General features: G+C 45.4%; 3 protein-coding genes across 6 annotated transcripts in view; all 3 read right to left on the bottom strand.

Annotated features, from left to right (window-relative positions):
* Positions 1–3,718, bottom strand: part of PLEKHF1 (pleckstrin homology and FYVE domain containing 1) — a 7,315-nt gene extending 3,597 nt beyond the window's left edge. The window contains exon 1 of one of the 3 annotated variants that reach the window (XM_069026636.1): positions 3,651–3,718. The gene's annotated coding sequence lies outside the window, so the exon portion shown is untranslated. Of the gene's footprint in view, positions 1–1,930; positions 2,998–3,228; positions 3,251–3,650 lie in introns of those variants that run through there. The other 2 variants (XM_069026638.1, XM_069026637.1) reach the window with 2 other exon arrangements.
* A 17,294-nt stretch (positions 3,719–21,012) lies between these two features.
* On the bottom strand, positions 21,013–24,307 carry POP4 (POP4 homolog, ribonuclease P/MRP subunit). The gene is made up of 7 exons (XM_069026634.1): positions 24,255–24,307; positions 23,884–23,936; positions 23,266–23,489; positions 22,560–22,637; positions 22,289–22,350; positions 21,856–21,957; positions 21,013–21,484 (listed from the first exon to the last, which is right to left on the bottom strand). The coding sequence occupies exons 1-7, from the start codon at positions 24,259–24,261 to the stop codon at positions 21,348–21,350; spliced, it is 663 nt and encodes a 220-aa protein (XP_068882735.1). The 5' UTR covers positions 24,262–24,307; the 3' UTR covers positions 21,013–21,347.
* An 18,362-nt stretch (positions 24,308–42,669) lies between these two features.
* On the bottom strand, positions 42,670–62,390 carry VSTM2B (V-set and transmembrane domain containing 2B). Of its 2 annotated transcripts, none has more exons than XM_069026718.1 (5): positions 62,305–62,390; positions 61,315–61,499; positions 59,714–59,743; positions 58,392–58,797; positions 42,670–43,330 (listed from the first exon to the last, which is right to left on the bottom strand). In XM_069026718.1, the coding sequence occupies exons 2-5, from the start codon at positions 61,441–61,443 to the stop codon at positions 43,242–43,244; spliced, it is 654 nt and encodes a 217-aa protein (XP_068882819.1). In that variant the 5' UTR covers positions 61,444–61,499; positions 62,305–62,390; the 3' UTR covers positions 42,670–43,241. The 2 variants fall into 2 exon arrangements, with proteins under 2 accessions (XP_068882819.1, XP_068882818.1); XM_069026717.1 differs by having other exon boundaries at positions 62,110–62,370.
* Between the last annotated feature and the right edge of the window lie 8,739 nt (positions 62,391–71,129).

Here is a 71,129-nt window from a genome sequence, read left to right as displayed (position 1 = left end):
GTGAAAAGGCACAAGGCCAAGGCACAGGTTTAGCCATGGGAGATCTAAATGAAGTGACCTACCCTGCAGAAATTGCTTTCACTGAGAGGCACTGAGCAGTCAGTGCTCCTGAAGAGCTGCCTTCCTCGGGGTCCCCCTCGAGCTGGAGGGAAGGATGTTTATCCTCAGGGCCTGAGAGCACTGCAAGGCACTGGATGGAGCTGGGCAGTGTTGGGCACATCCACTCGTGTGCCTGGGCAGTTTACATTTAACTGAGAGCTCTGGCCAGGCTGCAGCCAGAGGGGGAATCCAGGGGCTGACTCCAGCAGCAGCAGCTGAAATCACACCCCAGCCAACCTGCCATGGCACAGACATGCAGCAGCTGTGCAAAGGGTTTGTTACTTGTCATCAGAGAGGAGAGAGGCTCCATTCCCTTCACGGATCCATCAGCCCGAGCAGACCTGTGCACGGAGAGGAGATGCCCTGCTCCAATAAGCACCATGTGTTTTTACCCTCTCCCTCTTAAATACACAAATTAGGCTAGAGAACAAACAGGCAGGGGAAACCATTGTCCACAACTGCACACCAAACTCCCTGACTAGGGTTACTCGGACTCTCACCTATCCTGGGATGTGGTCTCTCCACAAATCCCTGGATGAGGAGTTTCTGTGTGAAAGAGCAAGATGAGCACACAAATAATAAAGGAAAAACTCAAATTACAGCTTGGGATCCTTGGTGTGCAAAGACTGTGAATGCAACAATATACTGTCAAGAACTTTTGGCACCAGCAACACCAAATGGAATAAACCAAAGCAGTTCCAGCAGTTTAATTTCCTCACGCTTCTGGGTTATGGAGCTCTTAGCCTACTTCTTTTACTTTTATTTTATGTAATTTAGAAGCATGGTCCAACCTCTCAAGAATGTATGGTACTTGACATGACTGTATTTCAAGGGATCTCTCCACACCAGATCCTAGTGGAAATGAAAATATTTTGTCAGATATAAAGACCGTGCCTGCACAGAGCCAGGAAACCCGAGCTCATTTTCAGAGGGGAGTGTAAGCTCTGCTGCTGTGAAAACTTTAGCTGTTGCATTGATCTGGTTCCCTGCACAGGCCAGAAAGCTCCAGGACTTACTGCATGGAGCAAAAGGAGAAAGGGCTGGATACAATTCTGCAGTGTGAAAGAAATGAAGGTGAGCTCTCATTACACATCACACTTCTACCTGCAGGTATGTCCTTACTCCTCTGGTTTGCTACCTAGTTAAAATGCCACCAGCTAACCAAAGAAAAGCCAACTCTGTCGCGGGAAAATCTCTGCTAAGAGTAAAATTGTTGGCTGCTCTAGCACAGGGTATTTCCTGAATGAGTTTTCCTGGGATGCAAAAGCACAGTGTTTTCCTTCCATCTCTCTCCCCTCAGGTGTGACTGGAGAACAGCACATTCACATAATAAAAAAGTAAAAAAAAAATAGTAGGAGTGGGACTTATAGTGCCTACCTTTAGTCTGGGACAACTCACTCTATCCCTTTATGTGCTCCCTGTTCAGGAAGGGGGGGAGAAGCAGCCATCTGAGGGCGTTACTCATCACATCCCACCACAAGCCAGACCCATCGTGCCCCGAGTTCCACACAGCGCTCGGCTTGACTGACCACATAAAACCCAATTTCATGTCAGTACTGTGACTCAGTGCAAATAATCCACAGTTTGGCTTTGGAATGCAAGCGCTTTGTGAATCTGGCAAATCAAGATAGCTGCTGAGTGTTACAATGGTCTCCTTTCCGGGGAGATGAGAGCCTCTCCCTTTGGAACAGATATGAAGTCTAATCTATTTTATTCATTTGGGTAAATACTTTTTTTCCTGTTTGCTCAAGTTTGCTGTGTCAGGTCAGCAGGGTCACAGTGCTTATTTCCAAGTACTACCTATGCCCATGTACCACATGCAGCAGCTTACCCAGCTAAAATGAGGGTGGCAAGAAGTGCTTTGCTGGCGTGCTGCTTTTCACAGGGGTTTTTGGCATGGCAAATTCTGGGGTTGTTTTCTTCATCAAGATCTGCTGGTCCTGCATGTGATCAAACACTATGCAGTGAATATGACTGATATTCAAAGGAAAAAAAAACACAGCTTGGCACTCCACTCCAGAACAAGCACGCCACAACACTTAACAATGAGTACTTGTTCACTTGTGATTATAAACAGCCATGTTGATGCCTGCCAGGCACAGCATTTCAACTTAAGCTCCCAGGTCAGCGAGTCTGGGGTATGTTTTTCAAGTCTGTATGTATCTAAGGCTTAGGTGTACCGATGTAGCGAGCTGTTCTACCTGATCCTTCTGATCCTGCCTTCAGGCAGAACTGACAGCTGTGGTATCCATTGCACACCTCGTGCACATACCACGCATGGGATGGTCCATGAGTGTCAGCACACCGAAATCTGACTGCTGAAGGCTGCCAGCAGAAAATGCCCCAAGCCTCATCTCTCTGCAGCTTTCCCTGACTCCGTCTTTCTGCTTTGCTCAGAGAAATCTCTCCTGGAGTTAGGGCTGGCATGAGCTATTGCTCACCAAGGACAGCAAGTAGGACGAAGGTGCCCAAGCAGGCATTTAAGCCAGAAAAACAAAGCTCCTCTCCTTTTACTGCCTGAGGGCATTTCAGCTTGCTTCTCCCTCTTTCCCGGCATGCTGTAATTGCTGGGGTAAGGGAGGCAGGTTCTGGCAACCCCCTTCCTGCCATGCTCATGAGGAACCCAATTCAGCACACGTACATTTTGGGGCTAGCTGTGACATTAGGCCTTTGAGAATGTCACCAGTCCCAGTGGGACAAGGACTGACTGAGCTACCGAGGTTCTCGCCACTGCTGCTCAGCGTAGGGCCAGAGCAAGGGGACGGCCGGGCAGTGGCTTTTGAGGAGCTCAGACTGATGCTAACAAACCCAGCTGTTGGCAGCCTGAGCTCAGCTGTGGCTCTTGCGAGTGCCAGCCAGGCTCAGAGGCGCCCAAGCAGCAGAGGAAGGGAGGGAAGGAAGGGAGGGAGGGAGGAGGAAGGGGGAAAAACCACGAAACTCAAAGCAGAGCCTCACCCCCTCCGTCCCCCCGCTCCCTGTCCCTGCACTCATCCCGGGCAGCGCACTCCGCCCGCAGCTCCCGCCCCGCTGCTCCCGGGCCCGCGGCCGACACGGGCTGGCTGGCGAGGGGGGAACCACCGAGGGAAGCGACAATTCCCCGTCCCTCCCAGTGCCCGAGAGCTCACGTACCCCTCTGGAAGGGGCGCACGGCCCAAGCAGGGCTCCGCTTACAGCTCTGCACGGGAGCAGGGTCCGGGGTTCTGGCACACGGGCAGAGTCGGTAACTTAAAGAGTCCCTCTAAAAACCCCAACACACCCGCCCCTCCGAGCGGCGCTCGGGCCGCGCACACACCGCGGGGCCGCAGGCTCCGCACACGCGGGACGGCACCGCGGGCGGGCCGGACACCCCGCGGGACGAACAGGACACCCCGCCGGACGAACAGGACACCCCGCGGACCCCCGGGCCGAGCCCCGGCGGCGCGCACGACCCGCCACCCCGCCGCTCTGTCCCCCAGCTCCTGTCCCCCCGCTCCGGCCCGGCGGCGGACCAACCCCGGCTCTGCCCTCCGCACACGGGCCCACCCTGCCCCGAACCCCCGCTCGCCCCGTACCTCCCGGCCGGCCCCGGCGAGCGCTCCCGCGGCCCGCGCCGCCCGGCTCCGCTCCGCTCCAGGGCCGGGCCCCGCCGCCGCTCCCCGCCCACCCCCACCGCCGGCCAATGGGCGCCCCGGGGCCCCGGCGCTGCCGGGCGGTGCTGGCGGGGGCTGCGTGTGAGCGGGGGCCGAGTGTGCCCGATGGGGCTGTGTGTGCCCAGGGCTGCGTGTGAGCGGGGGCCGAGTGTGCCCGATGGGGCTGTGTGTGCCCAGGGCTGCGTGTGAGCAGGGGCCGAGTGTGCCCGATGGGGCTGTGTGTGCCCGTGGCTGCGTGTGAGCGGGGCCGAGTGTGCCCGATGGGGCTGTGTGTGACCCAGGGCTGCGTGTGAGCAGGGGCCGAGTGTGCCCGATGGGGCTGTGTGTGACCCAGGGCTGCGTGTGAGCAGGGCCGAGTGTGCCCACGGGGGTGTGTGACCCAGGGCTGCGTGTGAGCGGGGGCCGAGTGTGCCCGATGGGGCTGTGTGTGCCCCATGGCTGCGTGTGAGCGGGGCCGAGTGTGCCCGATGGGGCTGTGTGCCCCATGGCTGCGTGTGAGCGGGGCCGAGTGTGCCCGATGGGGCTGTGTGTGCCCCATGGCTGCGTGTGAGCAGGGGCCGAGTGTGCCCGATGGGGCTGTGTGTGCCCCATGGCTGCGTGTGAGCGGGGCCGAGTGTGCCCGATGGGGGTGTGTGCCCCATGGCTGCGTGTGAGCGGGGCCGAGTGTGCCCGATGGGGCTGTGTGTGCCCAGGGCTGCGTGTGAGCAGGGGCCGAGTGTGCCCGATGGGGCTGTGTGTGCCCGTGGCTGCGTGTGAGCGGGGCCGAGTGTGCCCGATGGGGCTGTGTGCCCGTGGCTGCGTGTGAGCAGGGCCGAGTGTGCCCACGGGGGTGTGTGCCCCATGGCTGCGTGTGAGCGGGGGCTGAGTGTGCCCACGGGGGTGTGTGCCCCATGGCTGCGTGTGAGCGGGGCCGAGTGTGCCCACGGGGGTGTGTGCCCCATGGCTGCGTATGTCTGATGGGTATGTGTTGCCCAGGACTGCATGTATCCCATGACTGCGTGTGCCCATGACTGCGTGTGCCCCACACCTGTGTGTGTCCCCTGGCTACCTGTGTCCCATAGCTTCTTGTGTCCGATGGGTGCATGTGTCCCATGCCCGTGTGTGCCTGTGTCCCTTGGCTGCCTGTGTCCCATGGGTCCGTGTGCCCCATGGCTGCGTGTCCCCGGAGAGCCGTGTGTGTTCCTGGAGCTGTGTGTGCCCCATGCCTGTGTGTGTCCCATAGCTGCTTGTGCCCATGGCCGCGTGTGCCCTGCTGACATCCACCACCCTCTTGCACGCTCTCCACTTGCCCCCACGAGCATAACTCAGTGTATTTGGTTTGCTCACAGTTTCAAGTTTCATCATCCCCTGCTCACAGTATACTCTATCAAGCAGAATGGTACTCACGGATGACATGGTATAAAGATGGTTTCAGCGATAAAATGCCCCCAGTGTTTTACAGTTAAGAAGAGGGATATAAATAGAACTACGCATTACCCTGGTCCAACACAGAAACCAGACCTCTTCCCAAGCTTTGGATCAGGTCTTCTAACCACTTTTGTGATTACAGTTACAGACTTCTGAGAAAAGAGCAAGCTATTAACACCGAAATTGGTGTTGCAGGGAAATCCTTTGCATTCCTCTCTCCCACCCACTCATCCCTCCCATGTGTCACTGCCAGGAGGGCGGTGAGATGAGTGGGCAGAGGCTGTGAGTGTCCCTCAGCCCTGCTGAAGGTGCTGCAGGGGAGCTGAGCTCTGGCCCTTGCCAGGTGCAGTGACACTACCCCAGGCCCATGCTGATCTATAATTCAGGTGCTTGCTCACTTTCTGTAATAGCTTTTCTATTTTTAATGGAAACTGATGGACCTGTCAAGGTATTAGAAATATTTTTTTTCCAAGGTTTTCATTTTCTTTGGTAATAATAATGTGGGCTGGGAAGCTCATGGTGCACTTTAGAGCTAAAGTGCTCAGCAGTCATGGGAGTTTCCACAAGACTCTACTTCTTTACACTTTGTGTCAGATGAGCAGACACATGAGGACATGGACTAAGTTCTAGGCATGGCTGCCTAGCAGTGTATGAGGGTTACAGGGAGAGCCATCAGGTCATTGACAAACCCCTGAAAACCTGGGAAAATAGAGCTCAGCACAGAGGGGAGGCTGCTGGGCTGAACAGACTCAGGTTATCATTATCATTTAGTCTGGAGTCTATTCAGTCCTCCTACCTTTTCTGTGGGATAGCAGGACTCAGTGGTCTGTTGGTGGAAGGAGCATGGTCTGCCTTTGCAGACTGGTTCTCACAACTGGGAGCTGGTTTGTGTTGAGCCTGGACACCAGCTGTCTCTGTCCTGGCTGCCTTGGGAGCAGTCTGCTAACTCTGGGGAGATCTGCCCATCTTAGAAATTAATTCTCTACAGAATGCTGGGGTTTTTTTTAACATGATCTAACTGTAAATATTTGTAAACTATAAATAGATGAAGGACTGAACTAAATATGCCAGAGTTTGTCTTAGCTGTCAGAATAATTCACTGTGACTAACCAGTCACAGATTATTACTCTGAAACTGTTTTTTTTCCTCCTATGTGCTAAAATTATTCTGAATTCTCTCTCATGTTATCCTAATCACAGTCTTTATTACTAAGATATAATACTTCAGTTTATTTTTCTTGTTGTTTCTCAGTATGCTCACCTGGACAACACATCAGCCAAACACAGCACTGGGTTGGCCAAACCGCCTGGGATGTGAAGGTTTTTTTCTTTGTCCCTCTTCAGTCAGAAGTGGAGGTGTGTTCAGGCAACTGTTGAATAAGGCAAGGGAAGACCCAAGATACACTTTGGGCTTACAGTCAGTATTAAGCAGTTGCAATTGAGAGCTGACTTTCTCTTGGTATTTTGTTTGTTTGCTTTGGAAGCTCTTACACACTTGTTTGAATTCCTTACTGAGATGCAAACTCGGAGTTTCACCAGTAATCTTAAGAGCTATTTGATAGGCAGGCTCAGGAGCTCTGTTTTTCCTGGTTGTAGACACAAACATTTGTGGGACCACTTGAAAAAGCTGCAGCCTAAGTTACCACTTTTAGTGCAACTAGAGCAAGGTGAAGAGACTTTTTCAGATTGCCTCTGGCATTTTCTCCAAAGCCACTTTTTTCTCAGTAGCAGAAATATCTTGCCCAATTGGGATGCAATAATTTCAAAGCAAGTAAAGGAAACTGCAGCTGCTCAGCTGAGTCAGCCAAAGGTAAGCTCTGCAGGGGAGAAAATGTTTTTTTATTATCTTCTAGTGGCAAAGTTACTACAACAGCCTGCAGGAAAAGATTAGATTATAATAGTAGCAAAAACATCTGTTAAATTCTCAGCTCAGCCTATGTTTAGTGCATGTTTGAAAAGAAGAAAAAACAACCCAGGCATTTGATAAAATTCTTTTGAATAAAACTCAATATTTAGATTCAGTTTGGGATGTTAGGAACCCACTGTGATTATAGGATAGATGGTGGTTTTAACTAATTAACTACATGGGGCATTTCATCAGTGGACAAGACAGCTTTTAGCAATGGAGATTTTATTGAATTGAGCTTGGAATACTATGACTCAGTGAAGGAATAAGACAACTTGTGTTCATCATACAGGTTACTTGTAGGGATGAATGACCTCTGTCCTGAGTGAGAGTGTGGTGTGTGTGTGTGAATGTTTGTCTGATCTGGCTCCTCAGGAATTCAGCTAATCAGCCTCTTCTAGAAATGTGTGACTTGCCATGATTGAATTGTGTCTCTGAAGCCCTACCAGCTTCATTTGCCTGCTTTGGAAATTAGTTGTTCCCAGTCTGACAGTACAGAAATCAGATTCCTGCTCAGCTCTGTCAGTACAGACTGAAACTTCAGAGTGCCAGTTTCCAAATTCTCGCTAGGCCACACGCCTTGAGACTGCTGCCCAGCAAACCTGTTTTGGAGGTTGCTTGTGTCTTTGGGACATCTCTCAACCCTCGTGCAGGAAATTACTGGTGTCTTGAGTGGCTCTGGGAGCCTGGCTGCAAAATGACTGTCTGACTGATGAAAGTATTCCTTATTCCTGAAAGCAACCTTTGCTTTCTCCTCTGACTTTTGCCTTCTGCATAAATCAATACACAATGTGCTCTTGTTTTTTACAGAGGCACTGCCATGCTTTGCATGTGTGCAGCACTTTATTCTCAGGATCTTGAAGTGCAGCATAAATTCTAATAACTGTGTGAGGGTTTGTACCCTCCTCACAGGGAGTTCCATGCTTGAAGAGTTACATTTGGTCACATGGCTCTTGGTCACTGACATAGAACAGTGGGTTATTTGCTGTTGTCTTCAGTAGCAACAGGCTCTGGCTCCAAGTGAATCACTTGGGGGCTGAGGAACAACCCCCAGAGCTCCTGACTCACAGCCCCATGTGCCTCACCACAGGGCCATCCCCAGCTCACAAATCTCAGTGATCCTTACAAAAGCTGTTGAGTGCAAGGACCACAAAACCTCTCACATTTGCAGATTCTAAAGTTACAACTTTGTCTTGGTGTTTGCTGCACCCTTCCCTGCTCAGACCTCAGCCCTGCTCCTGGGTCACATGAGTACAGTGCAGTAGAGTCAGAACTTCATTCTTGAATAATCAATAATGATCAATAATTTCTGAGTGGATCGAGTGGGCTGGTCGTGATGAGTCTCCAGGCTGCACCCAAGAACTACCCAGTGCAGGGACTCACAGCAGGGGAAGCTCCTACGTTTGAGCTCTCCTGAGGAGCGGGATGGGTGAGCACACACTGACAAACAAGCAGGAGCTCTGACGTGCTGCCACACCACTGTTTCTGGGTAGTGTTCCCCAGGAGTAGGAACAGGCTCAAGTTGAAATACAAAAGGTGAAGGTGAGGAAAAGCTGAGGTAAGAGAATATAAAATGCCAGAACCGTGAGGAGGTGCAGGTGTTTGGTGCAGAGCAGGATGTAATATTAGAACAAAATGTGTGAAATTAATGTGGAAATAAAGAGGTGTGTGTGTAAGAACTGCTGACGGCATTTTGCAGCATGCTGTGAGCAAGTGCTGCACCTTCTGAGCTCCGCCTTCCTTCAGAATGCACCATTCTGTGCATGTTCTTCTGAACTCTTTTCCTACTGTTGCTATTCTGTCTGAACAGTGATCTCGTATTCAGTGTGCTTTTATTGCACAAGATAAATCATGGTGAACAAATAACTGGTGAACAAATGTTTCAAACACTAAACTGAGGTAGATTAGCCATTTCAAATATTGAAATAGGGAAAAAGCATGGGGAGCAAGAGTGTGATAATCACTGGTTAATGCAAAAAGATGTAAATGACTGATGGACTGATTAGTCAAAGACAAATAAAAGTTTCATTCCTTAACCCTGCTTTGCCTATGGATATAGCTTCTATTTGTGTGAAGAACATGCTTTGGTTTCTTTCCTTTGTAACTGCTACCCAGGCTGAATGTGCGTGTTGCTCAGAAGGGAAAAATCTGCTCTTTGTAAGGGACCTTGCCCCACATCAGTGCCTTTTGTGCAGGGAGGCATCTGCTGCCATTGCCTGGGGAAGTTTCATGCATTGAGTGCATGTGCAGAGAGCTCCATGAAAGGGGAACAAGAAAGGAAATCTTTGTTTCCTTTTGTCATCTTCAAATATAAGGGAAAACAGCCAGGTGGTCTGGTTTTTTCTGAGGTGTTCTGCTGACATCGTAGAAACCAAGAGAGCAAACCTCACCTTGGCTGAGATCCCCATCCATTGGCATGCTGGATCTTTACATGGAGAGGTGCTGATCTGAATGAGGAATTGGAGATTTCTTCTGAGGTAGAAGAGGTTTATTGGGTTTTAGAGATTGTGTTGCTGCCTGGGCTGTGCAGGATGTGTAAGATGTGACACAGAGGATGTGTGAAGGATCACACCTTAATTTGTGAGGGACAAAAATCATTGTCTGGTTGAGAAACCAGAGGGATGCTGTGTAACAGGAGGTTTGTGGTTGCTGTTGAGGGACATCTGAAGGAGGAGTTGAGGATCTGCTCTGTACTTCAGCTCAAGCTGTGCAGAAATTGTCCGTGTTGAGGTGGTACCATCCTGCCTTTTTGGGAGAGTTTTGCAAGAGTTAATGTTTTCCTGAGATTTCTCTCTTACTGGTGTACTGAAATGCAGGAAGCTTGAGATTTTTCTCTTTCACTTTTTCTTCTTTTTCTTTTTCTTTTCTTGTTTGTTTGTTTTGTTTTTGTTTTATCTGTTCTCAGAATGAAATGTTTAATCTCTAACCTCACCCCTGAAGAGCAGCTGGGGGGAGGCAGGAGAAGGCACTGCAGGTTGGCTCTGTACCATTTGGGTTATTTGATTTCATTAGCTTGGGAGCCCTCACAAATGCCTCAGGCCATGCACCTCCTCTTGGACCCAACTTGGGAGAATCTCTTGCCGATACCACATGCATTAGCCTTCATTAATACAATTAGCATAATAGTGATTAGGATTCATTATTCCCAACAAAAAGATAAAGCCTGTAATACATATCTCCGAATCAAATTCTCAGCTCCTTGTCTTGGGATTGCTTTATTTTGGAGTTGTTTGCTGTTTATATCCTTCCATCTTCTAGAAAAAAAAGAAAGCCACTTAATTGTAAAACTGTTTGGATCAAAGAAATGCCCTGAGATGATCTTTCACGCATGCTAAATAGGTGATCTATGAGACCCACACAGCTCACACAGCCACTCAACAGTCGAAACTGCAAACTTCATCTTCTTCAAGCACAAAAGCTACTTAGTTTCCCCATGTTGAAGACTTTTTATAATAGCAATAAGACAACTCTAGAGAGAGCCATCTAATATTAACTCCAGGGAGTAATCATCTAATCACAATCTGGGGGTGATTTGAAGCACTCATCTGGACCAAATGCCTCACAACACCCCAGGAGTGGTTTTATTGCATGATAGCAGTACCCCATTGAGCCTTATTGCTTAATTAAAAACAAATTCCCAAGTAATTTTTTTGCCTTTCCATAAAAACACAGTAGTACATAGCATGTATAAAACATCCATTAAATGATGGTAGATGCAAATTTACATTGTGAGATACAATCCGTTTCTTTACCACTTGGGGTTGAAGTTAAATGTAAAACCATTTCCTATAATCTGTGCACTGCTGTGTTTAGAGAGGAATAAATATGGGAAAGAGAGGTTCATTGTAGGATGCCTTGTTTTTATTAAGTGATATGTTTGGTCCCTTACAAAGGAATTCAAATTCTCATCCATCTTGCAGACACAGGAGTCAGTCACCAGCGTGGCCTTGTCTGCTTCCTCCTGGAGCTTTCCTCAGCTTGCACCATTTCAGGGCAGCACTTCACAGGAGTCCTGTCCTGTGTGGGGATCCGTGGCTCTCTGAGCAGCGAGAGCGCGGGCAGTGCTGTGCTGTGTTTGGGATCATGCAGCACACTGAACAGGTGGTGCCCACGTGTCCTTTGTGGCTGCTGCCCTGTCTAACAGGCATTGAGCCTGGTAGGTTCATCCACTCGGGGTGGTGTTGCCCACAGCTGACCTTGGCCTGCACTGGCTGTGGCTGAGCTGTCTCCAGGTCCTGCAGTTTCACTGGGAAAGCTGCTACAGCTGTGGCTGCTTTGCAAGGGACCCAGACTGCATGGGATGAGTGTGAAAGTCCTTTGAGTTTCTGTAGAGGAGTGCCTGGGCTCCCTTACACCTCTACAGAGTGCTTTCATAGCGCCAAGGACTCTGAGTGTTGTTTACATGTGAAAGGAATAGGATGAATGTGTCCTTACAAGCAGAGCATGAGAATCTGCTTGTAGATAGGGCCAGGAACTTACAGATAGGGGAGTGACAGAAGAAACCATCAGTTCTAGAACATGTTACTCTTGACACAGGCTGCTGCTCAGCCAAGGCTGTGTTAAATTCCTGAACGTACAGAAAAAGAACAAAGGCTTAATACAATTATGAATAGTGTTTTGTAAGGGGGTGCACATTAGAGGGGGGTGTGGAGTCGGCAATTCGGGGTCTGTACCTTCTGAGTACCTTGGCCAGTGGGGAAAGGAAGAGGGTGATGTGGCCAGGAACTTAGGATAAAAAGGGGGCTGTGCCCCCCAATAATTTGAGACCCCATGGGAAGTGCCCCATGGCCTCTCACTTTATTCAAATAAAGTTACAGGACTCCTCTGTCTCTTTTTTGGACACGAACCTCTCGCATTGTGAGTTTTTCCACACATGTTACAGGCAGAGGAAGCAAATCCAAGTTTTTAAATGTTCATCTGAACAGGGAGTGGTGGAGCCACTGCTCAGAAGTCCTGGCTGCCAAAGCTGTAATTGGGCTTTCGGCCACAGCACTGAAATAAATGGGGACAAAAAGGGTTGATATGACATTTTCTTCAGATTTGTTGCTCGGGTTGCCAGTAATTGATAGAGATAATCTTGTAAGTACAATTAAAAAAAAACCCCTGCGAATTAGTGGTAACTATTACTCTGGTTGTTCCAGATGCTGGAGCCTTCTCATGGTATCTACAAGCCTCAGGATAGAGGATGACACTTGTGTCGATCTCTCCTATTGTGGGCCCCACTCAGTGTTGTGCACTTCCTTCTGGTTTTCCCTATCAAATGGTGGTGCCCCAAGGAAGCCATGTCTGAATATCTACTGCTGATAGGTTGCAGCATTTGGGGTTGTAAAGGCAGCGTGCTTTATCCTGTACTTAGATTTTGTAAAAAATAATATTGACGGATCTTTTTTTGTGAACACTTTGATAGAATGCTTTGCTGACTTCATTTTTAATGTCCCATTAGAGAGATGTTAACTGTTGTGGTGGAGGATTTGTTATAAAGAGGTTATGAAATTGTGCTGAGAAAATGGGTGAGAATAAACTATTGCCTGCTTCTGCTGCCTGAGAACAGTCTGAAAGAGCAGCTAAAAGAATAATTAAACCTGCGTATTTAAAACAGTTCTATGCTAACCTGGGACATTGCCAGGTTTGGAAAGGACATGAAAGGATCTGACAGTGTTCTTGAACAATAAACATTTTTACCTGAAAGATCTCTGCTGGCATTATTAGGAGTGCCATTTTCTTGCTTTGATCTGACTCTCTAGGACTGGCTGCTCATCCAGCTGACACAGAGCAAGCAGCCAACAAAGGCAAGCCCTAATGGACTTTAATACCTTTAGTGAAGGGTTTCTCTTCCTCTCAAATGTGTGTCATTTTACAAAGGCCCCTTTCATCTTAACGTGGAGGTGGCTGGCAGCAGTGGGACCAGCACAGCCCTTGGCTAAGGGCAGGGTTTAGCAGAGTGGCCCTCACTTGTCCAGCCCTGTCCCCCCTGTCTGGCCCAGGGTGGAGTTTCTGGGGGTCAGCGGTGCTCCCTGGCTGCCCTGCCTGTGGAGCAGCTGCCACTGGCACTGCTACAGCCTGGATGCTGGGCAGGGGATGGTTCTGCTTCAGAACCTACTTGCAAAAAAACCCCAAACAGACAGTGGGAGATACCCTACCATGGCTGGTTTTTGGGTGGTTTTTGTTTTTGGTTTGGTTTTTTTTTGCAAGTAGGTTTTGAAGCAGAACCAGGGGTTTATTTGCCTGCTGGGGTGGGCAAAGGCACACATTGGTCACATCAAACACCTGCCTTACTCTGACTGCAGCAGAGCTGAAGGGTTGGCAGAGCACAGACCTAGCCTGTTCTGCCATCTAAGCACATGCTGTAGGACACAATAAAAATGATGTTATATCTGCCTTTATTTAAGATGGGGTGTTTGGAGTCTTATGTTCATGGTTCTGGGATATTTATGACTCCCTTGAAGAGTATATCCTTCCACTGAGGAAATGAAAAGTGTGATATTTTAGCCATTGGAAATGCCTGGCTTAGTTTGGTTCTGTTTCCCGATTTCATTTTGATGTGGTAGGCAATTCAGAAAATATATTTGCAGCAAGGAAAATGGAGTTGTTATGGAAACATCTGAGCGAGGCGGCTGACACGGGGTAAGGCAGGCACCAGATTCGCTGTACACACAGACACACTAAAACAGCAAGTTCATGTAAGGTAAGGGAGCAGTTTCTAGGCACTGTCTGCTTGCTTCATGGGTGGGTTTTCTGGCACAAGAGGAAAAAACCTACTTTAAAACTGTGAGCATGTGGCTCCATCTTCTGGTACCAAAGCAAAGCGCGTTGCTCTGGATACAGACCGAGGTGAGATTTCTGTATCATTTTTATGTTAGCTCCTACAAAAGCAACAACAAAACCAGCAGCAACAATAATAAGAATAAATTAAAATGTCTGTGCCCCAGAGCCAAGCTACGAGTTATTAGTGTAGTTTTCCTGAAGCTACAAACCATTCTGCTGCATGGGAAGAAAACTGCCTTTTGAAACATTCTCTTAGACGTTTAGCCCCAAAGTGGCTTGTCTTCTAAAGCACGACAGTGCTCTCCTATGTGCAAACAGTGTCTGCTCAGGGTGTGGACTCTCCCAGTGAAGCCTCGTGCCTGTGTAGGTGCTATTCCTGTCTCCTGCTCGTGGCTGTAGATGTATTTCTTTGTTTCCCTCCGCAACAACATCTTTGGCAAAGTTGCTAAAATCCATGATGCATCCTCATGGAAATGCTGCCTGGGTAGAGCAGGAATGAATGGCTCTTGGAGGTAGACTGCCAGAAGTCAAAAGAAAATAAAGCTGTTTTATTACTTCACCAAACACTGAATGTTGTTACAGTGCATATTGCGCATGCTTAATTGAGCTTGATTACTCAATCTGTTCACCTTAGTAACTCATTTTGGTTTAATCAGAAGTAAGTCATTGTTCAAAACCAGGAGGTGTTATCACTTGCTGGTTGAACCTTGGGTTTTCTAAATAATCCTAAAGAATTGCCCCGACTTTGTTGCTTTGGAACAACTCCCAGCACAACAAATCAGAACAAAAGGTAATTATCTTGATGTGGTGTTGTCCTAAAGCTGTTGTTTGCAAGTCATTGCAAATAGGAGGCACTGCTCTGTAAATGCAACATTAAAAATATGGACTGTGTGTTTTACTTGGTTTAATTCTGTGTACATATGTAAGTATTTTCTTTTTTTTCCCCTCTGGATAGTGAGCCTAGGATAAAAGGACCCCATATTCTTTGTACAAAGCACTAGTTTTCAGTCCAAAGTACTTCATGGCTGAACTGTGACAGTGAGGGTGAGGGAATACAAAATTTAATGGCCCCAGTGCTTCTGCCCATACTTGTGCCACTCTAAGATCACTAACACAAGTGATGAGTTATTTGCATGCAGCATTTATCCATGGGGAGGGTTGTGTGGAGACCTGCTTGGAGAGAGTGCATTCCTGTATGGCAGGGAATCATATCACAAAAATCATTCCTAAAGTAAGCACTAGCCAAGGCTTCCCATCACAGTCTCAGCAGCAAGGCTGTGGATCACAATGAAGTGGAACCAGCCTTTACTCTTCACTGTGGTGCTTTTAAGCCCCCACACAGATGGAAGCATCTTAAATGGCCACAGACTGTGCTGATAAAATACAATTGCAACCTCCATGCTAGCATTTAGTGTTTCTAACCTGTCCCTGAGGCTGGGGTACACTGGACTTCCTCTTGGCACTACCTGAGGTTTTCTCTTGAGGCTGCCTCCAGTTCCTACAATCTTTTTCCCCCTCTCCCTGTATTTAACCTTTAGCTTCATCCTGTTTAATTGGTGATTCCAAGGTCTAATTTCTAGGGTCTCTATCTCTCTCCATATCCTGTGGGTTATTCAAAATGGATCTACTCACCTTTCTGAAAGATGCCACAAGGGTAGCACCTTTCACTGACACTACCAGTAAATAAATACCACAGACCTCTTTTATTAGGGAGTACAAGCCCACAACAAATCCTGCCTGGAGTGTGTTTGATAAATCAGATCTTTTGCAGACATCTGGAGATTGCATTTGCAAATCCCCAGCCAGCTTGTTTTGTAGTCATTGTTACCATAATTCAGGTTAATGTTGTTGCCACTTTTTACTTGCTAAAACACATGTGGTGCTTTATTGCTTAAGAAAAAAAAAGTGGCTGCCTTGGAACAGAAGTTCTTTTAAAACCCTTCCTGAAAGTTTGCTGTTTGGAGAAACAAATGTCAAATCAATTGCCCTATCTTTGAATTGCCATTCTGAAAATGCAAGCTGTGAAAAGTGATTACTTGGGTTCTGCGATGGGGAGAGTGTAGGAATCTAGACTGAGAGTTATGTACCAACAGAGACCTAAAATAACAAGTGGAACAAGTAAACTTTCAGCTTTTCCTGTAAAGATTTGCTTAAAAAATATTAGATCCCAAGTGAGAATGCTCATGCCAAGTTTTAAATCTCATTTGAATTTTTATAGCTGTTATAATCTCTGATATATAACCTTGGAAATAGGGTCTCGTAACAGAAATGCCGAGTCCCTTGACTATTGCCTCACAAAAAAGAGTTGCTGTAATAGGCTGCAATTCTGAGACAAGTTTACAAGTCTGGCTTATGTCTGCATATCATCATTCAAATGGGTCTAAGCTGGGCTCTTCACGTTATTTGAGGTTATTTGTGTGTACGTGATCAGCCGCGTGCAGCTGTCCCAGTAATGTCAGCCTTCCGAGTGTAACAGGCAAATCCAGCACATCCTTAGCCACTGAAATGTTGCCACAGGGAGAGGCTTGGAGCTTGGACATGCTGGTAGCAAAAGTAAAGAACAGCTTATTTTCTGTTTTGCTGTCCTTATTCCTCTGTATTTCTGCACAGAAGAAATGGAAGTTCCCAAGGAGCCAAAAGGATTCCACATGCCAGTGATCTTTTCCCTCTCATTATCATACGCTTGCAATCAAACTCTAATTTTTGAAATAAAAACCTGCAGGATTCTTTATTGGGACTATTAAACCTTCAATCTTCATTATTTAGGACGGCTACTTACCTTTTACTCAATGAAGCCATAATGCAACTGCTCCTATAAAAACTATCGAAATGGCTACTGTGGCAGTGAGTAGATTTTCCTCCGTGTAAAATAATCTTCTGTGAGTAAGACATAACTATCATTCACATTAATTAGGCAGCCATATAATGGGGTGTTCAATAGCTATTACATCATTTAAATTCTTCAGTGAGCATCTCAGCCACCCAAGAACTATCCAGCTGAACATTTCTGAGTCCATAATTTTGAAATAATCCTGTAGAGGAAGAATATGCATGGCAGAGTGTTGCAGACAATTTCACCAAGAAAAAAAATTAATTTTATTCAGATTTATGGAATTATTTTAACATTTACAAGAAGTGCATAATCCTATTCTTCCCTCCCTCCCAGAATAATGGTGCTGTAAAGTGGAGTCTCTTTTGGGGCTGTACTGTGTGTACACCAGGGAATGTCCAAGGAGCTTGTAGTCAGAGGCCAGTGATGGTACCTGGACACACACACACACAACAAGCACATTTCCTGGCACATTCTGTTATAAACCTGGGGCCCTGGAGCCATGAGGCTCAGCTGAAAAGCCCTGACCCATGGAAAAGTAAGTTCAGTCATGCTTGAGGCTTTGGTTTTGAAGTCTTTTGCCCTTAACAATCATATAAGCCCTTAAGCATTTATATTCAATTTTGGTTATTGATTTAAAATTTTTGAGGTGAAGCTGAAGTTCTTTGATTTGAATATTATAATTAATGTTCTAACGATATTATTGTATATTTTTGTACCTTTTAAGATTAGTTCCTCAGTCAAGAGTATGTACATATGCCATGAGAGTAGGAGCTTATTGTGAGACTTGAAAGAAATAACTAATACAGCAGGAAGAGGTTTCTATTAACAGGCCTGGATGCAGATCCTTGACATGCTGTTTGGATGCCTGTAGAAGGGAATGGTTATAACAAGATTTGTCAGTGGCTGAAAGTATATGAAAATAACGTTTTAAATCAGTGTGGTTTGGCAATATGGGAGTAGTTCCTAGCAGAATGAAAAAAAGGAATAGCCTAAAACAGGCTGGGGAGCAGGGAGAGATAGACTGTAAAGTTTAGGCTGTGCCTTTTCCTATCAGTTATATTATTTTAGCTAATTGTGTACTCATTTTTTTCTCTTCTTCATGGTTATAAGGTACTGTGCCTTATCTGATTAATAGTAGAAAGCAGCTGAGAGCTCTCATAACAGGGAGAGCTCTTAATTCAGTATTAAGCATTGCTGGGTTCTCTGTAGTTTTCCATAATCCCTATCCAACAGGCAGAGCCTGCAGAGGTAGGTATCAAAACCCATCTGCAGGTAGAGTATCAGGTACTGCTTGTTCTGCAGCCTGGGAGGTTTGTGTTTGCCAGGTGTAACTGCTCCTCTCAGCAGCAGATCCTCTGTTTTATAGATCCTCTATTTTTCACATTTGCTTATTGATTTAATTAAACCAGTACACTGAGGGAAATTTCTGCCTTACCAAAATAATACATTTTCATCACACACTTTAGGGAGAGTGACTTAGAACTGGAGTCACCATAGGAATGACAGAATTAAGGACGGGGAGCAGGAGACAAAGGTAGGTCAAACCTGTGTGAAATTCCACGGAATCAGCTGTTGCTGTATAATTGAGCTTGGTATGTGGGACCATGGGCTGGTGAATGTGGCGTGACAGGCTTGATCAGGTTTTGGGTTGTATAACAGCAGGAATGGTGAGCATTTGTTATGGGGAATGGGCACATGGAGCTGTTCTAGTAAGGGGCTGAGGGATTGCCCTGTTCAGACAAAATCAGGACCACCCTAGTTTTGAGAAAATACTGCTGCTGTTTCCTGAAAGCATGGTCTGGATCAGAATTTTATGCTCTCTCTTACACTTCTCTAAAACACGGAATGAATTGAATATATAGAGTTAGCATCAGCTACATGCTGCTGTTATTTCAGTGATTTGAGTTTGTCAGCCACAGACAGTTTGTGAGGGTTTCTGCTATATTGCTGTCTTACCCATTTTTTAGAGGAAATCCCCCTCAAAGAGAATAGTCCATGTGTTTTCTTGGATGTGACTTGGCTTTAATTTCAAACATTTCCTACAGTGAATTATTCTGAGGTTTGAAAGAGAAATTATGGGATTTTTGTTTTTCTATTCTTGCTTAAGTGTTCAAAATTCAGTAAGCAAATTGCTTACAATTGTTTTAGTTCATATTAGTTATGAATATGCATACACAGTAATAGGAAAGCAGAAATGTGTGTAAGGTAGTGAGACATTGCTCACTGCTGTTCATTATTCCCTTGTTAGTGAGAGTTCAGGTGTAAAAATCATTACTGAAAACGTGTCTCTGCTGAGTGCAATCCAGAGTTGGAACATATGAAGGACAAAGCATATTAGAGACAGCTGTGATTAGTTCTCCAATTTTCCAATATTAAATCCATTAAGTATTTACTGTCTCAGCCAATGAAGAGACGGGGAATGGCCATGAATGGGCGGGGGAGGACAGGTGAGCTGTCATTTTCACGTTTCCCAGTTTCTAAGGCAGGTCCTTGACAAGGCCCTGGGGAATTTAATGTGTTCTAGGAAAAGTGACCAGAGAGCACTGCACAGAGCCCATCCCAGGTGGATGGGGGTTGCTTGATTTGCTGGGGGGTGGGCAGTGATCCCAGCTCTGCGGGGTGATTCAGCTGCAGTGAGTTATGGGGCTGTTTGGAACACCTGGAGGCATTGCAAAAAGGCCTCTCAGGTGATTTACCAGCTGCAGTAAAGGATACTGAATGCCTGGGCTGTTCAGCTCTTGTTACTGTTTATTTGTCACCTGTCTCTCTGTGCCACTAGCCTGGCATTACCTGGGGAGCCCTTTGATATCTCCTGGGCACTCTTCACTGTAAATAACGAAAGCATTGCTTTTACCAAGGCACTGCCAGGCAGCATTTGTTTTTGTGGTTGCTGTAATAGTTGAAAAAAATGGAAGCACCAGTAGCTATGGGAAGCTGTATCGTGCTCATCTATGTGTCCATATGGTAGAACATGTTATGTCCTTCACAGCACAAGGAGACATGATTGTGCCTAATTCCGATTTGTATGGCATCCCCATTAATGCCTCTTTAAGCCCTCCATTAAAGGCCCTTAATGTTAATTAACTGGACTATGCCAATAAAGTTCCATTAGCTTCCCCCTATTAATTTAATATTATAGGCATTTAACAGATGTCTTAATTAGATGTTACACTGAAGGCTATGAGCAAAATTAAAACTAGGTCATTGTCCTGAAAGTTTCTGCTATGATTTATGCTTTCTACAGCTTTGTTTGTTTTTCCTTCTGACCTCTTACAGGAAACCGAGAGATTTTAGAGAATGTTGAAAGGAGTAATGGGTACAAGGTAGAATAATAACTTATGTCTACAACTTTAACACATATTGTTCTTACTTCACAGATAAAAATTACCATTGGTGTGAAATTAATATTTCCTCATATAAAATAGCAAAAACACTGTTTTCCCCATCTCAAGGTTGTAATATAATTGCAACAAAGATTTTTATTTCTGCACCAAGTGGGAGCTTTGGAGGCCAGTTAAGTGTTTTTGTAGGACTGGGGGTGGAGGTGGTGATGAGCTCTGACTGCTCTCCCAACCCCAGTTACTCAGCTTTGGGGCGTGATTATGTGTTCTATTTAAAGAAATGACCCTGGTTGGCTACAAATGCTTGAAAGGTGACAGGGAAGAACTTTCCCCAGGTACAAGTCTTTCATGTGATATTGAAATTGATTAAAAGCTTCTGAAAATTACGTTTGTAACAAAACCACCAGAGAAGCACTTTTATAACAGAAAAATGTTAAGCAATCTAAATACAGGGGTCACTTCCACCTCCCAAACATGTCAAACCTGCCTAGTCAATGAGAGATTGTAATCTGGGCAATCAAAAATGAAGTGTACAGTAAAAAATGTAGAAGGGGCTGAGGATACCTGAAGCACAATACCTCTGTGGACAGAGGTTAAACATTCACAAGGCAATTCCATGGGTAACTGAAATACAAGACTGAACAGGGTCACTTACATCTGTGAATTTCTAGCTTCAAGTGCTTCCCTCTGATGGGTTCCCTGCACTCTGCCATGACAGTGTGTATTTACTGATACAGACATATCTCAGTTAACCTCAAAGCAGCAGGGTGTTGGTGAGCACTGGGGGGGCAGACAGCTTGCAGGGCTGTGTGGCACGTTTGGCATGGTTACATTGCACACACCTGGTATCTGTAAGAGCATCAACCCCAGGGAAGGAGACACTCAAGGTAAAACCTGTCAGCTGAAACAATTTACTTGCCTGTGCCTGCAGCAGGCAAAGATGCTGATGTTGGCCCAGGCACAATGATTATAAAAAGCAGCTGTCAGCACCTGCAGTCTCACTGCCAACAGATAACAGGCAGCTAAAGACCAATTTATACAACAGTAACATTTATTACAGAGTTACAAAATCTAATTTTCACTGTACAGATTTACAATTATACACTGAAACAGAAGTCAGGTAATTAATACTAATCATATAACTTTAATAAAAGCCAGAACATTATATACAAATAACAAAACACACAACCAATTTCAACAGTCTGAGACTGCTTAAAGACAGCAGATACTGCTCATTCTTCAATAAGAAGAAATGCTTTATAAATATTTCATCATGGCTGTTGCTTTTTCCATCTGCCAGAAAACCTGGTCTTTGAACTGCAGGAAAACAGCAGACATTTCTGTGAATGCTTCTGACTTTCCATGAAATTATAGGTCAATAGTTCCTTTCAACTTGAATTTTTTTGCAGATCGCTCACTTGCTCTGAGCAGGAACTTGCTTCCATAGATGTAGGAAATGAATCCATCAAGCTCCAAGCTAAATACGTTGTTAAGTTTGGGAACAACTGAAAATGCAAAAAGACACAAACTGACCAAAGTGGGCTAACATAAATCCCTGTTATGAAAATACACTGACATACCAGGGGATGTTATTCACCTGGAGATTTGAGCCTTGACACACTTCAGGGTTTTTATACTTTATCAAGAGAAGAAAAATAACCCAAGCCTCCAAAGGTAACTGGAATTACCGAAGTTAGTCCTCTTACAGGAGCATAGAGTTAAGTGCTGCACTTTTTCTAAATTGCTCATTTCTAATGAGATCTGTTTTTAGTAAGATATAAAGCAATGTACTCAAGAGGTGCAAAATGAAGAGTGTGTTCAAGGATTTTTTTATGATTCAAGTCGTGAAAAGAACTGAAAAAAAATTCTTATATACCTTTTAATTTGTCCTCTTTAGTGATAATTTTGAAGACGTGTTTAAATTCCTGTAGAATGATTCCTGTTATCCCAACATAAGAGGGGCACTTCGATTTTGTAACTGCAAGAACAGAAGTATGTATTAGAAAATTTCAGATGGAGTTTATTTGCCCTTCTGTTGCCTCATGATTTTAAAAATTAGTCTGCAGTATTCTGATTAAGTTACAGTAATCACTGGTAAAATGTGCAGTTAACCTTTGCAACCAACAATGTGATTTTCAAGAGTAGTTGTAAAACAATTAGCATTTTAAGGAGAGAAAGATGATCTCAACTATGTGATTCTAGAGTTAACAATACTGAAAGGAATTTAAAAATAAGCACCTGAACTACTTAAGTGAAGTTAAGCATTACTTAACTGCAGATGACATTCTACAAGCAAACAAACAGAATACCTGTAACAATGGCTCCATGGAGATCAGCTTTTAGCAGCTTGCCCTGAATCATATGGGGTTGCCTTGAAGAAGAAAATGGGATCAAAGAGGAGGGAAAAAAATCCTATGAACTGTCAGGTTTACAAAATATGACCATGATTATTGTAATCATGGTCAAAGCTTACAGAAATAGTACTTATCAATTAACTGTAGAGTTTCAAGCAGTAACTCAATAAAACTGGAAGCATCTACTGTATAAAACCCAGACTAAATTTAAAATATGTCAACATACGCATCGGGTTTGAGTCCATGGCACAGGTCTCTGATGTACTGTTTCCACAGCTCATGGAGTGGGAGGAAGATGGCATATCTGCAGTAAAAAGAGATCAAAAGTATCATTCAAAACTTAGTTATAAAACATCCATTGGTTGATTATTGAAGTAGTCTGTATTTCCACAGTTAAGACTGACATTTGTAAGTTACAGAACCTTAAGTTACCCTGCAAGGTGACCCAGTCCAAATAGCTGGTTTACTTTATAAAACAAGCACAAAGTATGCTCCTCTCTACCAACCCAAAACAGTCATGTGTTTTAGAGAATCAGGCTAAGACTGAAGAGATTTCTACTTTTTTTTCTACTCTTTTATCTCCCTGCTTACTTTGTTAGCAAAGCTGGGGCTTCATTCAGCATGATCAATTCAAGGGACCTTATGCAGAATTTTTACTCTCTGGTCACAGACAGTCCAACTTTGAAAACTGAAACCAGAGGGAATTGTGTTTGGTTTTGATTTGTTGTCATATTCAGGTACACAAAATGAAATGAACAGAAATGAATCTTGCACCTATACAGACAAGAGAACTCTTTTCCTCATGGTGAAATGCCACAAGTAGTGTGACTTTACATACTGAAGGATTCCTATCCACATGCATGTACTGCTGCTTTTATACACTTCTGATGTACTTCCACCTCACTGCACAAAGAAGACATTCAAGGTCTTACCTTTGCTGTTCAGGTTCAATTTCAAACAGACGCAGCTCTCTCCTCTGCTTGGCAGTAAAACCTTTTGTTTTCTTCCTCTTTTGCTTGGTCTTTTTTTTGGGATAATGCTCAAGAACTACAGCTTTCCGAGTTAACATATCCTGGATAGCTTCATCTTTCATTTTGGGCATACTACGCTTCAGGAAGTCATGTACAAATGTCTTGGCTTTTTCTGAGCCCTGGGGCTAAAGACATATGAAAGGACACTTTAAAATAGTACATTTTAATTAAATTAAAACTTGCTTCTGACTAGTGGTTTTATCAAGTCCACAAAATCTCCGTGGGAATGGGAGATCTTCCCGTCAGTGCCAGTGGAGGGAGGCCGAAGCCCCTGCGTGCAGTGCCGAGCGCGGGCACAGCCCGGCCCCGGCCCGGACTCGCATTTTGGAGGAAAAGCTCTTTTTTGCATTTCGTTTGAAACGGCGAGTTCCGAGCGGGATTTACAGGGGAAACCGGGGACTCAACCCACCCCCGGCGCTTCGGTGCCTAACGGGGTTTAAAGGACCGCGCAGGAGTGGGAATCGCCAGGGAACCCCCGGCGTGGAGCTGCGGGCCCTGCGGGCCGGGGCAGGTCGGTACCTGTAGGCGCAGCTCCGCGGTCTCCTCGGGCGGCAGCCGGCGGTACAGCTGCCCTGCAAGGCACGGCGGCGCAGGGTCAGCCGGGGCGGGCGCTCACCCCATCCCTCACCCTTCACCCTTCACCCTTCACCCTTCACCCTTCACCCCGCACTGCCCACCGGCGCCCGCCCCCATCCCTCACCTTCCACCGCCTACCCTGCATCCCTCACCCTTTATCCATCCCTCATCCACCAGCGCCCGCCCGCCCGGCCGCCCTCCCTCCATCCCTCAGCCTCCACCCGTTTCCCCTAATCCGTCACCCTCCCTGTCCCCCCGTCCCTCTTTCTGCCCTCTCCTCTCCCTGTCCCCCCCGTCCCTCTCTCTCCCCTCACCCTCCATGGCTCCGCGGCGCAGCTGGCGCGGAGCGATGACGTAAGAGCGATGATGCGCGGGCGATGACGTATGGGGCGATGACGCGCGGGCGCGCCTGCGCACAGGGGCGCTCCCCGTGCTGGCCACAAGGCGGCGCCGCCGCTCGCGGAACTCGGCGGGCTCCCGTGAGGGAAGCTGTTGTATTTGTCTGGCTGTTATTTACTGCTCTTGTACTAATAAATTCTCTAATTTGGGAGACACTGAACAGCAGATATTTCATTTACTATCATGGGGGAACTTCTTTTTAAAAATCCCTGTCAATCATACCTTCTGTAACACAGGCCATTTTCTGTAGTCATCCACCACTTGAGCACGGTCATGGACACACGGAGTACACGAGTCTGTTGTTGGAATATTGGCATGTTAGTGTCCTTCCCATAGTAACAGCGGAGTCCGGACACTCGTGATGGGCAGCCTGGCCGCGTCAATCCTCACTTCTCTCTTATCCTGCAGTCACTCCTACCACAGATGCTAGGACAGACATTTCCACGTTTCCATCCTGCGGTCTCCTCATCTCCCTCTTTTGTTGCCTCCTTTGTTCTGGAAATTCCTCCCAGGATTCACAAATGTGGTACTGGAGCCAGCAGCCGCCCAAGCTCTGGGGGCCACAGCAGGAGCAGGTCCTCTCTGCCCTTACCAAAGCTCCTGCTATCCCACTTCCCTTGGTAGGAGAGAAGTTTTTCCTGGTCCCATGCAGTCCTACAAGGCTTCTCCAGCCGTAGCCCTGGCTGCCGCTGCAGGCAGTGCCTGGCTCTGTTCTCAGCAGGTAACAGATCTGTTCCTGGAACTGCACACCCAGCAACATGAGATCTTTGGTTAAAATCAGCCCTCGTGTTTCTAGCAATCAAGGTCAAGACATAGGAAGATGCCAATCACTGCAAGCTTTACATGCTCTGACACATCAGGGCCTCTTTCCTCCCGGGATAGGACAGAGTCCAGCTCACTTAGAAGTATCTTGAAACCAGTGTCCAGTTCTTTTTGCTTGCCAGCCCAGTCCCAACTCCTGCAGCCTCTGCTCAGGCATGATTGTTCTCCAAATACAGAAGAGATTTATATTCTTGTCACATGTCAATATTGGCTTAGCAGATAATTAAGCACTGCTTGGAAAAGGATATTTGGGGAGGGAGTTACTGAGGCAGGGTATAGGAAACATGATGATTTTGTTGAGTGCTATTGTGGGGCACAAAGGTACTAAAGTGATCCCTAACAGGAAATGAAATAGTAGATCTCTCTGGACGTGTGTAAAGGAGAAAGGGCCAGTCTCTGCAGAGTACTAAGCATGAACAGCAGCTGGTTTGTATCACAGACCTCCTGGCAGTTAAGTACATTACCACAGCAAGTGGATCTCTTGGTTTTACAAAGCATGGACTCCTTGAGTTGTCATTGCTACTATGAGAAGATCAATTTTCATGAATGGAGTACCAGGATAAGAGCTATGGGTCTTTAGGGCCGTATGAGTGCTCCTTCACTGGATTTATGCTGCAATTCTTAGGGCTCTTCAGGGATTAATAGTCAAATCAGTGTTGGCGGTGCTGGTGTTGTAAATCCAATGATCCAGGCTAAACTGGTGCCTGGGGAAACCAGTCTCTTCCAACAGCTCTACATCTTCATTCCCCAATTTATCTTCAGATACAATGTCTGAGGGAGAGAGATCAGCGTGTTAGTGTGTGTCCCAGCAAGAAGGCTCTGTGTCACATCAAATAAACATGAAAAAGAATAGGTGAAGAAACTGAGAAACCACAGAATAGGCAAAGGCAGTTTGTAGATAAGAAAAAGAAGGCTCAGAGAAACGAGGAAAGATGGATAAGATGTGAATATAAAGTGATGTGGAAATATGCTAAAAAAATAACTGTAATGCATGCTTCGGGATGTGCAGCACCCTGTCTTAGTGTCTTAGAGTTTTGAGCTTTTTACTTCAAGTAAATCCCCTTGGAATAGGTTTGTAGGGATAAAATTCCCTGACATAGACTATTAATTAATACCATGTTATAGATGCCATCATTGGCATTTCTTATCCAATGAAATCTATGTGGCTTTATTTATTGCTCTCCAAAAATACTAACACCTCCCCCCCCCCCCACACACCCATGCAAACTTCTTCCATGGACACAATCTACCTGTGTAGGGTAGGGGAGGATATTGCTGTACCTGTTGGGGCTGCTGAGCTGCAGAGATGGGCAAGAACCTGAGTACAGGCCAGGCTGGGGGACAGCAGTGTCTTGGGAGAGCTGGGTGGCTGTGGAGCAATTACAGAATGAGCTTCATAGTGACAGTCACAGAAAGCTAAAACTTGAGATGTGAAGTGACCAAAGACAATATAATTAAAGATATTTGTGTGACACAAGAATAGCAGATCAGTGATTTTTATAAAAAAGAGTAATTATGAACTGAAGAAAGAGATGAATGGAAGTTAACTGGTGTGTGCAAAAAGTCACTGGGCTGTAATCACTGTTATACTTTTGCTGACTGTCAGTGATGCAGGAAATAAATACTGTAATTCTCTAGAAGGACTGTCTCAGCAAGCATTTGAGCTCTCAAGATCAATATAGTTTATTCCTCTTGGCCAAATTGTATTAGCAGCTGAAGTTGGTCCTTAGGGACATCTGTACTGGTGAAAATAATTTCCATTTAAAGCCCTCTGATCTGATTTCCTCTATCCAGATAATACAATTCCCACCCCCTTCCCATGGCTGTGCTGAAGCAGCATCCATTCAGTCTGTGTCAGCCCTGCCATCATCCCACCAGCTGCTGCTTGCACCTGGCTGTGGCATCCTGCTCCTGACATCTCCTTTGGGCCTGGAGGGAGCTCCATGCCAGCAGTTTTAGAGCCCCTTGGCTGACCAGACCCAACACACCTGCTCCCTCCCAGGACTGGCTGTGCAGCCAGGACCTTTCCAGGGAGTCAGTAGTCAGGGTTCCCTGGAAAAACCCAGCCTGGAACAGGTCATGTCTGGGGGGTGGTGGTGGGTGGGCAGAGTTAAATCTGCTGTCCAGCCCAGTGGGTACATGGAGTGATTGACATGAATAGCCTGAATTTTCATCTCATGTCAGTGTAGGTTTGCCAAAGGAAGCTTTGCAATATTTGTGTGTGCAAGCCCAAACTCTTGCATTGGGGACTTGGTTGACTGATTCTAGATTGCTGTGGCTGACTGATGAGCAGCATCTTTTGAAGTACTCTATATCCCTCAAATGTTTTCTTTCCATATATTTTTCCACTAATTTTTCTGCTTTATCAGCTTGCCCTTAACTCATGGCTTGTCATCGTGTTCTGCCCCTCCCCAAGCTGATAAACTGTCCTTCCCAGCTGAAAGTTCATTATTTCCTTGCAGTCCTGGCTCCTTCTCATCTCGAATTGCAGCTGCCACTGCAGGGCACAGACAAAAGACTGGCTTGTCTGTGCCTGACAGAAACAAGAAAGCGCTCGGAAGCATGGTCCAAATCTCAGTGGCACAGAAATCAGAAGCAAATAATAATATAAAAATATTGTCAGAAAATCCCAATGATTTAATAGCTGGGTTATAAAAAAACTGAAACATGGCAGGTTTTTGGCAGGCTGTGCCCTGTCCCCACAGCTGCTCACACTAGAGGGCAGCCCGAGACTGTCTGTACAGGGATGTTGGACTCCAGCTCACTGTTTCAGGGTTAAAGATAAATTTTAAAAAGTTTACAAATTGTGTCCTCTTTTGGAAGAAATGGGCCTGTTTGCAGCTTGGTTTAGCATACAGGACTCCAGTTCCCCAATACACCAACCTCTTCTGCATCACAGTATCAGGGAAAAGAGGCTTTTGAAGGAATTCAATTTCACCACAAGCTAAGGAGGCCACTTTTTAAACACCAATATATTCTTATGTCAAAATAAGAAGCTATATCAGTTTTAAAATATTTAAAATATGGGCAACCCTACAATACCTGGAGATAACTAATAAAACTACAACTACCCAGCCTTACCACACAGAGCACCCCTAAAATAGCAACACTTGCTCCCCAAAACATTAATGAGCAGTCAGAAAAGCTGAGGCTTTGGCAGCTGACATTTGGTTTCCCTGCATGCTGGATCACGTATGATCCAAACACACATCACCATGACAGGCAAGACTTCTGCTCCTGAACAGCTTGTATTTACTAATTAATACCACCATTCAGCATTCATGTATTATTCCATGACAGTCTGTCTCACAGTCATTACTTTTGTTATGCTTTGAGTCTCATTTAGATCTTGTTGAATATTCTATTTTAAAACTTAATTAACATTGGCTCATGTGTTATAGGGATGTATGATGCAAAAACGAGGATCAAGAATAATAAATTAGAAAGTAATAATAGTCATTGGAGTTATAGCAGACTGACTAGTTTAATTTATTTCATTTGGTTTTGGTTAAACTACATAAAATTAACATAACTCATTAAATTTTGAATATAATACAGATGTATTGAAAATAAAAGGTGTATGTTAAAATAATTTGTGTTTCACTGAAGCATCTTTTGCTGTGTTTCCCAGCAGGTGCTCGGGTCAGAGGCAGGGGAGGGTACCCTGCAGCTCATGGGGACTCTGGCTGGAACCATGGGCACTGCCTCTGACAGCCCGACCCATTTGGGAGCAGGAGGCTGCAGCCACACTGGTCAGTGCCTGCAGCACAGCCACGTCCTGCACAGCTCCCAGCCAGCAGGTGCTTCCTGCCAAACAGCCACCGTGCCTGGAGTTACAACTGCTGTGAAATCCCAGGAAAGTGAGAAGGTTCATTAACTGAACAGATAAGAATTTCTCATTTTTCCTCTGTAATGAGGCATCCTTCTCAAAAGCATCACTCTCAGCAAAGCCCTGTTCCTGCCAGACTCTTTGAAAGCAGCGTGCTGGGGCTGTCAGGAGTGAGCCATTCCTTTCAACAAAGCAAATCTGCTCGTGCACCTCCAAAGGATGCAGTTGCTGAGTACACACGGGAAGGGCTCCTCTGCACCACACAGCTTCAGGTCCCAGACACTGGTTTGAATGTCTGTCACAACACGCCAGCTCACGAGAGTCCTGCCCAGGGGACCTGTGTGTCTCAGGTAGTGTGACCCAGAGAAAAACAACTGGGAACTATTTGTCTGTTGTAACTGGGCTGAGTGAGCCCTGTTACCACAGTCAGCACCTGAACCAGCAGGATCCTGAGCTGCTGCCTGAGGCAATCTGAAAGGAGAGCTGCGATTCCCAGCTGTTATGGAGTGGTGCATACTCACACAGGGTACTGATAACCCATAATGCTGCCTGGGACCATGCTGGTAATGCATGGAGGCAGCATTACTTTTATAATGTTCCTTGTATCTACATTGGTGTTTTATCAACCAATTATAGAGACATCCGTGACTGTATAAAGTGTGACCCAAACCATCAAGAGCAATTCAGCTAAATCCCCCTCACTGGACTGCAGTGGAGGGCACTGAGCTGTGCTCAGGACTCTCTCAGCTTTTCCACTTCAAGTTTTCATCCAGGGGAGTGTGAAAAGCAGTCACAGCATCTGAGGGCTTGGACTCCCACTGCAGGCAGGGTCCTTATGAGCAGTGGTCAGCTGCTTGCACAGAGCTGGTGATGAGGCTTTCAGCTCCCTGTCTGTAATCCCATTTCTTCAGAGCTGCCGGAGTGTGGTGGGCCAGTGAGAGGGTTAACGCTGCAGCAGTCCTTTGATAATTGAAAAAGAAAAAAGCCCATCCAAAGCTAACCAAAACAACCCCCTGTGTGAGGTCAGGGCTCTAGTAAGTGCCTTTTAAAGAAACAATAACCTGGTGCAATAGAAAATATTCTGTCCTTCTCTTCAGTAGAAATCTGATAAACCACGGAGGCAGGTGTCCAAGGAGATAAAAGTAATAAATGTGGCTGCAGTTCGGGAGTGAGTTAGGCTGTCAGGCTGGTAATTAAATGAAAGCTCTCTCAGGAAATGCTGGAAGCTAATAGATATACATGGAGATGCCAATTCATTTGCCTCAGCAATATATGTTAATTTTAGCATGGGATTAATTTATACATTTTGCAGTGGGATTAAATGGCAAGGGTGGGAGGGGGAGACCTTTCATCCTGCCTGTGATTATTTCAGGTGGTAGAGATTATTAAGCACCTTATACTTGTTAAAAAAAGAACAGTGTGTGAAAATGGGAGAGAGAAAATGTTTAATTTAAGTACATTCTCTAAACAGAATTAACCAATCACAGGCTTATACCTGACCCAAAGCACACTTGCAGACAGCTGCCGGGGGCTCCTTGGCTTTGCCACAGCTCAGTAAGTACAGAGCCCTAGTTAGCAGGTAGCTCAAGTCACTCTGTTGCTGTGGTTTAAAGGATTTCTGAGAGTTACATGAGTGTGAAATGAGGAGTGCTGCAGGGGTGGATCCTGCTACAGGAAGAACACTGGTTATTTGGGACTACAGCAAGCTCAAGGATGGATGCTTTGGCAGGTGTACAGAGGAGCTGCAGGAAAGGACAGACTTGTATTTAAAAGCACACAGATGATCACTGAGAGAGCTGGCAGTCACCAAGAGCGGGTAATCAGCAGAGCTGGTAGTCACCAACAGAGCTGTGCATGCCATGCAGGCTCGGGGCAGCGAGCAAGTCACTGCTCAGGACCCTGTCAGCTTTAGCCATGTGGCACACACTGGCCCCAGGGCTGCCCAGCCCCTTCTGGTTTGTGGTCATCCTATTCCGGAAGAAAACTAATCTGAGGCCAGGCAGATACTGAAGTGGGGGAGATGTTCTCCTGGGGCAGAAGGCAGTGACCCAGCTGTGCACTCAGGACGTGGGTGTTTGCATGTTACTGTCCCTCTCTGAGGTCATTTTTGAACCTCCCATCACTTCAGTGCTATTTGTCACAGGCACTGAGCTCTCATGTAACATCCCTACAGCTCTCAGGTGCACAGCTGGGGACAGACACGCTGCTCCCAGTGCACACTGGCCCGTGGTGAGTCCGGAGCTGCCTGTGCTTGTGGTGGTGTCTGCCAGGGCCCTGCACTGCTGGCAACACCAGGTGCTGCTGGGGACATGAAACAAGGCCCTGATTTACATGTCCAAGTGTGGCTTTAAGGGCTTGACTACAGGTATTTCAACACTGAAACACACACTGCAGCACAGCAGGCTTCTTTCTAAAAAAAGCCCTCTGATCTGTAATATTATCAGCATTGAGGCAGCAGAAGCAAAGCAGATTTCCCTTTATTTTCTTCTGCCTTAGAGGAGGAATATTCACTTGCCCTTCGGTATGATTACAGCCCATTTACCAACACTTCCATTTTTTTTACATTTCAGGCCTACATTTTGGAACAGTCACAAGGTAGAAGTGTTTCTTTTCAGAGCCTGGAGCAGTCAGCACAAGGGTAAAGTTTATTTAACAAAAAAAAATATTTCCAGCTGAATACATATTGTGAAATTACAGGTCCATTTAAAGCAAAATAGAATTGGTTGTGGGTCAGAGTCAGGGAAGGAAGATAAGAACATCTGCTGCAAAGTGCATCCAGCAACTGTCTTCAAATTTAAAAGTTTTTTTTATAGGATGTTTTTTCTTTTTCTTTTTGTAATTATGCAAAATAATAGAACAAAAAAAATGTTCTAGATGCTGAAAGCAAGGTCGAGGCTTGCTCAGGGATTGCAAGTAGATACATTATAAGTGGTGTCTCAAAGCTGACTGATTTCAGAGTTACGGGCTCTGTCTTTCCAGGATGGAGGTCTGTGTCCTTCCTGTCCACACACGTGTAAGGGATGTTCTCCCAGCATGGCTGGCCAGGGCAGGACACTGAGGGACCCCAGGAGGGCTGACCCTGGCTGCACACTCCTTGCTTTACAGCCATTGCCCTGATCCCCAGAAGTCACCTCGATCCTTTTTGTTCCAGACTGAAGCTGTCAAAATCCACACTCTTCATGAGAAAGAGAGTTGTTACCCACTTTTGATAATGGTACTTTTAGTTGGCTCTTGCCACTCTTGCTACACAGCCTGGCTGCTGTGTCTCCTCCCAGGCTCTGCTGTAATGTCCTTCTGCCCCTGCTCCAAGGGCTCTCGGTCTTTCCTTAACACTGGGAGGTGAGCTGGGAACAAACACAGGAATATGCTGGTGGTCCTACCAGCGTCAGCCCTGTGTGTTTGCCTGTGTGAACTGTGGGAGACATGGAGGCATCAGGAGAGCTCATATCATTACAGGAGGGGCTCCTGTGCCAAGGAGATCATCTTAATGAAACTCTCCCTATCACCTGAGGAGTGACTTCTAGGGATTTTAAGGGACTGGGGAATGCCTAAGTGTGTCTTTGTCTTGACACTACTGAATCATACCGAGCCATAAGCCTGGCATTTAAACACAGATGTGCGTTGTGTGCTGTCCTCTTCTTATGAATTAAAACAAACAAACAAAAAAAGAAGGTAGGAATAATAATTTCCCTCATTGTGTTGCATGTAAAAATATCAAACTCCACAGCTGAGACATTTTTGGTGCCCACACAGATATACAGAGTCAGTTCTGGGGGTAGAAAACGGGGATGATCCACTTGCCAGTGTAGATACATTCCCTGCAGCTCAGATTCTGATCTCTCTGGGTGGCACCAAGAAACTCCCCATCTTTGGCCAGGGGTGATGACTGAGCAAAGCAGCTGGAGCCCTTGTTCTCCCTGAGTGCCGGAGGAGGCGTTTCCGGAGCCCGGCACATCTCCAGGTGCGGCACAGCTCCCCTCTCTCAGGTCCTGCTCCTGCCACGAGCTGTGCTTTAAAACCAGCTGAGCCTCCCACATGGCAGCGTGATTTACTAAACCACTAAGATATTGGGTCAGCCTTGTAAATCATTTTAATTATTTCACTAAACAGGTTGTGGAAATAGATCAATAGAAAATATGGCATTTAGGCTTACAGTGCTGTGCATTCATTATGGGAAAGGAATTATATTAACTGATTTAGGAGCTAATAATAACTGAAAATAACAATTTAATGGAAGCCTTCCAATCCTGCACTTTCAAAGGAGGATACAGCTATACGCAGTCTACTCATTTTAATCTCAGTCAAGTACACAGAGCAATCTTTTGACTCTCAGAGAAATGTCAGTCAAGTACAAGTACTTGCAGACTTTCAGCATCCCATAAATTACATTGTAATAAAACCAAAACAAAGAAACTGTCAACAACCATTTTTACATACTGGCAGGGTCACACGAACCAGGCACATGAAAAATAAGAAAATATATTGCAATCTAACAAAGTGAAAGGGTTGCACAGTAGGGGCTATTTTTCTCTTGCAGTTTGTATTTCTGTGAGACCATAGTTTGTGCTGCTGAGCTTGAAGGACACTTCTCTCTCTAAAATATTGGGGTTTTATCTCAAACATCTGAATAGTAAATATATGCTATATTTATGTGAATATATACTATATACGTGTGGTTTATATATGCAAGGAAACAGGAAGGAAAACAAACCAGAAAAACCTAATCTCACCTGTGCAGCAAAAGCCAGGTCTCACTGGTCCATAGTTGGGGGTCAGCATTGCTCTGTTACAATTATTTTACCGTAGCTGAACTTAATTTGGTATGCTGTGTCCTGGTTTTCTTAATGCATGCATGACAGACACCTGGTCTGTTAAAATATTTCCTCCTGAAATAAGCTGTACATTGTGACTCTTTAATGCCTTATTGGCCATCGAGTAACTGCTGAACCCAGCAGCAGGACTGTGGGCAGAATTCGAGCTGCAATCAGATAGTGCCCCTGTGTCAGGCTGGTTTGAAAGCCTGCATCCTCCTGATAGGCAGTTGTCACACCAGCTATCGCCACTCTGCTTTGCAGGCAGAGTTAAGCTTTCCTTTAAGCCCTCAGGCTAGATAGCTTTGGAATTATGCACTTCATCACGCCCCAATTAGCTAGGGATGCATGACAAAGCCCGTTATCAGTTCATTTAGTTGCGAAAACACCTTATTTTGCTTCTTGGTTCAGCACGTGAAGAAAAAACACTCACCCTTTTTCTGCACCAAGAAAAGCTTGTTTTAGAGCAGAGTGAAACTTTGAGCTGTGTCAAATCATGCTGCTTCTGCTTATTTACCTGTGTCCTTGAGCTCCATCCGGCTGTTTTGCGAATGCTAAGTGTTGCTAAAATAAAAATAAATGACTTCAGCGTGACCGCAGAACTTGCCTGAGCACATTCCCCGTGCCGGCCGTGCAGCACGTGTGTCTCCTGGTCCTGAGCCCCCGAGCAGGTGAGATTGTTTCCCCGGGTAAATGGTCCCAGGGCTCCCCACACCTCCTCCCCCCCCCCCCCCCACCATTTTGCAGTTGTACTCCCGGCTGTAAACAACAAACTGGACGGATGTTTTTCCCAAGTCCTGTAAATGCCAGCAGCAATAGATGAGCACTGAATGAAGGGAAACGTGCTGGGTGAACACATGGCATTTTCATGGCCCTGAACGTGAGCAGGGCTTTCTCCGGTGCTTCTCTGCTCCAAAAATCCTGCTGTGGCAAGGTTTGAATTACCCGGGGTAATGAGCTTAAACTGGGTTGACTTTTCCGTGCACATTTACAAGCAGGTTGACAAACACTTTCTGAACCCAGCAAAGCTCCCTCCTTTTCAGATGGTTTTCTTTAGTGAAATGCTTTAGTCTAGCAGAAGTAGTGTAAGACCTCTCTGGTCATAAAATAATTAACTCAGGTTCATAAAGGGAGTTTATGTTCTTAAAAAATTATTACAAAAAGTTCAACTACTCGCATTTGACACTGTGGCAAACTGGATTTAGTTCCTTTTATTCAGTCTTGTTATTAAGTCATGGTACAGCTCCCATTCTGACAGGAGCCTGGTGTGGTTGCTGATGCTCTTTGCTGGGGCTGGAGCCCCTGGCCCTGAGGGCAAAGCCCACCTTCTGTCTCTCCCTAGTGCTGGGGAACTGCAAGCTGGCCACACCAACAGATCCCCCCAGGATCAAAGCACTGGTAGATATTCAGTTTTGGTCTTCCTGTCTTGTCAAACCCTGCTTGCTTCTCTAGAGACTGAAATGCCAGGGTTATTAATTATTAAAAGATGTCATAAGGAGTCTGGCTGTGTGGTTCTTGGCTAGCTTGGGTGCAAAGTCATTATCAGTGACTTAACTATAAATGGAGGTTCATTCTAACCAGGACTGCAATTAGCACTGAAGTAAAGAAATTCAGCCAAATTAAATTTAATAAAGAAATAGATTTTATTCCGCGGCCGAAAGATCGGTCACACAGAAAGCCACGATCGAGAAAAGCAGCACCGAGCCCGGGGTTGGAGCTGGGTGAACACGCACAGATCTGACCTCTATCGCACCAGACCTCCCAAGTTCACGACTGCTGCTTCGGCTGGTCCCTTCTTATACAGTTCTTGGGCAGAGTCCGAATTAATTCTATTCTTCTCGCAGTTTAGCACATCCATGATGTTTTCTTGTCCTGAAGTTGGACTGCACAAAGCCTTTCCTGGGTGTGATGAATTGTCCATCTTGGATGATGAATGGTCCATCTCTGGTTCCTGGAACAGTTATTCTTAGTTCCGGGGAATGTCCAATTCCTTACCGGCTGAGATGTAGATATCAGAAGATAGCAATCAAGCCATCATAGTGTTAATGTCCCGGTGATAAGATCCAACCCCACCTGGCGTGGAATCCTCACCTGTTGATTATATCTGTGCTGAGAGAACTTCCTTTTCAACTGCTCTAGTGTTGTGAAATTTTCCTCTCAGCCAGGCTGGTTGGGGGGTTTGAAACTCTGGCTCTGTATAGTTTTATTACAGTTCATTTTTATACATAACAGCACGAATTACAGACTTCATTTATAACAGCACCTTGCTGTGCATTTAACTAACTTAAGACTTTCATACCACTATACTATAAAAGTTGAAATTATATCCAGGCACTCTGTAAATGGATTACACTATTATCATTATTTGTAGCACTGAATGATTGTACTTTTACTATCTTGCACTGGATTAGCATAAATGAATAATAAACATGAGTGTATTTGGTAAAGACCATAAAGTAACTGATGTTTCCTTAATCAAACAAAATTTTCATTGTCTCATTTGATTTTGTTGCCTTCTCTTGTGCACTTTGTCAAGTGCTGCAATTCCCCTCAGGGTAACAGGTATCGCTGACAGACATGGTTCAGGCTAGATCATCACTCAGTACAGTTATTCCTTGGCCTGACTTGGATTTAGATGTGCACACTGTGTCTTTGTCCGAAGGTTTATCAATGTTCCTAAGCAAGCACGGCTCCGGAGCTCACGCACTGCTTGGCTCCATCAGAGTGAGGTACACTGGGTAGGCACTGCTGGCTTCCCAGGGCACTGTAATTCAGTAGAGCACTGGAGGGTGTTTCAGCAGCATCCTAATTCCAGCCACAGACACAGGATGACTTTATCTAGGGAAAACAGGCTTTTAAATCTTGAGGCACTTGGGGGTCCCTTCAGGAAGCGATGGGTGGCTTTTCCTTGTGCTCCCACTGTCCCTGCCTGCTCAGAGCAGCAATGGCTGTCCTGCCAGACCAGAGAGTGTTAGGCTAAGCTGTGCCCTGGGACACTGGGCAGGAGCTTTCCTGAGCTGCACTGGCCATGGCTCTGGAGGCCTGGCAGTACAGCCCCTGCCATCCTGCTTTCAGTGCTTTGGAGTTGTCCAGAAAACAAAGACAAGAGTCCTCCTCACCATGCTGGTGATACTCCATAGGCTCCAGAGAACTGATTCTCTGATTCTCAGAGCACAGACTAACCCCCAGCCCAGGGCTGCCTGATGCCAGGAGAGGACACATTAATTCCCAAGGGGGGCTTTAGTTCTCGGATCCTTAGCTAAGATCTGGCCAAGCTGCTCATCTCCGTGTCACAGCCACCACCACATTGCTCTTGTGAGGAAAGGATGAGGCAAAGCCAAAGGGTGTCGAGTCCTGGCACCGATCTTCCTCACACCCGGCCTAAGAGCACAGACACTCTCCTTGTGGGGCTGGTGACACATTTGTAAAACTGCAAAGACACTTGGTTAGTGACATACTGACAGGTATCCATCACTTGGATCAACTCTGACAACTCTGGAAGCACTGAAATGCAACTGTCCAGAACAGTAAGTAAATAAATTACAGCATAGACATTAAAAAGAGGCTCTGCCATGGGAATTTAGAGCTATATCTCATGCTTAATGTAGACTGTTAATACAGATGGACTCTGTCAAAAAAAAAAAAAAAAAAAAAAAAAGAAATTAAGAGCTATTATAAAAACACAACACTTGGAAATCAGAAATATGCTACTAATTTTTGCCAAACAGTTGACTTTAACTATCAGCCTAAATATCAACACCTGCCTAGGTACTCTGTTGAACACCCTAAAACCCAAAATGGGTCATGATACTCACTGGATTGTCAGAGCAACTTAAAAGCCTGAAAAATATTTAGTAATGAAGAATTCCTATTTTAGTTTATTAAAAGAAATCACCTACTTCAGATTTCCAAGCAAAATTACAAGAAAATCAAAAAATAAGAGCCCATTTAATGTGGTCATCTGTTTCTTCATCCTATGTAATACTCCCAAAGACTTAACCTGTTGCTTCCTATTTCAAGGATAATACTAACACAGAGACAAATGAAAGTTTTTGACAGATCTAGTCATGTAATAGAAAAAAAGTAACACCCCCTTTCCCATGTTCCCCAGAGTAAATCCCAGAAATTTCCTATTAGAAAAAGTATAATCTTCAATTGAACTGTAAATATTTTTGAATTATTTATGAAGATCTTGGTAATTTAGTTTGTATTACACTACAGATGATTTTCCATATGAGATTTAAGAAACAGTTCAATAATAACTGGAAAGGAAATCTATATGCAACAAATAGGGAAATCCATTAACTAACTCTACATCACAGTGCTCTTCGATTCAACTCTTAATGTAACTGTGTTTTACTTGGAATGTCCATAATTGCTATAATTAGAAGGTGGGCAGTCACCAGAGGAGAAATAGGAGATCTCAATCCACTCATTGGCATTAGCGCAGATCCTTAAAAAAAGCCACCTTGTTCAGTGCTAAATTTTGGACTGTCGTTGTTGCAAATCTGAAACATGTATTTTCCCTGACTGGCTTCATTTGTAATATTATCCATCTTTAGTCGGCAGAGGTTGCTGGGTTTTATAAGCATGGTCTAAACTCAGCAACAAACCCCCACCCTGCCCTCCCTTCCTCCTCCCCATCCCTGCCACACACGGCTGCTGCTGCTCTGGGGCAGGACAGGCTGACGAAGGGGTTCCTCATGGCCTGCCTTGATGGAATTCTTCAAGCCTTCACCTTGTTCACATTGTTTTAAGACCTGTTCATTTTCCTGTGGAATAATTGTAGCTGCTCCTGCATGAACAAAACCTGGTCCCCCCTTGCCCACAGCTAAGCCCCCGGCTGCCTGGGAGCCCCCATTGAAGCACAGGATCTGCAGCGCTGCACAGAAATGCCACAAAAGCCCAGAAACAGCAGAAAAGAAAGAACCCCCCCATCTTTACTCTGCTGTAGGTGGATGTTTTACCATTTAAACGCTCTCTTTTATCCATCAGCAGCAGTAATTCGCACATGTTGGTATTTTAGTGCTCTCCCATGGCTTGCAGCACTGGTTTCCCTGACCTGGAGGTACAGAGCCCCAGGGTGATGCAGGTGGTGTCCCACAGGCCCAGAGCTCACCGGGCTGCAGGGGCAGAGCCCCCTGGCAGGGCTGGCAGAGCCCTCCCCCTGCCCAGTGACACCAGCCAGAAATGTGCTTGCTGCACATTAATATTCTCACAGCAACCCCCCTCCAATCAGTCTTTGCTAAAAGCATTAATTAAGACTTTAACATTTCTGATCCCATCAATTTTCTGTTCTCTTCTTATTAAATAGATGTACTAGGGGAGCTTGAATAATAACTGCCCAAAGTTTGGGGATAATGAATAAATGAACTTTGCCAGCCTCTGGCTAAGCATGAAATTTGCTGTGGAGTAACAAATGCAACAGAGGCAGCTCATATATTAACCAACCTAGTTTTGACACACAAGTTTGGGAGCACATTATTTACTTACTTACTATTTCTAAGTGAGACTAGGCTCCAAAATGTTTTATGCAGGAAATGACAAATGACATGTTCAGACAGTCTTTTGCACTCTCCATCACAGCGTGAAGCTGCTCACTCACCCATCTTCCCTTCAGTGGGTCTGGCCCTCTTGCCACGCACAGCGAGGCTTTCAGCACTGCAGGCTCCATTTTCCTCGGGAACTTTGCCAGAAAAGGAGCACACCACAAACTAGGTAATTTTGTTTTTTACTCACTAGGTCTTGGCACTTTGAAGGTCACCTGTGTGCTATCAAACTACTTTTGTTCCATGTATTTTTACATGTGCACGGCTCTAGCACCAGCTCTGTTACACTGCTGTAAATCCATTCGTTTTTGTGGAAATCCATTAACTCGCAGTGAATTTATGGCAGTATAACTGTGAGCGAGCTGCAGCTGATGGCACAGACTGGAAATATTACAAGGAAAAGTGCAAAGTTCTATTGATTTTCTCTCAGGAAAAATGGGTGTTTCCTTATGATTATATTACAGATGACTCAGCTCTGGCCCCCAACAGCCATCCCTCATGTTTCCCTGCTTGCTGGCTGTGCCAGGAGCCTGTGCTGTCCCCAGAGCAGGGACCCAGGGCTGCCTCCCTGGGCACCACCCGCCCCACCCGCGGTGCTGGGGGACTCTGTGCCCAGCTCTGTGGGGCACTGCAAGAGCCACACCACCCTCCCACGGCTCTGCAGCACAGGCACTTACTCCTAATCGATTCTGACAGCAGACACCACAAGGAATGCTGAGATTTATGAAAGAGCAAGATTTGCCACTAGCCTCTGTCCATTAAGGGTACGGCAAAACCTCGCTTTGCCCTTTGTAAATACAATCAGCAGAAGTGAGGCAGTTGCCCTTTTCAGAAGAAAGAGCACTCTCAAAGGACAGATGTTTTAGCAAAAGTTCTCAACACACTCACAAGCAATAAGGCTCCACATTCTTTACAATTTTTCTTCAAAACGTTTCTCATTCCTTTAAGTGTTTTTTAAAGACAAAATACTGTACTGAAAGCTGCAGTCTCCTCTTTAGCCAGTTATTTTCCCTGCACTATAGGAAGATGGAGACAATTATAGGATGTGCATTTTGCCAAAAAGAGCTGGCCTGAATGTGGAAACCATGGCCCTGAAACCTGAAGGACTCATTTTGCACATTTTTAAAGGCAGAAATATAGTGAAGGTAAAGGTAAAGCCAGCTTATCTTGGCAATCTACTCACCTGTTGAATTTACCCTGTGTGCTGGGAACAAGTTCTCTTTGCCTGTGTACAGGTCTTCATTGGAAAGAAAAGATGCCTGTTGCTCTTGCTAGAAGAGATTTATCATCAAATCCTCAGGTTATTGTTTAGTTATTTCTGAGGTTTTATGGTGAATTGGAATCTAAGAATAGTTATTCCTACTGTGGCACACTTAATTCTGATCTCAGAAAGGATAAAAAAGTTATTTTTAGTTGTAGATTTAATATTTTTTCACCGTTAATGTAATTAAAGTCTAAAAGACCTTGGTAATTCTGCTCCTGTCATTGCACCCAAAACTTGCTGCCACATGCCATTGCAGGTAACAGGCTACAAAAGGAAGGACAAACTCAAGATGATCGATATATTTCCTCCAAAGCACAGAGTCTGTAATTCAAGATACAATGTGCTCGCTAAGTGATGAAACAAAGTATCAGAGCAAAGCAGATACCTGTTTACTTGAAGACCACCTAGGGTAGGGCTGAAGTTGAAATAGAAGCATAACTACTCCTGGACAGACATGCTTCACTGCTTCAAGCCTCAGCTATTTATTTAGATCAATTTAGACACATTTTCTTCACCTTCTTCTGGAAAAATTTTAGTTCTCTCCCTCAGAAGGAACTTGAGGCTCTGAGAAATATTCCCTGCCCTTGAGAAAACAGCAGCAGCAATGAAGAGCTGGCCAGAGGACCCCCAGTCCAAACACAGGCAGGTTTCACTTGCATGACCAGCCCTTGGTTGAAGGGTTAGAGCTCTCGTCACACTGCAGACTCCCCACACACCTCTGCTGGAGTAAGTGTCCTTGAGCAAATTCCCAGATGGGAATGCTGGTATTAGTTTAGACATGGTCCAACATGCAAATCTTTTTCCCACCTATCTGTCCCTTCCAGGTTTAGAAGTCCTCCTGTGTGCACATGGAAGCCAAGGACTGTGTTCTTCAGTGTCTCATGCTCTGATGCACTTCCAGGCTCAAAACAACGACCCTGCTCCGAGTTCTTCCAAAGAGCAGTTCAGCTTTTTGTGGGAGGATTATGGATTGTTCCCAAATCCACGGGATCCTACAGCTGGCAGTAATGGAATGAACATTACTGCAAAGATTTTACCACCTTTGGATTCCCATGGTGAGTTTGCCCCAGTACAAGAGGCTTTTACTACCAGTGTAGAACATATCAAACACAGATTTGCTTGGTCTCAAACCCAGTGAGTGCAAGTGGCACAAATCCCTGGCTGTTATTGGCAGCCCTAGAAAAAGGAAATCTTGACCATCTGAGAAAATTACAATCCCTTCCTGCCCTCCTTCTAGAAAAGGACGTGGGTATGAGGTGAGGCAGTGGCATGTCCTGTGTTTGCTCTGCAGCTGCTGCAGGCAGAGTCCTGCTGCCACTGGAGCTGCCACTCCACCTTTCCCACAAGGAAGCTCCTCTCTAAAATGCCACACAAATGACAGGGTAAGAGTCATAGTCAGACATAGGAAATTTCAAGGTACTTCACTAAATTCAGCTAACGAAGGTCATGTTTCTTTACCCAGTAAAGTCATCCTATTGGCTCACTTGAGAAAAGCATTTTGGAGCAGAAAAATTTGCTCTATTTACTGTAAAAAAGCTTCTTTAGAGAAAGCTCACCTGGATAAGAAAAGTGACACAATTATGCATTTAAAAAAAACAGAATAAATGTTAAACAAATCTTGGAACTACGGAATACAACATTCCAGGATGATTTATTTCTCTTTTCCACTGCTTGATTCACCTTTTTTTCAGAGAAGCCTGGGGCAAACCAAAGCAATTTACATTGAGCGCCACACAGTGTCCCCCTGTCCATCTACCAGATCTTGCCCTGGCTACCCAGAGATAACTGGTGTCACCAAGGAAAAGGCAGCTGCAGCCTAAGACTGGCTGCCTGCACTTTTTGCTGTGGGCTTTGGCACTATGCGAGGGTGTCTGAAAAAGAACTGATTTCAATTTTATTTTGTGCTGTGTCTTTCCTCAACTCTCTGTGCTGTAACAAGGTAGGGAACTCACACAGCCATCAAGCCTTCTCAGGGACATTCAGGACACAGGGAAAGGCATACACATCTGTAAAAACTTTATTTCAAAATCTTTTTATTCAACTGTTATTCAGCAATATACAATACAGTTTATAAACAAATGTCTTACCTTGTTTCCAATCTTCATTTAAAAATAAATATTATTGACAGTGAATATTAATTATGGTAAGATGTACCTTTTTAATGTCTCCAAAAGAAATAATTTAATTAAAAAAGAAAAAGGAAATCCAAAAAAAACCCTAAACACAATAATCTACTAAAAATATTTCCTTTCTTAGGAAGGGTTTGACCCAACATCTTTACATATTGTCATAAAGATAACTGCTCAACAGTTCGTGCAAAATGAAGAGTCAGAGGAAAGGTTTAGAAAAGAAAAAATATTACATTAAAATAGAGAAATCATAAGTGCCATGCACAGAGCAGGGCTTTACACCATAGAGTCTGGAAACTAGATGCATTATTCTATGTGGTTTACTTTTCTGTGGCATCCCCAAAAATATGTTTTTCCCCCCATGTAGAATTTATCATGCTTCTTTCAGTCTCTTTCTGTCCATCTTTAAAACTGTAGGGATTTCTTTGTCAGGGGTTTTGTTTGTTATTAAATAGGTTCCTTTCTGTTTGGCTGAGGAAGAGTGGAGGGAGCAGTCCGTCAGTGGTTTACTAATAAATGTACAAGCTTATGCAGTATTAACAGGGACATGTATAGGAGTGGGTCTGTAGCATAAATAGGTCCTGTACCTAGAAAAGAAAGAGACAAAGGAGAGAAGGAGGTTTGATTTTTTATCTTTTCCAATATAGAAGATTAAATGCAGAAGAGAAATATAGGAAGATTCATTTTTATCACTTCAGTGCCAGGGGTCAGAAGCTTAATTTTAATAGTAAAACAGCATCCTCAAGCTATCCAACTCAAATAGCTTTTTCCTCCCCCTCCCAAATCTAACTTCACTTAGGTCATTTCATTATGTGTTACTAATGGTATGCCTAAACTTGGCTTCAGCCAAGTTACCAGCAATTGAGATTTCTATAAATACACCATAATCTGGTATATAGTTTCTTGAGAAATGACAGGTATCAACCACCCATTACTTTAAAGGGAAATGACAAATGCTGCGGCTGTACTTCTTGATTAACAGGACATGAACCCATTTCATTTGGAATGGGAACAGCAAGACCTTGACATCTTCTTTACCTTTTATAGGAAAGAGCAGAATTTTAAATTAAAAATGTGCTCAGGAGCTATAGAAAAACAGAGGTCAGGTGTGGAACACATCTGTTACCGTCATTCTGTCCCAAGGAGAGCAAGCTGCGGTGAGGTAACTCACGGGGCAGGACACGGCTCTCCCTGGGCAGGACACACACTGAGGCATTTGCTCACAGCAACAAGTGGCAGCCACGGCCATGCTGCAGTTACCCTGCCTCACATCCATTTACACCAAGATGCTTGCCCAGTTTCTTTATTTTCTAGCGATGTGTGCTGAAAAGACACAGAAAGGTATTTGCTGTGCGCGCTGTGGTGTGGCCCCTCTCCCTGGCACGGGAGGGCTGAGCCGTGGGGCTGAGGGCTCTTGGCCAAGAGAGCAGGACGGACACACAGGCACGGCATGAGGCTCTGGCTGTGCCACCTCTGAAATGGGTCACAGCTGTGCTGCCAGCACAGGCAAAAGGGCCCTGTTCCCTGGAGCAGCCCTGGTGCCCCAGTGCAGCCCACGCCGCTGCTGCAGGGCAGGACATCGGTGCCTGGCACTCCCCGAGCCTGGCTCAGCCCATGCAGATAAGGCCAGGCTGGGCCACAGCGGCTGCCTGGGCCCAAATGCCCACAGGGGACACCTTCCTGAGCCATGAGTGGACCAGCATGTGCAGTTGTCACCAGCACAGAAATGGATATGACAGATGTGGGACGTTTCCATGCAAAAGCAGGAGTCCAGCAGGAATTTGCCCTGCACCTGAAGTGCAGAGGGGCACCTGGGGAAAGGCCTGCTGAACACCCGACCTACAGGAGTAATCAATGCCCAAAGCAGACTGCCACCCAGACTGTCAGAGATGCTTTGCAAAGCATGAAAACTTATTTTTTAAGTTTTCTGTGTTCAGTGTCCCTGGAAAAGTAATCAGGGCACTTCTATTTAGGAAACTCACTTCAGGTACCATAATGTGAATACTTTAGTCTTGGTCTCTAGGACATGTGAGTGGCATGATCAAAGGAAATGCCTCAAACGGTGCCTGAGCAAAGCACTGCTCTTGGGCTCGCTGCTCCAGCTGCCTCGTAATCTACATACACCTCACCAGCAGTGCTGGAGCATGATTACCCAGTATCAAAAATAGTACATAGCAATGTGGTGTGCAATTGAGGAACTCAAGAAATGTCCCCACAGTGCTATCTCACAGACGTCCAGACTGCGTGGTGATTATTTAGTTATTAAGGTTTTAATTAAATCCCTGCATGCACAAACATGTGCTAAGGACTGCCTACATAGCAACAGCAAGGTTTTAAGATGAGTACAGGATTTTTGTTTTGAATGCTGAAAAATCATTAACAAACACAATTAACTCCAGCAACTAAAGGAGTTAGTTGCAACCCATTGCAAAAAGACACTGAAAGTGTGTGCAGGGAAGTGCACAACAGCTGCCAAAGCCCAGGTTCCCAGCCAGCACAGGGACAGTCACCAACCCCAAACACAGCAAATCTACACAAATCTACCTACCCCAGTGAGAGAAAAGAGCTGACTGGGAAGGCTGGAGGGGAGCTCTGCTGTCTGTCTGTCTCTGAGCCTGACGTGTGTGTGGTAGCTGGAGACAGATCTTACCCACAAACTGCACTCACAGGCCCAATGGACCCACACTTCCATCAGCACGTCCCCATTCCCAAGCTGTCAGATGGCTGTCAACTCCCTTCTGGGACATGGCACAGCTGCAAGAAGGCCAGGACAGTCCCCACGTGCTGTCACTGTCCCCCGTGCCTGGGGATGGCAGGGGCAGCCCAGCAGCAGCCCACACTCCTGGCAGCTACACACAGCTCAGTGGTCCCAAATTTGTGCAATTCCCCACCTGCCCAGCACTACAGGGAAGAGCTGGCCTTGGATATTTATTATGATCAAACCTGAGGGTGATGAGAACCCCTCTGCTAGGGCTGAACTTGTTCTTTCAATGAACAGGACTCAAGTCTGAGATGCTGCCAGTTACTCAGACAGCAAGATGTCTTTTGTGAGGGGGAATTCCCCTGGAAACACAGAAACTCAACCTGAAGAAATGGGCTCTTGAAGCTCAAGTGCTCTTGCAACCATGATACTGAAGGGCTGCCAGAACACCAGGTTAGGATTATTTCTGCTTTGAAGGGAGAGCAATATTAGTCACAACTCCTTGCAGCACCTGTGTGCCTGCTCACCAAAATAATTCCTATGTTGGTTACCTTTATGTACTAGTTTCAGTTTAAATTTCAATGCAGAACTGTGAAATCAACAGTCCAAATTTTGTCTTTTCCTTCTGTAGAAATTGCTGTTGTTTTTAACCTGTATTCTCCATTTTCTTTGATAGCAGAATGTGAGTTTAGAGTCTGTTAACAGAATCTCAGCAGTTAAACATATTTTTAAAACATAACTTGAAAGCAATTATTCTTACTGAATACCACATACAAGCTTATTTTTTCATACTGATTCAGTGTTGTTCTGCTCTAAGACTTCAGGCAGTATTGGACACACAGAACTTCAGAATTCTCCCTCTGAATATAAGCAGACCAGAGAAATAACTTCAGTATGTCCTCTCTGGTTAGTTAACCTGAGCCATTGATTATAAACAAACTGAACTTAGTGTCCTCAATTCTGCTGTTACTGCAGTAGTGGTAATCTTGACTTTTTAGTTAATAAATTGCTACATCTGTAGATGTAAACAAACAAAATGTGGGCTTGAGCATGAGGATCTGGACGCACGATTGACCCAGGTGTGAGAACAGAGAGTTTTTACCCAGACACTCTAAATCAGGAGTACACAGTTACTTGGAAACTACAGACACTTGCAAGAAAACATTTCACTGGTACTTTGAATATTCATTTGATGTTCTTTTATTGCAAGCTTATTTATCACTATACAGACTTATAACTTTGCTTTTAAAATATTTATATCATCATGGCCAAAAGGGAAAGTCTACCACCATGCAGAACAAGAACAAATTGTTCTCTTTGTGTACGGTGAATTGCTCTCTGGCATCATTCATCCTTCTTTTCGATTTATGACATAATATTGTTTTACTGCAATTTTCTATTTAATATTTTTTTTATGCCAGAATTAATTACAGTTTGACTTAAAACAGTTCAGTTGGAAACAAACATTAATTAACCAAGTGAATTGTGACACACAGAAAAAAATGGGGTGATTCTTTTACAAGCTATATTTAACCAATGGTCAAAACCCACGGTTTCCACCAGTCACCTATTTTTCTTACTAGAAAGAATCTGAAAAGTCCTTTGATGTCTCTTTCTGAGATGGTGGTAAAATGCAGTGGCCCGTATAATAAAAAGCTGAAAGACATCAGTAGCCTATTTTCCTTGAAAGATGAGATAACACCTCAAATCTGACTGCCTACTGATGATGGAGCTGGGGCCCTGGTTGGCAGTGTCACGAGACACTCCTCTGTACTGCCTTTTATGCAGTGACCTGTTAGCCTTGGCCTATTTCCTTACAGAACAATGCCCAATTAAAGCCCTCAAACCTGGCATTTCATTAAGAGGTGAGGGATCAAACTGACCATATCGACTGATCTATCCTCTCAGTCCAGAAACTTTAGACTGTGCTTGACACATGTTCTTGTTCTGGTATCTATGGAAAAAATGGAATTCTACATGGGTTGTTGGTCAAGGATCATTGCAAGCAATAACCTCCTAGACAAAACAAATTGTCACTCAGTGACATATATTTGGAGCACTTACACTGAATTGAAGGGAATTTACACAACTTCAGACTTAAGAGCTTCTTAGAAGTGTTTAACTGAAATTACTAAAGTCACAATACACTTACTCAACCAAGGAGATAATAAGGTACACCCCATTAGAACTATTCCACAGCTGAGAAAAGATCTTATAAGCTGTCTACACCGTTCCACTCTTAAGTACTACCAACACAATCCACACACTGCATTTTTGCTATTTTTTAAAATAATGTTTTTGTACCCAGTGCCTTAAACTTCCCACTCCTCCCCAAGAGCTAATTCTCCAGGATGCTGTGCAGAAGTGCATGCAGAGCCTGTGCTGACTTTAGCAGACTCTCCTAGCTCAACCCCAGAGAACTGCATGGAACAGGAGGTGTTTTTGTTCAAAGAAGTGTCTGTACAACAGAAAAAAAATACTGAACTGTGGTGTCCCCATTGCTCCTGGCTTTCATCTGGCTGTGGATCATCCTGCCCAGGCACAACCAGAAACAGCTCCTCAGCTGCCTTTTGGTGTAGCTAATTTCTGCAGTGGTGACTTCCCACATATTTATGAGCAACTGCATGGGATCTGCTCGCCACTGAACCTGCCTAGAAGGCATAATGACAAAATTAGTTTTCTATCCACTACACATCTTTATTTATGATTCACTGAGTTTTGGAACAGCTTTCCATAACTCATCTCAAAAAAATGCCTCACAGAAGTCAGTATATGTTTTTATTTCTACACAACATGCAGGTAGAAGCTTGTGATTTCTGCTTTGTTCCTTCATCCACGGTATCAAGGTTTTTAAGGTCAAGAATAAATCTTCTCACAGAGACAGGTAAAACTATCAACATTATCCTCCACACCCTTCATAAAAATGCCCACAATTTCACTTTCTTTATCCACACCATAGCCTCAAACTCCCCAGGAAGCTGAAAGAAATTTTACTGGCCAGAAGACACTGACCAGAGTTTTGTACAACTGTGTCAGCATTTTAGGTCTTCTCAAATACACCTGAGTTTCACTGTTTTTCTACCTTCTCTCTCAAGATATCCACTGCAGTATTCAGGCCTATATTTAGAGGTGAACTGCCAAAACACCATGTTACAAGAGTAACAAGAAGCCTCTCCTGTTCTAATTTTGGAAATTCAACAGGCTTTAGTATTTCAAATAAGATTTTGCATTTGGAGTATTTGGCACACCTGAAATGAGCATGTTTTACTTGCCCACACCTGTATCTATTTACGTGCCGGGCTAAACTCACCTGAAAACAATGAGCTGAGGCAGAATTTAAGGCTTGATTACTCTGCAGAAGCTGCATACAGGGCAGCACAGTGCAAACTTCCAGAATAGGTAGAAAAATAAATATGTGTATTTGAAGAAAGGCCAATTCCTTGTAGCAGCCTGGTCCTTAATTTTGACAATTCTTGATGTGATAACTCAAAAAGCCCACCTAGGACAGAAGACTGGTGTTTTAGTGGTTTGGTGTTTTAGACTTTGGTGTTTTAGCACGGTAGCAGAGAGGCTACAGATTAGAAAACAAATAAATTGGATGGTAATGAGAAGGGGTGTAGTCATGCCAAGGAAATGATGCAGAAATAAAAGTTTGGTTCTGATAAGAAGCTAAGAAAATAAAAATATTCCTTCTGCAGTATTGATTTTCAGAAGCACTGCAGTGCTTTGCTGGAAGTCAATGTGTGAGTGCCTTTGGGACAGAACAGAGACAGAACAGACACAGGCATTGGTAGAGGAGCTGGGGATGTGTTTCTTAAGGCACCTGCAACTATTGAGGCAGATTTTGATATCAATAGAGCTCATTTTAACTGAGACTCATTAAAGCCACATTGCTGTTAAAATATTAGTGCTGACAATCCCTTCCAAACATGCTCATGGTACACGGACCAGCCAAGTGCTCCATTATCCTCTACAGAGGCTCTTCCCCTCTCCTGGATTTAAGGACATCATTAGACATAAGGTACAGGATTAAATGGACAATTGATCTGACCCATTCCACAGCTGCTGCAGGTCTGCAAGGCACAACAATTTCATATTAAACACAGATATCACAAACAGAGGGGCTGTTGAACTAGTGGATTTGATGGATACAGGGAAATGCATATCTGCTACGAAGCAAGAAATACTTCTACCTTTTATACAGAAATATTTCTGGTTTTTAGGTTCCCAGAGAAATACGCAGTTTCATTTCCAACAGGCTGGTAAAAAATCATCTCCCACTAAAGTCACAAGAAATAGGGCTGCACAATATGGGAAACATTTTCCCTCAATATCCCCACTTCCCTTCTGTGGCAGCCAAAAGTGCACAGAACAATCAGCACTCTTACCAAAACCTCCCTCTGCTTCTCCAAACGCTACATCTGCCTGTGAACACCTCTGTGCTGAGGGCGGGCAGTGCCCACAGACAGCCCAGCAGAGCAGCAGCTGAGCTGAGGGAGCCAGGCCCTTGAGGGGCTGCTCTTGGGATGCCTTCTACACTGGAGACAAACAAACCACTCAACCACTCCAAATATCCACTCGTGGAGAAATTAAAGAATAACATCAAGACAACACCAGGAGTAATTTATAACAAGCTCCAAAAGGAAATGCTGCTGTAGACGGTGTCAATGGATAACAGAAATGCATCCTGAATGCTTAAAAGGAGCAATTAATTCTATATAGATTATACAGTTTAAATATTTTCTATTGGTTTGCATTTAAATAAGCCAGTAACTTTCCTCTTTTGAGACCTGCAGCTGGTTTCTACTTTGTATTACCCTCACATAAACAGATTTCTGCTTTGGTATCAGTGAGATGATCTCTCCTCACTAAACATCTTATTAAGACACTCAAACCATGCAACTATGAATTTGTTTTAATTTCCAGAATTTTCTGCAGTTCCATGATCTAAAATTAACTTAACAAAACCAAGAACCCTTAATTCACTCCTTGAAAGTTGAATAGTAAGAGATACAAAATTCTTTGTAATGAGGTTTGGTAGAAAATGAATTTTAAACAAAAACATATAGAAAAATAACTAACTGCATTAGTGGTAGTTCAGGTGGTAAATGGGTAGCCAGTGCTACACTTCTTCTGTACTAGTACGTGAGAAACTCCAGAGCATATCTGTAGACACAAGTAGCAAAAGCACAACTCAAACTGCCCAGATCCTGAGACAATGAAGAATAATGGGAGCTGGTTTCAGCTACTGAACTTTGAAGCAAGTCTGGGCCATATGTTCAGGGTTTGTATTATAAGTCGGAGGACTAAAAATATTGGACATATTGCAGAAAAGCAGGCAAGCTAGATATGGTCACACAATTCCACAGGCTGGCACTTTATGAAAAGACTGGAAGTAAGAGTCACACTGGACTGAGCCACAGGTTCACATTCTGTAATTGATACAAGCTGCAAATATTTGCAACCCAAAAATAAAGACGATGACACTGTAGTTCTCACTTCACTGTCTTTTAGAGTATTTTGATCAGGATTAGGAGCAAGCTGCTGATGTAGTTGTAATTATCACTCCAATCAGAATTACTAAACTTAAGCAGATGCAAGGGCAGATTAAGGATTTTTTTGAAATAACCCTATCCTGTCCATAGTTAAAGAACAGAGTTAAGTGCATTAGCAGAATACATGATGACACATGGAAAATGGCTGTATTGAGAGCATGTGCCTGAAAAAAAAACAGAGCCTGTGATTTCCATAAAGGAGGGATCACGTTTTTGCTGTAAACCAATAGTGGGATTTTGGGACTGACCCACAAATACACAGAGTCTCCAAACATTTCCAGTGATTGATATTTGCTAGATGTTCGTTAACTAAGACTTTGCTATGCCCTACATGTAAGGGAAGCCAAGCTTTGCAGAATAAGCCAGAAAGGGGTTATTTGACAAAACTGTGGACATGGGATATTCCTCAATACCCTCTGTACATGTGAAATCTCCAGCTCCTTGGCATGAGAGGGATTCAGATTAGCATACCAATTGTAAAAATTATAAAGCAGTAAACTATTTCTGATTATGTCAGTTTGATGAATTTTGTCCATAGAATCACTGAATTGGTGAGGTTGGAAAATACCTCTAAGATCACTAAGTCCAGCCATGAACTCAGCACCACCAGACTGTCCACCACTAAACCATGTCCTCAGGTGCCACATCCCCATGTTTCCTGAACACTACCAAGAGCATGGTAACAAAATGACAGACACAGAGTATAATGTCCCTTAGAGACCTCCCTGTGCTCTACCAACTTTGGAAGCCAGCAGCCTCTCCCTGCACACACAGGGATGCCCTGCTCCACAGCCATGGGCAGGGTGAGAGCAGGTATTTGGGGAATGCTCAGTGTCCCTGCGTGAGCACAGCTCCCTCCTCCACCGCGGCACAACCTCGTGCTGGCTCGCACAGACCCCTCCACTGAGCACGGCTGCTGCTCTGCCAAACTGCTCTTCTTCCCAGCTAATAAAATTGCCTCCCAACTGATAACAGCCTAGCAATATAAAGTACTTGGTTGTTAGCTGCTGTTGTGGCAAATAATACCATTCTGCTGACAACCCCATTTTTTCCAATCCAAACCTACTTGAACTGTTTATTATTGACATATGGGACTGCTCTACCATTATCTAATTTTAAAAAACACATAGTAAACAGCAACAGTGAGCCTGACAGCATTCTTACTGCTTTAGCAAAGCTAAATCAAAACCCAAAGCAACTCCCTTTTATTACCAGCACAGTCCTGTCAGGCTCTCTTAAGTAAAAAAGAAACACCTACACAGGACTACTGTAAGATTCATTTCCTGGCAGAGGCTATTTGACGTGTGCTTTCCACCTACAGCCCATGCTACTAAAAGCCTTCTCAAAACCAGTACCAGTAAGGCTGTCTGGGCATTTCTTTGTGCCACGACTGCTAAGTTTTAAACTATTAGGGACCTATATAAATCCACAACAGTTCAGGCATTAGTTTATACGTCAGTAAAGCTGCATCAGTATAGCAGAGGTGGGGAGTGAGTAACAATTACTGCCTCATAAAAGATACAAAGTTAGCTGATTCTGCAAACTAAGACTACACGTTGCAAAGTATCTATTGAAACTGTGTATAAAGAACTAGCAGTAGATGTATATTCCTGCCCAAAATGCGGTTTGCTCAGGCAAAAATACATGTGGGTGCACTGAGCCTTTCTTATTATAAATTTCTAATTTTCAGTCACTAATGAATCAATCTTATATAGAAATCTAGACCAGTGTTAGGTACAGCTTCCACATTCATTAAAAAGACCTAGAATACCCCCTTCATTGCGTTTAGTAATATTTTTAGAAACTTTTTTCATCTATAACTTCAAGATATCAAAGAAATTCAAATAATATTCAGATTTCTTCAAGGGCATTGCACAGGCTGGAGTAGAATAGGTTAGTACAGTTTTGTCTGTCCTCTGGGGAACAAGCAAGAACCACTGAAAGAAGGTTACTCAAATAAATTGCATTTCCACAGTACAAAAACACCCAGGCACAGCTTGTTTCTGCCCTAGATAATGAGGTGACACAGTACAGCAGTTAGTGCTTTTGTCCAGTTCGAGAATTAATCCATATTACACAGACACAAAAGAAGATATTTGACCTCACTTGTCCCCAAAGCAGTCTAATTTGCCTAGATATTAAAGTGCTAGTGATGTGTATTTAATGAGAATTCTTTTTGCATGTTTATTATCCAGTGACATTTAGGAGGTCAGCCTGATAATTCAGTTATGGCCTCTGTCTTGCTACTTTATTTAATGTAAAGGAAAATGTGACGTGACCCAGGTTGCATTTAACTACAAGTAACAACAGAGTGGAGCTCATACATAGTCTCATAAAAAGCACAGGGGGAGTGGAGTAGACCCACACATCACCGAGTGGGAAAGGCAGGGAGCCTGGGCTAAGCAGCCTCATAGACTTTCCTTTCTTGCTACTTCATGTAACATTCATCTATCAAACCTAAACGAGCTCCACAGGCTGTTTCTCAAACTAGAAGAGTCATTCAAGCTCTGACCAAGCCAGGAGAGCCCTTACCCAAAGTTAGTCCAAACCCAACCACAGCCCCTCCAAACAGAGTTCCCCTAACCAGCTCAGCACACTCAATGAAACATTGTGCTCCTTCCTTGCCTGTCTCTAAGCTGCAAAGACAGACCTCTTGCTTCACAGGGCACAGCAGAGACCTAAGTCTCCACCTGGTCTCCTGCCTCAAGGTGGGCTGGCTGTGCATGCCCTGCTCTTCTGAGCACCACCGGGAGCTGCACGGGCACAGAGGCTGCAGGACTGGGACCTGCTGCTTTATCTTGGGCCAGGTAGCCCAGGAGCAGAGCTCCCTCTGCCTCACACATAAAAGGCTTTGAGGACGGGAGGGACAGGCATGAAGTGAAGACTTATGTTCTTCCTTGCTATGACTACTTCATCTCTGCATAACACATGAGCCTGTGTCCCTCCTAGAGCACTCTAAGCATAATGAATCACAGCTTCTTGTTTCACACTCCCATCTTTGTTTATTTTATTTAAAGCTTTCACTTCTGGGCTTTGAGGCTAGAGATCAAACAAATAAAAGGGAATTTGGAAGCTGCAATGTCTGATCTGCATTCTGCTCAGAAGTTAAACTAAAAATTGCCCCCAAGCCAATACACAGGCACTCATTTTGGAGACCATTTGGTAGGATATAATACAGTCAATTTCCCTCCCAAGAGGTCAGTATGAAGATCCTAGTTTATTACTTCACCATCAGATGACAAAGTTAGTCTCACAACTAAGGCACTGGACTTAAATTTAGAAGATCTGAAATTAGGTTTTCATATTTAATTTCACAGCTGTCACACGACTCAACAAAGTCAGTTATTGTTCTTGTGTCATTTATCTGTCTCATCCACTTGGACTACAAATTTCCTGAGACAGAGATACTGTGTGTTTCACTCAGGGATGCTCCTACATCCCCCGTACTCTACCCAGTAAAACCCAGGAGCACTTCCAAACAGAAACAACTCTGCACACTTTCACTTGCTCACCCCAATTTTTTTCCTACAGCGTAAGATTTCATTTATGTACAAGCATTTAAACTAAAAGGTCAATATTATTTCATTTAGAACCACATGGATGACTGCTTCTCTGACAGTATTAAAAATAGTCTTGCCAGCAGATCTTTGTCTCCTCACAGCCCAAATCCCATTTTCTGGGTTTGCACTTCAGTTTACCTTGCTGCCAGACAAGCAGTAACCTTTCTGACTCACAAGATCACAGCACCAACTTTTTATACGGTTCTTTTAACATCACAGATAAAACTCTGTTTAAGTAGCTAATATTTGTGTCATATTAGTCAATTTTTCTGTTACACTGGCTCTGTTGCCTTATATACCATAATGCTGATCACAAACTTCAGCCAAATACCATTTCTGATGACATGTCTGAAACAATGGATTTTCTATTTATACCCAGTTTGTCAGATGAGAGTCTTCTGCTCTTTAGATAATCTCAGTAACAGAAATGTTTATTCTAATAAATTCATGTTTCAGTTCACTTAGAAGATGTGAAGAATCACACTTTTCCATGGTGCATGCATGACTGGGAGGACAACTGAAGTCAACAAAAACCCTGCAGGCACATCCCAACATAGCATTTTATCTATAATCACGTTTATTGGAATCCAAGCACATAGAGGCCATCTCTTACTACACTGAAAGTATTGGGAAGATTTCTATTTCAAGGAAAATAGGATTAGAGGCCAATTCATGCAGGACACTGTAGCTAGTGCCATGCCATCAGCTCTTAGGCAGAGCTCTCCAGTGTCTTAAAGGAGGGTTTTCTTAATCACTGATGGCAAATCCATTGTTCGACCAAATTTCCGCTTTTATACAGAGGAAATAATCGCTGCGTACAATGAAAAGACTTAGGAATGTTAAACACTTTAAATGTATTAGACTATTCAATTATTACACACAGATCTGGTGCAAGTACTTATGTGTGTGTGCTAGGGAGCTCAAAATAGGATAAGGGAGCACATGTATTTTGCTGCTATGCAGATATAACTCATACAGCAACACAAGGTTAGGTCCTGCAGTGAACACCACATGAACAAAGGTTTAGTTGGATTTGTTGGCCCTACTGTGTGGAAAACCAGTTACAACACTGCTTTGAGGGGGTGGACTTGAAACAGAGCTTCTAGTTCCCAGAAGTAAACAAAAGGGGAAAAAAACCCCATTTCCTATAAAGCAACCGCATTCTTTATGGAGAACAATAATTACTGTACCTAACACAGCTTTAAAGAACACCACTTTAACACACAAATGGGAAACTCTGAAGGTCAGAGATGTAGTTTTCTTTTAAGACATTTTGAAGAAACTTTAGTGCTTATCCAACCCAAGTGGCAGCACTGGAGACCCCAGTCTTCCATTTCCTCACAAAAGCAGATGATATCCCTGCAAGTCCTCATCACGTTGACTGCCGTATCAGTATTTTATCCAGGTCTTTATGCAATATTCATGTCTAGGGAAGACTTCTTGCCTCTACACCAAGCTGTCTCTCTGCTTCAAACCAAGTCCCTTGGCCCAGACAGCCTTACTAAAACACCGAGGAGATAGGGATTGGGACAGCAGCAATCTGCTTCACAGAAGCAACCAGAGACATCTCATGGTAACAAGACTCAGACAGCTCTGGTCCAGAAGGCACCCAAATCAGGAATTTTTGAGGGTCAAGCTTCTCAGCTGCAAATCTGCTAAGCCATGCTGTGGTTCACGTTCCATCGCTAAGTAATGGCAGGCAGTTCCAAACTACCACAGGTACAGAAATTACAACAAACCAGGGAGAAGCCTGTTATTCGGGGACGTCTTGATTCAAGCAGAGTAATTACCCCCCTCTTATGGGGACAAAAGCAGGTGCTGGTTTACACCTCATTGAGTCAGTACTAGGAACAGGAACGGTTTGACTTGGCTTTCTCCAGCACTGGAGCTGCCACGGAGTGGCAGTGTTCACAGAGACCAGTGTGCAGCTCACAGCACCAAATTCTGGTTTAGCCAGTTTTGTAGCTCTCAGCATCAGCCTCCATCTGGAGACCCCCACTAAATGTTTTTCTGTATTCTGCTACCTTTTTCACCGATTTCAATCATTCCATTACCTCCACTGCTGGCCATAGTGCTAACAGTTCATTTTCAGAATTTAATGCAGCCTAGAAATGATGCAGAAGTGCCATATCCCAAACCACAGACATGTAAAAAATCAGGACAGACAGCAGTTTAGCTGATCTGGGCAGGAGGTCTTGCCCTAAGAGGCATATGTGACATACTGTCTTGGCGGCGCATGCTCGCATCCATCTGTTGACGTGGAACCGAGCCCACTGCACTTCCACCGTCCTGGTTTTAGTTCATATGCAGCACATAAGCTCTGGGTTCAGCAGGCAGGGTGCACACTGCTGCCAGTCCTAAACCCAGCCTCTACTGTCAGCATGGAAAACACTGCAAGAATTCCCACAGTCACAGAGTGGAGAGGAAACACCAAAAAAACCCCCAGCCCTAGGGTCGGGGGAGGAAAGCAGATCTTTCCAAACAAAAAACCAATAGATTGTGAGCATTACAGTGCTTGGTTTAATTTCTTGGAATCAGTGGATTCAGTAAAAGCAAAATGAACTTCTTGAAATGCCCACAAGCACCTGTAGTTAGATCTCAGGAATTATCACTGTATCTTCCACTAGACACCAATGAACAACCAGGTTCGTCTTGGGAATGATAAGGAGTAAAATCTAACTTTAACATGTATTTCTACAGAAGGAAGAAATTAAATTATTCAGAAAACAGGAAAAGGTAGTAGCCAGATAAAACAGCACCTGTAAAGCATCAGCAGGTCACAGTGACCCATATACAAATGATTTCCATTACTGTGAGCCAAAACCTGCAACTGTTTGCCCAGAAAGTGTGAAGAAGTATCAGGAAGAAGTGTGAACTTCCCTGCGTGAAGATTATGAATCTGCGTCAGAAGAGACTCAGCAGAGAGGGGAGCTCAGGGCCTTCCCTGCACAGTCAGTGGCATAAAATTGTTTCCCTTCTTCCACAGATAACTTGGCAGGGACATTTGTTCAACGTTAGCTAAGTGACAGTGGCTGAGAGGGGAGCTGAAGCCCAGCCAGAGCAGCATTACACCTCTGAAGCTTGAAACACTTTTGCAATTCAGATTTAAGACTATGTTCTTGTCCCAGACATTCCTGTCATTAGATAAATAAAGGTTTATAACTGCCTTCTCTGGCAAGCCGCAATATGGTAATGTGGCATTAATAACTTAATACAGTATTAACTGATAGACAATCAGTATTAGCATGATGTTTACATTTGGAAAATATTATAGAGCACTGTATCTCCAATTCCTATCCTGCCATTAATTCAAATGTGGAGCTCATTACACAGCAATTGACATTTCTCTTCTGAATCCACATCCTGCTCTGCACAGGCTCTGCATCTGCCTGGGACAACCAGCCCTGTAAGCCACTTGCTGATCTAAATTCTCTGCAAATCTAAATTCTCTGCAGAACATCCACGGCGTTTCGCTCACGTGAGGCTGCACCTACTGTTTTAAACACTGCACCCGAAAAGCTGCACGGGGGTTCTGAACTTGGGGTCTCCCACTGCACCTACCAAAAGGATGCGGGTCCCAGCCTTGTGCTCAGACCCATCTCCCCAGCCCGGTGCCTGTGTTCACTCCTGCCCAGGCCAGGGCAAGGCACCAATCCCAGCCTTTGGGACAACCTAACTACACTTTCCCAACAAACTTGGGTACGATTACCCAGCGTCGCAGAGAGAGTCCCGCCGCGGCAGAGGGGTCACAGCGACCGACCCGCAAGCGAGTGGCGGTCCCGGGGCTCACGGCCGTGCGGGAACAGGGGTCCCCTCCCGCCCCCCGCCCTACCTGACCCGTGCTGCTGGCGGAGGATGGCGGCCTGCCCGGGCGGCGGCGAGGCCGAGGAGGCTGCGGCGGCGGCCGTCGAGGCGGAGGCGGTGCTGGCAGCTGCGCTGGCGGTGCCGCCCGGGGCGGGGGCCGGGCGCTTGGCGGGGCCGGGCGGCGGCGTGGGGCGGGCGGCGGGGCCGTGGCGGCGCGGGGCCGCCCCGCTCTGGATGTGCGACACCGCCTCGGCCGCCTGCACGTCGGGCGGGGCGAAGCGGGACAGGACGCGCAGCAGCGCCTGAGCCTTGTGCTCCTGCGTCTCGTCGTCGCTGTAGTCCGACACGCGGCACTGGTACACGCCCTCGTCCTGCCGCCGCACGCCCGACAGCCGCAGCCGGTGCGAGATGTCGTTGCCCTGGACGCGGACCGTCTGCAAGAGAGCGCACGGCCGGCACGGCCTCAGCGGCGGGCAGCGATCCTGCCCTCCGCCTGCAGCCCCGGCCCCAGCGGCGGGCAGCGATCCTGCCCTCCGCCTGCAGCCCCGGCCCCAGCGCCGTGCCCTTTGCTGCCGAGAGCACGGCACCGGGGCTAATTCCCCCAAATCAGCGGACACTGAGCCCAGCGCCTCGCTGTTAAAGCCCCACCTGGCGGGGGTTATCCAGAATCAGACCCTGTACCCATCGTTCCCAGGCTGCCTCCCACCTCTCACCACCAGCGCTCTGCCGCCACCCCCCGCGGGTGTCCTCTCGCCCCCCCGGCTCGAGCAGCCCCCAGGCCGCACGAACCGCCCCGAGCCCCCGCCTGAGGAAAGCGCAGCCCCCCGGGGTTCCCCCTCGCCGCTGCAGCGAGTCAAGCCCGGCTGGGCAGTGTTTCCCCCCTCCGCGGCCAAGGAGCTGCCCTGTGTCCTCAGCACCGCGGAGAGGGGCAGGGGCAGCGGCAGCGGGGCCGCATCAAAGGACAGGGGCGTGTTTCCTGCAGGACGGCCAGAGAAGGGGGTCGCCTCAGGCAACTGGGGGTTGCAGAAGACTGGGAAAAAAAAGGGAGATTCTCTTCTGATTTGGCCCACAGTCCTTTCCCAACGTGGCTAAGGAAGGGCTGTAAGGCAAGCGTCACCTCCTCTGGATTTGCAAGGAATGAGATGTGATCGCAAAACCAGCAACAGATGGTAACAACGTCTTGAGCCACGGCACACTGAGGAGGGGAAACGTGCCACACTCCCGCCGTGCTGCAGGAGCGCGGCTGCCAGTGAGACCAGCTGCATTCGTGTGTCAGGAAATGAGGGGGGCATGCTGTAAATCCCACGAGCATGGGAGGAGGGGTGTGCACCCATCTCGAGCTGCACTTACGCTGATTTTGGTTGCATCCTTATTTGCTACCTAAAAGAACAGAAAAAAAGGGCAATTAGACTCAGCACTGCCACCACATCAACAGAATGTTAATATTCCCACCCCAGTGGAAGGACAGAACATGGTTAGATGCAACTTTCTCCACTTGCCATTCACACAGCCGGTGCGGCTCAGGGGAATTCCCCAGGTGATGGGGCAGGCAGCAAACCAGTGCTCAGCCGGGGGGACTGTTTTGGTAAAGTTCCCATGGTGCCCCACAGAAGTGCTGCCTTCCCCAAGGGTGTGAACAGCAGCCAAAGAAATGCTTGTTGCATGCTCTGCTGCTCCCAGTCACTGACAAACACTGGGGAAGATGCTTTACCAGCAGCACAGCAGTGAAGGGCTTGGGCAAGCTGGATCCTGCATGGCTCAGGGCAGAGCTTCAGTCCTGAAACACCCTGGGAGCAGGTATCACGCAGCACGTTTCATATTTGGTTATGTTTTTGTCTCCAGCCAACCACTGTAAACTTAAGTGATGCCTCAGACCTCACTGATACGCCTCTTGGGGAGACGGTCATCATTCTCCAGGCTTGCTCTGTCATCATTTATTGTAAAAGCAGCTCACAGTTTTTATATAAGGTTAAAGAAGACATTTAAATCCAAGCGATTTATTTCCCAGTCTGACAACTGACTTACACTTTCCCCAGCTAGGCGGCATCACATTAGCTCAGTGTCTGTATGCTTTGCATCTCTATTTGAGCTCTGCAGGAAAACAAGCGTGCCACAGAGAGGGGAGCTGGCACTGGCACAGAGGCTGCCGTGGGCCACCCTGCTGGCGCAGAGGATGGGGCCTGGAGAGGATGACATGTCCTGCACAGTAGGGCAGCACAGCCTCAGTCCGGCTTTAGCCCACTCCTTGTACAGCCCTGTTTGGCACCTGCAAGTTGTCTTTGCTCTGGGGGGGGCTGTAGAATGACTGGCTTATACTGGGGAAATGAAGCTGAAAAATTTAGACTAAAGCCTACCCTTACACCAAGCAGCTTCCTAGGGGGAGGGGAAAAGGCATGCAAGACTTAACTCTGCTTTATGCATTTTAGTTGTTACATCTGACTGAAAACGTCTTGCTGAGCTTCATATGGACACAAGTATGTAGATGTACAAGTAAATATGTGTTTGTAGATGCACACTGATGCCACGTTAATGTACCAACAGAGAGGTGTATCTCTCATGCCTTTTTCTGCACTATCAGTGAGCAGACGTTCTCCCACCTTTTACAGGGACACCCGGCTCAATCCACAGAAGCACTGGTTTTTGCTTGTCTACACTTCATACTACAGCTATTGTCACTGCCTTTCTTGGGACCTCACTGCTGATTTTGCAGTGGGACATTTATCATTTTCTGTTTACAGTCCTTAAAGCACTGATGTTTTTCCTGATGTGAAGCCCCTCATGGTGCATGCCCTGTACTCCTGCATTCCTTGGAGAGCCTGGGCACTCTGATGCTTCCTACTGGTGGCTGGCACTGGGCAGAGGAAGCACTCTGGGAATGCTGAGTTTATTCTGATCACTACCTAGGCACGTTGCATTTGATGAGGATATATATCTCCATAGCAATGTATTACCTTGCTCCTGCTGCCGGGGACACTGATGGCTAATTCGTGTGCAAGTTCTCTGGCTGGTTCTTTAAGGTACCACCACTGGATTTCCAAGGAGTAAGAGGTGGATCCGCTGGCTCGGAAAGCACAAGGCATCTCAATATCATCTCCCTCCCTAACAGTCACATCTTTGGGAACTTCAGTAAAGGTAGCTGGGAGGGGAAGATAGAGTTACAAGGGCTGATTAACGAGAGAGATTAAAAGACAAGCCCAGTCCTTTTCAGTCTAACGTGAGCTGCTTCAGCTCAAGGGCTAAGCACTGACCGCGCCACAGGTTTCCTGGAGCCCAGGGACCACAGGGTAAGCAGAGCATCCAGGACTGCGCACCCGGGGCAGGGCAGGGCCGAGGCAACCCCTGTCACCCCGCAGCGGTGGCTTCAGCGGAAAGTTGGAAGAGGACCTTAAACCCCCTCGTCCTTTTAAGAAAGCCCTCGGCTTGATACAGAGCCACCGGTGTCCCACTGTCCCCTCCCGCCGAGCGGCGCGGGCAGCGTCCCGGGCTGCGCGCCCGCCGCGCCCCGCTCCGTTCCGCTGCGCGCTGCCGGCAGCTGCGGCCCAACAGTGCCACCTTGTTCTGCCAGAGCCCGCCCGGGCAGCTCCCTGCCCCCAGCCCCGCGTTGGGAACGCGCCGGGGAGGCCGGGCCGGGGAGCGGCGCGGCGGCTGCAGCTCGGCTGCGGACGGGCGGCCCTGCAGCCTCCCGCCAGCAAGTTGTGCCCGGAGCGGCGCATCGCCGCGGCAAGAGGCCGAAGTTTCCTACTCACCGGTGACAGAGAACAGCAGAGGAGCGTTGAACATCAGGTAACAAAGGGTGCAGAACAGCCCCAGACTTTCCATCGCATCTATGTGGGCTGCGGGCGGGGACCTGGCTGGGGGCGCAGCCGGGCACGCCTCAATCCATCGCACACAGCGGGCCGGGGCAGGGCACCTTCCCAAAAAGCCAAAGCCTCCCGGCTCACCTCGGTTTGCGGAGAAGCAAATATAAAATCCACAGCCAGCTGCTCAAACTCGCCCGCAGGTGGAAGCGACGTTTCTGGGAATGCAGCAATAAATCGCGTCCCGCTCCTTCGCTCCGCCGCGGGCGGGATTCAACTGCCCTGCTCTGCGTGGGGGCTCCCGCAGCCCGAGAGCGAGGAGGCGACGCCGGGCGCCTCTCCGAGCCCCATCCTACGGAGCGCTCCGCGGCCGGAGCTCGCCGCGAGGTCCAGCGAGGCGGAGGCGGCGGCGGCGGCGGGGACGAGCCTCCCCTCCCTTCCCTGCGCCCGGGCAGCGCCCGCCGTGCGCCCGTCGCGGGCTCTGCCCCTGCACGGCGGAGGCGGCGGCACCCCGAGCCCGCCTCTCCCCGCCCGGCCGATGGATGCGCGGCCCCGACCGCAGCTGCCCCGCGGCCCGGCCCCCGCCCGCGGCCGCGCCCCGCACCGCCCCCCGCTCCAGGCCCCGCCCGGCGCCGCCCCGGGGACCTGCGGAGCTGCTCGGGCTCGCTCGCTGCCCGTGCCGCTCCGTCCGAGCTGCCGGCCGGCGCTGGAAGTACCTGTGAAGCACCTGAGCGCTCAGCAATAAGCCCGCTGCTGTTTGCGGCATCCCCATCCACGCCCGGGGCTCCTCCTGGGGTGCGTGCCCGCGGCGGATTGCTTGGATGCTGTCAGGCTTTCGAACTCACTGTGTTTGTTACTTGTTAAAAAACATTAAGGAAGAAATCTCCACTCTTATTGATTTAGAAAACAGTATCGTAACAAGAAAACGTTTCCATGGATAAGCAGTTTCTCAGGCAAATGTCCCAGTTAAAAAATACAAGCGTCAAAAGTCATCAGTAAAGTCATTAGAGTGAGTAACAATCACAAGCAGAGTTTGATTTTTGCAGTAAGTAATGTGAGGGGGCTGTATTTTAATAAATTTGAGGTGCCTTTAAAAAATATTCGTCCTTTCCCCCCCGGAAATTCCATTAAAATCACCATTTTGTTCAGCCACAACTTCATTTAATCACTGTGATGGCCTGGGATGTGTGCTTTAAGATCTGCAGAACATTTCCTTTATGTTTTTAATGGTTTCATTCTATACCATAAAAAAGATGCTAGATATGTTAGCTTGATACATGAAGATTTCTATGGAACAAAATATTTAGAAACATTCACTTTCTGAATAACTAAATCAGACCAGCTTTGATCTAGTCTGCAGCTCCCCAGCTATCTCCCTGTCCCATCAGAAAAATCTCTGGAGGTTGGACCTGCTGGCTCCCTGCTAGGAAAACCCACCTGCAAGGTTTCCATCAGGAAGTTTCAGTAAAATTCACACAGTCCTGAAGAATACCAAAACTGCAGCAAATCAATATTTCTTGCTGGAAAATTTTTTCTTCAGAGCATTTTCAGCCATTCCTACTGATCTTACCATGACTTAAAGCCTGTGACAGTCCTCTGGCAGGTCTGTGACAATTTGCCTGAAGAGCAACTTGCCTTTCTCCAGATTGGTTACTGGCAGTCTAAACCGTGCCCCAGGCAGGGCACAGTTCCCCAGGCAGGTGGAGTTAGCTCCCACCAATCATAAAAACTTACTGTAATAACTAGTAAACACCATTTAATTAAATAGTCTAATAATCACTTACACCTTGCTTTTTCACCCAAAAGCTCAGTGTGCTTCATCCAGCATTATTTATTTTTTCACATGTGGCCTCAGGCCACCCATCACTGCAGTGAGTTTTATTGTCACCTTGCCAGAGTCCCCACATTGTGCTTCACCTACCAGGACATGAAGAAGGCAGGGAAAGACAGTCAGGACAGACACACCTGAGGAAGTCGATCCAGCAGCCACTCTGGTCAGCAGCACAACTCTTTCAGTCAAATTCCAGGAAAGGGTTAAGGTCTGCTAGAGAGGCAATTCCATGACTTTGTGCCCTCCACACAAAGACTGATTAGAAAGCTCCTGTTGGATAAACAAAATGAAAACACAAGTAATTTTTATATCAAATGACTAGTGACAAATCATGTTTTAAACATTTTTACTCAAGTTTTTATTAAAATTGATGTTTAAAAATGTCCTCTGAGATTGCAACATTGTGAAAATTTACAACAGCCGGGAAAGTGAAAATACCCAGTTTATGTTAAGTGAATTTTGTTTCTTAGAGATAAAAAATACGTAATAAAAATGAAAAGTAAAGGCAAATGCATTTAAACTTAGTTCTATTTTAATAAATTTAAGGTTGTTATTGTAGTAGTAGTGTTGGTGAAAACAATTCTATCTTGAATGGTTCTCTCAATTTATAACACTAAACCTTCAGTTTTGCTGTATTTACTACCCCCCAAGTTTGATTTTGTATGTAGCAGCTGACACTGAAGTGCTGATATCTTTGTGTTCAATTAAAGTAAGGAATTAGAAATACAAGAGTGTGTTTTTCACAGTCTTAAGTTAGAGTAATTCAAGACTCTTTTTATGTTCTCCTGTTCTACTAAAACTATAATGAGGGACTATTGTGCTCTACACTCACTAGCGAGTACTGTGTGCAAATCACTTTGCTCTTAGGATCATAACAACATTTGAAGTCACTTAATGATTCAATCCTGCCAGCAAAAGGGATTTCTACAGCAAAAGCTCTCACCTGCCTGCACTCTTACCCCAAACAGGTGATGAATGGCAGGAATGTCATAGGGTGTCCTGGGTTGCAGTGTATTCTATTACCATCCTCATGAGCTGTTGAAATCAGGTGGGGCAGTATTTCCTTGCCTCCTCCCCCCCAGACTATCTTGCTGTTAATGGCCCATCATTGTCCTGCTGCATGTCAGAGATAACTGCCTCCGGACCATCTTCTGTTAACGAGCCTAATCAACACTTGGCCTCATGACTCATTACCCCATTGTGAGATGCTCCACCCAGAGGGAGGAACCAAGCATCCCATCGTGGATATAATCTGAGACTGAACACCAGAGACAACCTTTTTGCACTGGATTTCCAGAGGAGAGGAGCTACACAGCCACCACTGGACTTTCTGAGGAAGAGCAGACCCCTTCTACTACAGGATCACCACTTCAGAGGACTGCAGCCACCATTCTACCAGACTGCTACCACCACCCTGCCTAACAGGGACTCAGGTTGTATCTTGACTCTGTCAGTTTGAACCAGTGTTTTCTTTTAGGTTTTTTTCTCCTTTTCTTTAATTTCCCCATTAAATTGTTGTTCTGACTTGGTGTCTCCCACTGGTTTGTTTTTCAAACTAGTACATAGGGAGAAGCTCCTTTTGCAGTTGCTGATCCTGCAGCATCATCTGCATCAGCAATTCTCAGAAATCAGGGAAAATGTTCCGGTGCTTAAAGTAAATGCCACATTTAGTTGATGACCTTGCTTTTTTGCTACAGCTGTCTGTATGGCAGATAAGTAACAATATTTTATACTTGGGCAAACTGAAGTTCATTGTCTTTATGGAGAAATTCTATGGCGTTTCCATAGCTTTTCACTTCCAAATCAGATTTTAGTAGAAAAGATTCTCTCTACAGTAGGATAAGCCAAAACATGCGAGCATTTGTTCTGGTAATGGGATTCTCTATCACTTTACACAAGTGGCTTAATTCCTAGGCCATCCTCGAGGGGATGGTGGCAGGGGAAGCTCTGAAGTCCCCTTCCTGGCTCTTGAGCACCTTTCCAGGGAAGCCAGGAGGAGTCTGAAGGGACCATTGGATGAAACCAGCAGAATTCCTCCTGAAGGGACAGCCATCTCTGTCATCTCTGAGCCCCATTCTCATACTCCACTGTCAACCCAAATCCCCCTTGGTATGAAATGCAGGAGCACCACTGACCCCAGGAGGGGATGGATGGTGAGCTGTGGATGAGTGCCTGGTGCTTTAGGCAGACTCCTGTGTCACTTACAGGGATGGTAGTGGCAGACATCTTTTGATGTTGCTGGACCATGTGTTTATAGCCACTCCTGAAATCCCTTAAGTGATTCCAGCACTGTGTAGCTGATTACATTTGATAATGTCTGTAAATTTTCCCTGTAATATTTTTAAATGACTAGCAGCTCCACTATTTGAATGCCCAAAATACTTTCTAATGGCTGCTTGAGGAGCCTTCAGTCTTGTTTGGAGTTAATCCACTCAGAAATTAGGACAGTGCAGATTACCTTTGGAAAAGAGAAAGCTGCAAAAATATCCAAATTTGCACACACAAAGTGTGTGTGATGAGACATACTTTGAGCTGGTGTAAAAGCACTGTAGCATACTTGATGTGGCATAGTATTCCTACCATATTTAACTAATATTCATCTCTCCCCTAAATCCTCTCCAGAAATAAATCCTGTTCAACATTCTATTCTTAGATTTTTGTCAGGTTTTTTTTCTTCTTCTAATTTTTCTCATTAAACTGACATGGTTTCCTAGTCACAGGGGCCAGTTTTGCTTCTAGTCACAGAAAGTAAATGTTTTTTTTGCATGTGACCCCTGTGGACAGGGAGGACTGGAGCAGACAGTGCTGTCTTTTGCAGCTTACATGAGGGGCTCCAGCACACTCTGGGGCTCAGGGTGCCTCCCTGGAACCTGAGTATGCTGATGGCCTGCTGAGGGGCTTCTGCAGACTGCATTTTCTTTAGAAAATAGGTAAGGGGCAGAAGAGAATATTGGTTGTAAAGAGACCCAAAAAAGCCAAAGGGGAGAGATGCCAAAATGTTCTTATCTCTGCTTCCAGCACAGTGACCTTCACTGTGGAGCTTCTATCTCAGAGTAGCTCACAACAGCAGGCTGGCAACTGCCACCCTGCTTGCTTTTAAAATGTCACTGGTGTAACATTAAATCAGGAGAACATATAAGAGGTATAATTGCCTTGTTTCTTCCTTCTCCCCACCTCCCAAATTCCAGTCCTGATCAGGTCCAAAACAAGCCGACAACATATTTGTGTTCCTGGAAGAAGTTTATAAAAGGTCATAAAAACTGCAAGTTCAAAGGGCTGGATTGTTTTCAATATACACTATGAATTTCCTATTTCCCATCTCCAGGCAGGGCCTGCACTGCCTTGCAGTCATTCCAGGATCCAGGTGAGAGTCAGAAGTCTAACACAGTGTCTGAGAAAGAACTGATTGGTGTCATATGAGGAAATTTGGGCTTAAAACTGGCAGACCATGCTATCTCTCTGGTTTATTCATCCTTTCTCTGGACAAGTGACATTTCCACCACAAAACTTCATTTTACTTTCCATGAAACTGATTAAGGTAGAAAGCATGTTTCTGCATTCTGGCCAGGCATGGTTCTCACTTTATGCAGCAAATGCATTTTTAATTAACTTTAGTTTCTAATTTTGCTTTCTTATCTGACATTCTTTGTTAAATGATCTAACAGGATGAGACACTTGTGGAGAAACATATGGAAGGAGAAGGCAACGTATTCATAATAATGAAACAAAATCTCACATTCTAGTATACCGTGTTTACAACAAAATCAAAGACAGTCAGAAAGTCAGGTTATGCAATATTGTAAAACTTATCTGAAATTTATGGGCTACAGCCTGTTTTAATAAAAGACATGATGCTGGCTGCCTCACAGGCAGGAGTATAAGATGGCATGAGAAGAAAACACACAAAAATTGTTATCTGTCAGGTCCATCAGCACATGGGGTTGGCATTTGGCAGCTCAACCTGCAGCAGATGGGAGCTGCTGCTCCTCCACTGCTCAGTGCAACCCCTGCATACGAAAGGGATCGAGTACATTTATTGAGAAGAGCTTGAATGAGGTGGAATCACCCAGAGACAGAGAGCAGAGTAAAAGCCAACTCAGCTCAGTCTTGGGAATTATAAAAAAATACTCTGCTTTGCAGAAGTATGCTAAATACAGGGTAGCAGCCAAAATTCCTTGTTACCATGAGAAGCTCTGACTCTGAGATGTCCCAGCAGTGCCTGACAGAAGGACAATGAATATTTTTGACTCTGAAATGTCTCTACCCACATATTGTGATTACTTCCTGTGAGTAAAATGTTTAACTTACACCAAGGTCTTTATAAACTATATTAGATCACCATATCCAAGTCCAAGAGAGGAACACCACTGAGTTAGGCAAGACCTTGTATTTCCTGCTGGGCTCACAGAAATTCATAACCTCTCCCACATAGAAAACCAACATGTATTTGACCTTAAAGAACTCCCAGCACCTCATAAGTAAAGAAATCTGTGTAAGAAACCAACAGATCAGACAAGATCTGCAGCAAACTCTTAAACACTTAGGCCTCAGTTCTGCAAGTGTTCCTGTCACCTGCAATATAAATGTCTCAACAATCTCCAAATGTAAAGGGGTAGGAGATGTACCTGCTGTGCAGTATTATAAAGAATATATGTTTTCCCATGTGTAAAACTAGGGAGTTTGCTTTACTTTTTAAAGAAGCTAAGACTGTTTCACCTTTCCTATACATTATTTGCATTGCCAGGATCATGTCATGCTGGGCTCTCCACTAGTACAAAGCCAGAAAATCTAAAGGATTAGAAATTCAAATCATATCTATCAGTTCTTTGAGAAAGATTCAATGAATGACTGGAGAATTAGTATAATTACTGCAACATCACAGATACTAAGCAAATAAAGCCTGATCAAGTAGAAGTGAGGAAGTGAGTTTTATTTGCTTAGGATGCATGATTTATTCTCTTTTCCTTATTTTTTTTCTTTAATAATAATGCTTGATAAACAATTGGAAGGAAAACTGTTGCCATTAGAAAGTAATCTCTTTCATCCCTCTGGTCAAGAGCTGAAGCTAAAGGTAGAAAAGCTTTTAGTTTGAACATGGTTGAATTAGGTTTCCTGATGTGGCTGCCAGTTATCTCAGAAATGAGCCACTGTGGGTGAGAGGAATCTACTCCTGCAGAAGGCAGGGAGAAAGCTGAGTCAGCAGGACTTGAAGCATCCTCTGCAGTGTGATGGCCTCTGATTCCTGGCCACACCCAGGTACAGGGGCAACCTTCCTGCTCACCTGTGGGCCTTTCACCAGGACCAATTGCTTTAAAATCTGTTTAACACACAATACATTCTAATTTGTGTAGATCTATAATTATATATATAGACATAGTGTCTATATACAGATACATGGTATTCAGAGTTGTTGTGCTACAAATGATCTATAAGATTTTATATATTAAATTCCTCTATAAATGGCACTTAAGTTGTGAGAATGTAAGGGAATACTCCAAATGGATGTGGGTTACTGCAGCAGGCAGTTTGGGGTTGAAGTCCATAGCATGTCAACGTACCATGTCTTTGAATCATGGGTGAGTGAGACAGCAGAAGAAAAGGCATTGACAGTGTGAATCTAGTGAGTTGGTAAAGCCAAAATCATGACCTTTATTAAATCAGTGTAATCAGGAACTGTACAGAAATCCCATCTTTCCAATTAATACTAGAGCACAAGACATCAGAGTGCAAGGAAAAGTTCAGGTAGAACAATAATCTTATAGTACACATAAAACACATACATCATGGAAAACCATATTGGGCCCAAATAGGTGGGCTGATGCACAGAAAGGCTTCTAGGTGTTCAATTAGTTTTCCTTTAGACATCAAGAATGTATTTTTATTTTTTTAAGGAACTGTCTGCAGCTGCTCTCTGCCTAAACCACAAAAACCTATCCACTTAATAAAAGAATGCAACACAACTCACTGAAGCCAACAGTTTCAAAAAGCATCCATTAATTTTGGATGCTTCTGGTTTCAGATGTCTCTCTTAATGAGCTTGAATGTAAACATGCTCTTAATAATTCTGCCAAAATGGAGCTAATAAGTCAGTGTCTTCGTTTATCAACTGAAACACCTGACCTCATGCTGTACAGATGAATCAGATGCTCTGACTTAATAATTTATATTACTTTTTTTAATATGAAAAAAAGAAACTTTGGGCCCAATTCCCTATTCTGTTCTCATTCCTCTCAGCAGCTCTGGCTCTGGGGGAAAGCCTGGATGGAGCAGTCTGACTGAGAGGGGCTCCCTCCACACCTCTCCCATCCCAGCATGCATTTATGGAGAAGAGAAGGGGATGTGACAGGACGTGTGCTTTTCTGTTTGCAGATAACCCTTCCCTTGACAAGGTACCTCCTCAGTCTGTTGGTGAATCAGCCCATTACCCACTGTTTCAGAAGGACAGTGAGAGACCATGGATCCTCAGTTAGAACTGAAATGACTCTTTGGTCCAAGCAGGATCAATTACTTGCTGGTGTTTCCTCAGTGCCGTAATTACAAAGCCACATGGCTGATGGATGTGTAGAGTAAGTGCTGGACTGGGAGGTGACACTGGGGAGGTTTGGCCATGGCCTGTTGACACATGAATATTTTATGGATATGGTAGGAAGGACTCAGGCTGATGAAAAATCCATCCAGAAAACTGACCTGCTTATCCCCCAAATGAGAGGAACCAGTCAGTGGGGGTGTATCAGGCAGGTGTTGGCACTCAGTTGTGAGGGTTGGGTTCAGAGCTCCAGCCACTGGCCTGGGAAACTGAGATGTGAGGGATGCCTCTCAACTTCTGGCTGGCAAGGTTGGAACCCACTCCTGGCTAGGATGAATTTTCTCTTGGGTAGTTTTCCTGCAGCCCATGGCCCTAAAGGAATTTTTCTCAAAGAACAAAGAGTTGCATAGCCCCAAGGGACCAACAACATCCAGGAAGAGGAACTGGTCCCCATTCTCCAAAGAGTTTGTGGCACCAGAAGACTTGGGGAGATGCTGCCACCAGCAAAGGAAAGATGGAAACTAAAAGGCAGACTGCTCTTTATTCCACATCCTTCATGTGCAGACTCTGACAGTTTTTTCTCAGTGTTCTCAGGGAAATGAGATTAAAAAT

This window comes from Aphelocoma coerulescens, chromosome 11 (assembly GCF_041296385.1).
Source record: "Aphelocoma coerulescens isolate FSJ_1873_10779 chromosome 11, UR_Acoe_1.0, whole genome shotgun sequence".
NCBI lineage: Eukaryota > Metazoa > Chordata > Aves > Passeriformes > Corvidae > Aphelocoma > Aphelocoma coerulescens.
The sequence above is the reverse complement of the archived record's forward strand: the minus strand, read 5'-3'. Positions and strand labels throughout refer to the sequence as shown.

Coding starts and splice junctions, on each gene's coding strand:
- POP4 (XM_069026634.1), bottom strand. Junction 23,490..23,883: donor CCGCGGAGCTGCGCCTACAG/GTACCGACCTGC, acceptor ATATGTCTTTAG/CCCCAGGGCTCAGAAAAAGC. Junction 21,958..22,288: donor CCATGGAGCCATTGTTACAG/GTATTCTGTTTG, acceptor CTGTTCTTGCAG/TTACAAAATCGAAGTGCCCC.
- VSTM2B (XM_069026717.1), bottom strand. CDS start 62,182: ATGGAAAGTCTGGGGCTGTTCTGCACCCTTTGTTACCTGATGTTCAAC. Junction 61,500..62,109: donor TCTGCTGTTCTCTGTCACCG/GTGAGTAGGAAA, acceptor TTCCCCTCCCAG/CTACCTTTACTGAAGTTCCC. Junction 59,744..61,314: donor TCCCCGGCAGCAGGAGCAAG/GTAATACATTGC, acceptor CTGTTCTTTTAG/GTAGCAAATAAGGATGCAAC.